The sequence below is a fragment of the Piliocolobus tephrosceles genome, chromosome 13 (assembly GCF_002776525.5).
Source record: "Piliocolobus tephrosceles isolate RC106 chromosome 13, ASM277652v3, whole genome shotgun sequence".
NCBI classification, from domain to species: Eukaryota; Metazoa; Chordata; class Mammalia; order Primates; family Cercopithecidae; genus Piliocolobus; species Piliocolobus tephrosceles.
Window position 1 is genome coordinate 20079260 of NC_045446.1, and position 70775 is coordinate 20150034.

Genomic DNA, 70775 nt, shown 5'->3' on the forward strand with positions numbered 1-70775 from the left:
GATTTCACAAAAGCGAGGGTCAGGGCCTCACAACACCACATGTCCTGAGGCTGTTCTGGGAAATCTGAGAGGGCAGGAGCCAGTGGAGCCAGGAGGATGGTCTTTGAAGTCAGATACATGGGGCTCCGGCCCCTTCCAGCTGTGAGCTCTGGGCAGGATGGACATGCCAGAGGAAGCTTCGCTAACCTCTGACGTTTTCTCAGTCCTCTATTTTGCAAACAGCTTTGAGCCCACCCTCAGCCTGCCAGGCCCTGGGTCGCACAGGAAGATGGAGATGGAGCTGGACTCAAATTCAGGTCCCCTTGCTCCCAGTGAGAAAGCATTTATGAAAAGACACCCAATAGCCCTCTGCTACCCTTCCTGAGGGTGGAAGCTGTGGGGGGCCAGGGAAGTCAGGCCCAGTGAAACCATCAACATTTTCCTCTCCTCCCCCCATCCCAGAGGGAGGCGACCAAGGCCACAGGCGACCCCACTGTTGACACCTCCTCAGCTGCCACATGCCCTGGCAGGTCAGCACATGGCTTGGGACAGACATTACTTCAGGTCTGAGAATCTTCCGGAATCACCGCGAAGGTGCAAATAGGCATACTCCTTGTTCCCATCCCAGATCTGCAGTGCCAGAATCCTTGAGCCTCGGAATCTGCATTTTCACTAGTGCTTTCACTGGAGTGGGAGGCCGGCTGGCCCGGGTTTGGTGAGACTGGGAGTAACCACGGAATCTTTGGGCTCTGCTGGGCTCCTAGGCTGAGGCTGCAGCGCCGCCTGGTGGACCCCGCTGAGGCACCACTCTAGCCGCTGCCCCGCCCCGCCCCACGCCAGGCAGACAGGAGTTCTGCTGCCCGCCGGCTCCTCCAGAAATGAGAGGAGAAGGCGGGGCAAGTGCCCTCTGGGCTTGATGACGCTGGGCAAAGGGCGTGCTGGGGCTCAGTCGTCAGAGCCGTGCACAAGTAAGAACTAGCTTTTTTTCTTTTTTCTTTTTTCTCTCTGTCTGTTGTTTCTTTTTCTTCCTTTCTTTTTTTGACAGATTCTTGCTCTGTTGCCCAGGTTGAAATGCAGTGGCACAATCTTGGCTCACTGCAACCTCCATCCCCAGGGTTCAAGCAATTCTCCTTCCTGAGCCTCCTGAGTAGCTGGGATTACAGGCGTGCACCACCATACTCGGCTAATTTCTGTATTTTTTTGGAGAGATGGGGTTTCACCGTGTTGGCCAGGATTGGACTCAAACTCCTGACCTTAAGTGATCCGCCTGCCTCAACCTCCCAAAGTCTTACATTTCATCTTAAAAAGTCCCCTGAATTCTGCACATCTTACTCCAACACATTTCTTTAGTATGAAAATGCTTCCTTCCACAAATCTTTGCAAAAACGATGCTCTAGAAAGCAAGACCAAGTTTATCCTGTGGCCCCTGTCCCCCATCACCAGCCCACTTTTTATGTACCTTCTGGGGGCATCCATACCCTAGTGTCAGAAGCGGGAATCGAGAGATACAATCTATACCTCTCTTAGCACCAAATCAAACTGCAGGCACCCCAGCGTGCAGGCAGGCCCGTCAGAGCCTGGCCCATCACTGTCCTAAGATTCAGGCTGCAGAGGCAGATGCCTGCGGGGAGGGCAGAGCCGTGAGGGACCCAGCAGTCTCCAGCAGACCCAGCCACTCTGCTCACACCCTCTGCCCTGGGTCCTCCCTTGCCCCAGGAAGCAGCATCCCTACCATTCCAGACTAGACTGTTATAAATCTTCTTTAATAGTCTTAGAATCTTGAGTGTGTTTTACAGAACGGTGCACACAGAGCCCCCTCCCCTCTCCCCCCTACAAGGCACAGCCTCACCCACCCCACTCCCCAGGGGCCAGAGGACAGCTTGCCAAGAAAGGCCAGCCCACCTTCTCCCAGGAGAAGCCATCCTCCTCCTCCCTGTCCCTGGACAGCTCAGGACCCTGGAAAACACAGGGCCAGCTCTGTGCCATGCCCCCAAGGACTCACCTGTCCCTAAGCAGCTCAGGGCCAAGCTAGATCTCGTTACCCAGGCAGACCCCCTCCGACCCAGCTCCCCTAAGCCCTGTCCCCAGGGCATGGCCCAGGCTAATCTGAGCTGTCTAGATGGACCTGCATCAGGCCTGGGGAAGGGGTGCTACCCCTTAATATCAGGTAAAACCCACCCTCTCCCACTGCCTTCAATATAATTGTGAAAAAACAAAGATATAAATGTCATAGTGGAAATAAGTTGACCCGCCCAGTAGGCAGTCTCCTGACAGCCCAGGGTGCCTTTTCTAACACCCCCCTCCCAATCTTTAATACAGTTGCCCCCTATACAATATACACACACCCTTGAGGGCAGGTAGAAGTCCAGCCCACCTGCGCCAGGGACGCTGCGGGGAGCGTTTTTCTCTGAGTTGCTAAGAGAACCCTGATGGGCGGTGAGCAGAGGAACCACAGAACACGAGGGCCCAAGGCTGACAGCGGATAGGCCAGGAGAGATCGCCCGGCCCCAGAAAGCCCCCTACTTTCAGTCAGGGCGGGCAAGGGGATCTTTGCAGTGAGGTGGGAGGTGGGCCTGGAGGAGGGAGCCAGGGAGACCCCTGGGAGCCCTGAGGTTGGGGGCCGGGCCGGGAGATGTGGACAGCAGCTGCCTCAGTACTTGGGGACCTTGCTGTAGTCTTCGGAATGGACGTGCCGGCACAAACAGATGGACAGGACCATCCCCAGGAGCTGTGGGGAGAGGCGGAGAGTCAGAGGGAGGCTGGGCTGTCCTAGCCTCAGATGCCCCAGCCCCGCCATCCAGGTTTAGATGGGGATTAAGTGGATCCTCAACTTGAGCCTCAAAACCACCCTGTGATGCAGGCAGTAGAGGGAGGCCCAGAGGGGTGTAGTGCCTTGTCTGAGGTCACACAGCCAGACAGTGCACAGGCCAGAGGGCCTCTGGAAGCTGATGGGGTGCTGGCCCCCTTGGCCACCACCTCCCCAAGGAGAAAAGCAGAGCAGAGACAACCCAGGAGGACCAGGGATGGAGAAGGGCTGGGGGAGGGGCTCAGACCTCAATGACGGCCACGCCCACGCCCACGCCGAGGATGATGCCCAGGTTCTCCTGCAGCCACGCCTGTACCTTCTCCATGCAGCCCTGCAAGGGGAGAACACGGTCACATCACCCCACCCTGCACCATCCCGCCCCACCATGCAGAACCACCGAGAGCCCCCCAGTCCCAGCCTGGAAGGGTTCTGCCTGTGCCGTGAATGAATACATTAACAAAGAAGTAGATGAAGGTACAAATGACAGGTGAATCAAGGGAAGGAACTAATGGAGGAAGGAAGGGCTGAGCAGTAGCCCAGACGGCCCCCAACACCCTCAGATCCCAGCCCCCGATCCGCAGCCCCCCCGCCGCACACCTCCTTATACACAGGCCAGTCCTCAGGGTTGTTGCCACTCTGGGTCCTGTTGCCGGGAGTCTCGCAGAAGCCCTTCCTCATGGAAAGGCTGTTGTCCTCTTCCCCCTTGTCTTCGCAGGAACAGGGGTAGGTGACCTCGGGGCGAGTCATGAGCTCAGCGTTGTCCGTCCAGTTGTAGAAGCTGGTCCAGCCGCAGCACTTCACCTGGGCGAGGCAGGGGACAGACCGCTTATGCTCACTGCCCACCGCAGGCAGGCTGCCCTCTTGGCAGAGGCGGGGCCTCCCCAGGACAGAGACTCAGATATGCCACTTCCAGGCCCCTGGTCCCAGCCGAACCATCATAAACTACAAGTACAGCAGAAAAATCAAAACCAGGATCAGCAGAAATACAAAGCAGAGTAGGAAGGAAGTTCAAGTTGAAGGAGCGCAGCTGTGCAGGGCACAAGGAGAAAGGACGGCAGACCGCTCACAGTGCAGGGTTCAAAGTCAGGCTACTGGGTTATAATCCCCGCCCTGCCACCTACCAGCTGAGCAACCTCTGTCAAGGAAATAGCCTCAGTTTCCTCATCTGTAAATGGGGATAATTAAAATTCCCAACTCGCAGGGCTATCACAAGGACTAAATGGGATGAGTCAGGCAAAGTGCTCAGCAGAGGTGTGGGGAGCACAATACGCTTAGGAAAGGCTGTTTGACTTTAGAGCAGGAGTTGAGATTTGCCTCTGAGCTTCCTGGCGAAAAGGAGAAAAAGTGAAAAGTGAAAAAGGATACAGGGTTAATTCTGCTTTTTTTTTTTTTTTCTTTTTTCTGAGGCAGAGTCTTGCTCTGTCACCCAGGCTGGAGTGCAGTGGCGTGATCTTGGCTCACTGCAACCTCCACCTCCCGGGTTCAAATGATTCTCCTGCTTCAGCCTCCTGAGTAGCTGGGATTACAGGCACTCGCCATCACGCCCGGCTAATGTTTGTATTTTTAGTAGAGATCGGGTTTCACCATGTTGGCCAGGCTGGTCTTGAACTCCTGACCCCAAGTGATCCGCCCGCCTTGGCCTCCCAAAGTGCTGGGATTACAGGTGTGAGCCACCTCGCCCAGCCAGTCAATTCTGCCACTTTAGAGGAGAAAATGCTCTAGTTCTAGAGAGAAGAAAGCCTTTCTGGGCTCTGTGTGCTAAAGGAGGTCTCTGTGTGCAAATCCCCGCAATGCTGGGGGTTCCCGGGAGGATTCAGTGGGACAGCCATGGTCACAGCAGGCGTCAGTTCCTGGACCGCTTCCTTCCTATCTCCGGATGTCGCCCGACCAGTAGCCAGTGGACAGCAGGGGGCGTGCCAGGCACACTCAGAAATGCTCAGCTCCAGGCAGTTTCTAATCCAGCTTTTACAAGCCCTTGTTCCAGCAGGCTGGCTGCCTCCTCTCTCGAACAAAAGGCTGGCACCTCTGAGGGGTGCACAGGTCTGCAAGCTGGGGCCACCCACAGGTCATCCTGCACCAAAGCAAAATAAGGCACGTCTCCTTGGCCCGTCTATGGCAGAGCCTCCTTCCAAGCAACCCTTTGCCCTGACCCCGGCTGTACCTGTTCCCCAGCAGCACATGCCATCTCCGCCTGTGTCTCCATGGATGTGGAGCACATGCCATCTCCTGTGTCTCCACTAAAACATCACCACCAGCTTAGCACATAATAAATGCTGCCTAAGTGCTGGAGACTTTAACAATGTATCTCACACGGCATGGGTCAGTAGCCCCATTGTATAAACGGGGAGGCAGGCTCAGCAAAAGTCTAGCGGCTGTGGCAGTGTTAGCACTCCAGGCCTTGGGAGTCTCACTTACCACCAGCCCAAGCAGCATCTGACAGCATCGGAATCATCTAGAACCAGCCAATGACTTTCCAGGGTAGGATGCTCACCACCTCCCAAGGGACCCACTTCTCCTCCCAGGTCCCTTGTCAGGTGGCACTGGTTTATGTCATTGGTGACATCAAGACTTTGCTAAAATTAGCAAAGTCTCAGCAATTGTGGGTCAAACTACATATGCGACCAAAACATTTCCCTATGTGAACCAAGCCTTCCAGCTGCCACGACCCCCACACCTGATCTCCTATGTCAGGGCCAGAAAACATCGCTCTCCCCGTCCTCCGCTCAGAAAATGGCCATGTCCACGTCGCCTAGATGGAGTGTCCTATCTGCAAACTCTCCTGGTGCCCCAGAGCCAGGCTTTCTCCTGCTGCCCATGCCCCTTATACCCCACAGCCCTCCCCTGAGGTGTCAACAGGCCCTACGTGATCACTGTGTCCTGTGCCCTCACAGGATTGCAGATCAGAGACGGCAGGTCCTAGCCAAGGGCACACACAGCATCCAGGACCACAAGAAAGGAGAGCCAGGTGGTCGCTGGATCACTATTGAGACAGGCTGGGAACCTGGTCAGTCTATCTGTTGGTCAGTCGGGCAGTCCATCCATCCGTCCACCCACCCATCCACCCATCCATCCATCTCTCTCACTTTAACGGAGGCATAATATACATGAACTAATGAGCACACATTCAGCTTGGTGCATTTTTATGTATGTGCACATACTGGTGAAACCAGTATCAAGATTTGGCTAGAATACTCCTTTCGCCCTAGAAAGTTCCCTCAACACTTCCCCAGCTAGTGCCCTTCCCGGAGGCAGCCTCCATTGGGACTTCTCACTGCTACTTGGCACCCAGTTTCCTAAAACCCAGGGTGGAGCTCCCAACGCTCCCCAGTGTGGCTTGAGATAAGAGGGCTGACAACTGCCCCCGTGCTCTCTGGCCACAAACGGGGGCACAGAGTTATGAAGCTGCCTCTGAGTCTCTGGGCCCCCGAGCAGGGAGCTGTGGTGCTAAGTGGGGTGCCCTGCCCCCATAGAAGCACACTCTCCTACAAACTGTCAGGCACACACGAGCACTGCAGATGCCAGTCCCAGAGACACGGGTGCACAGAGCCCCAAATTCAGGGACACCCAGGCCAGAGAGCTTCCCACAGCCGCGCCCCACCTCACCTGAGCCTGCACGTAGTCCCAGGCGTCCTGCAGGCTGTCCTCGCGACTGCTGTTGTAGTCTCGAATGAGTTCGGTCACGATGCCGCCCATTTCCTGCTTCAGCTGCAGCGGGCAGGATACAGGTCAGGGTCAGATTTCCTGAAACCCGTGCCCATCTGTGGTCACCGCTACTTAAACTGCCTCCCCCCTGTTCCCTTCAGCAACCCTGTGACATGCTCATGGCTCCAACCACTTTCCTGGTGCTCCCAGGGTGCCCGATGCAGGCAGTGCCAACCACTCCCGCCCCACTGTCTCTTCTGTGCTCCGCAGCAGCCTGGCCCTGTAAACATCCATATTCTCATGTCACTGCTGAAAACCCTGCAGGGGCCTCCCACCACCAAGGCAGTTCCCATCGTCAGTGTCCTCGTGACAGCCTAGGAGGCCCTACGCCACTTGTCTGCCCTCCCTGGACCTTGTGTCCTCTGTTCTTGTTCCCTCTGCTTCAACTGTGTGGATTTCCACGCTGTCTGTGCCAGGCACACTCCTGCCTCGTGGCCTTTGCAGCTGCTGTTCCCACCGCCTGGAATGCTCTTTGCCCGGACACTAACATGGCTCACCCTCTGCTTCCTTCAGGGCTCTGCTCCAATGTCACCTCCTCAGAAAGGCCTTACTAGACCACTCTACAAAATATCAGCCCTTCCCCTCCCCTCCCCCCACCAATCAACCACCCCTCCCCTGGCCTCCCTTATCCCACAAGGGAAAGCATGCTGTATTTTTCTTTAGAGCACTGATGTTACATGCTTATTAGTTTTCAGGGCTTATCATCTCTCTCCACTAGTACATCAGCGCCACGGGGGCAGGGACCACATCTGGCACGCTCACTACAGGGTCCCCCATGGCCAGCGCCAAGCCTGGCACAGAATAGGTGTGCGGGGTACGTGAATGCTGAATGCACACCTAACCAGAGCCAGACCCATGCCAGGCACCACAGCCAGACCCATGCAACTTCTTGGTGAATCCTTACGCCTCCCACAGGACAGCTGCAGGGAGAAGGAGGGACAGGGAGGAGAGCCCAGCTCAGCTTCCTTCTTCCAAGGACCAGAGTGCAGCCTCTCCAAACAGGGCCCCCAAGGGTAGGTGCCTGGAGGGGGCCCCAAGACTGGGGGACCTGGAACTTCGGCATCAACTATGTGATCAAAAGATCCTCCCTCTATGCAGGCATGGTGGTGGGTGCCTGTGATCCCAGCTACTCAGGAGGCTGAGGCAGGAGAATTGCTTGAACCCAGGAGGTGGAGGTTGCAGTGAGTCTAGATCGCACCACTGCACTCCAGCCTGGGTGACAGAGTAAGAGTCCATCTCAAAACAAAACAAAACAGAAAAGATCCTCCCTCACGCCTTCCCAAGCCCTAAGCCAGCAGCGCCAGCCAGCCGGAGTGTGAGGTCAGTTGCTTTTCTGGGACCTGGCTGCTTGCCCCAGAGCTCCAAAAAAATCTTTTTTTTTTTTTTTTTTAAAAGACAGGGTCTCCCTGTCACCCAGGCTGGAGGGCAGTGGCAGGATCTCGGCTCACTGCAACTTCTACCTCCTGGAGTTAAGCAATCCTCCCACTTCAGCCTCCCAGGTAGCTGGAGCTACAGGCGCGTGTCACCACGCCTGGCTAATTTTTGTATTTTTAGTGGAGACAGGGTCTTCCCACGTTGCCCCGGCTGGCCTCGAACTCCTGACCTCAAGTGATCCACCCACCTCGGCCCCGCAATGTGCTGGGATTACAGGCCTGAGACCCCGCGCCTGGTCCAAATCTACATCTTGCCTATGCTGATCCTCACCCTGCTCTGGAATTGAGGGTCACTCTCCTTGTGGTGGAGAGCAGCACCTGCTCTCGGCTAACCTCACAGAGAAAACGCTGATTTACAAAGCAGGCAGAAGGGGGGTTTTGAAATAAGTCAGTTGTGCAAAGGGAGGCAAACCGAGAGCCAGCTGAGGGCAGGGCCTCCCTCGGCAATAAGCAGACCTGGGTGGGAGGGTGGGAGGGGCCTCCGAGAGCCAGCCCCTGCCTGGCTCCACCTCGCCTCTCAAACGGACCTGGCCCACAGGCCTTCCAGGGCACATGCATGGATGGGCTGGTCACGGCCGTGGGAAGCCCCAGGGCGAGGGACCCTAGAAGGCAGGGATGCCAAGGAGAAGGCCACACACCTTCCCACCTTGGTTCCGGAGAAGGAGGAATTGGGAGAAACGGGATAGGTACTTCTAGATGGGGTTTCAGAGCCTGACTCCCAGGGGACCCTGTGGGTGGGGCCTCCTGCAGCTCCCCACGGGCAGCCCTCCAATGAGCATTGTGCTCAGAAAACTCATATCCTGCAGATGGACCTGCAGCCCTGGCTTCTCACCCTTGGTTAAATGAATGCTGGGGCCGGGCATAGTGGCTCATGTCTGTAATCCCAGCACTTTGGGAGGCCGAGGTGGGTGGATCACGAGGTCAGAAGTTCGAGACCATCCTGGCTAACATAGTGAAACCCCATCTCTACTTAAAAAATACAAAAACTTAGCTGAGCTTGATGGCAAGTGCCTGTAGTCCCAGCTACTTGGGAGGCTGAGACAGAAGAATGGCTTGAACCCAGGAGGCGGAGCTTGCAGTGAGCTGAGATTACACCACTGCACTCCAGCCTGGGTGATATAGTGAAACTCCATCTCAAACAAACAAACAGAAAAAGAATGCTGGGAAACCAGCCTCTGATGATGCTCCCTGCCCTTCTCTCAATAAAGCTCTCAGCATGATACTTTAAAAAAAAAAAAAAAAAAAAAAACCCTTATACAGAGTTCTGCAATTTGCAAAGCTTTCCTGTCAGTAATTAATCACAACACTAATAGTGGTTAAATTTTATCAAACGTTTGTTATGTACCTGGTGCTGTGGTAGGCACTTTAAATGTATTATCTCAACTGAATCTTCACAGCAGACCTATGGCCTAGGTATTCACCCCATTCCCTCATTATAGAGATAGAGAAAACAAACCCAGAGAGGTTAATTAACTTGCCCAAGGTCACACAGCCAACATGTGGAAGAAGTGAGGTTTGTACCCAGGATTGGCTGATTTCAGAACCCAGGTTTTTACCTATTAAGCTTTATTGGCGTTTAAACCACATGGCCATACCCAGTTTTAACCAGGGCCCAGAAAAGCTAAGGGGTTTGCCTGAGTCACACAGCTTGGGCTGTCTGCCAGCCGATCTGACATCTCAGGTCCACCTCTCAACCCCAATGGGTGGGTGATCCCCATGGTGTGGAAAGGAGGGGTTCTTCAGAAGCATCTGTGCAGAAAGCTGCCTCTCCCACATCCTTCCCCACCCACCCAGCTTCCTCACGACATGTTGCTCTGAGGCTCTGTTTGAACCCCAGCGTGGCTGTCACAGCAGCCTGGACTTCCCTGTTTCTCTCCCAGGCCCCCTGAAATGAGAAGGTGATGGAAGCTGGGTGGTTTCCACCTAGACAGGTGGTTTCCATGGAAACACCACAACATCTTTCAGTCCAGAATGTGGTTGGGGGACACACCTGGGCCACGGGGACCATGGCCACAGGGGCTGGTTCAGCTTGGAGCTGATGCCCTGGGACCCCAATGCTTAGGAGGCCTGTGCTGGGAGTACAGTGAGGTCAACCTGGCAACCAGGTAGCTACTGAGACCAAAAGGACAGGGAGGTAGCCGGAACAGACATTCAGGATCTCCCTCCATCCCCCCAGGGACCGTTCCACTGTTTCTGCCTGCCCTGCAGAAACCCACTCCTTGGGTGTAACCACCCTTCTATTTCTCCATGGAGCTGGGGAGGCCCCACTCCCTCAATGCCAGAGGCAGGCAAAAGACCTGGGCTGCCACTCAGTGCCATCCACATCGCAGGCACGGTGAGTGGTTCAGAGATGGGCTTGAGATCCACACTCACATACCCAGCCCTCTTTCCATCAATGTGGTAGGATGAGGACCTGGGCTACCCTCAGGCTCCACCGGGGACAGCCTGCCCAAGAAGGGAGCCAACAGAGGAGGGCAGGGCTGAAGGGTGGAGAGGGACAGCAGCAGCCTTTGGGAACCTGGATACAGCTGAGCCTTCTGCTGGCTCTAGCCACTTTCAGTTGAGTCACTGTTACATGCCATAAAGAGTCCTGCCCAGGGTCAGCTGCATAATTTACACCTAGTGCAAAGCAAAAATGGAGAGCCCCTTGTTTAAAAATTATTAAGAATTTCAGCTGGGCGTGGTGGCTCACACCTGTAATCCCAGCACTTTGGGAGGTTGAGACGAGCAGATCACTTGAGGTCATGAGTTTGAGACCTGGCCAACATGGTGAAACTGCATCTCTACTAAAAACACAAAAATTAGCTGGGCGTGGTGGTACATGCCTGTAGTCCCAGCTACTCGGGAGGCTGAAGCAGGAGGATCACCTGAGCCCAGAAAGTGAAAGTTGCAGTGGGCTGAGAACTCCAGCCTGGGCAACAGAGCGAGACTCTATCTCAAAAAGGAAAAAAAAAAAAAAAAAAAAAGAAGAATTTCAATGCAGCAACAGCAGAGCATCCTGTGCGACTGCATAGGTTGAATGCCGAGGAAGCCAGCCCTCTCTTCCCTGTCTCCCTCCTCCCCGTTTCTCAGAAGAGAAAAGTGAGGCTCAGAGTTGGAGCAACTTCCCAAGATCACACAGATAGAAAGCAGCAGAGACATGACCAGACCTTGATCTGTGCAGCTCCAGGGCCCCAGGATCTTAGCCTCGGCAAGCTGCCCGCCGCCTCCCCGTGACTCTGCTGTCCTCTGCATGGCTCTACTCATGTCCCACCCATATGCTACGCTTTGACTTCCCCTTTTAGTGTGAATTTTCAGAGTCAGAATTAGGAGAGACCTTTGAGTCCAGAAAATCATCCAAGTGTAAGAGTCATGCTTTTCTAGGCTCTGCTTAAAAGCTCCCTGTGATGGGGAACTCAGTAATTCACAGGAGAGCATGTTGCGGAGTTGGGAGGCTCTTGATACAATTTAAGTTCTGCTCAAATGACTTCTACCCACCTGTATTAGTTCACATCCTCCTCCTCTCCCAGCTACCTAAGTCCCAGCTGGGACCACAGGAATAAATCAAATCCCTGTCTTGAAGGACACACGTCATCCAGATACTTGAGACCAGACTACGTCTCCGGGTAACTTTTCAGGCTTCTGTGCCTGCCCCTGGGGGTGCTGTGCAGACCTCTCGCCATGCTCTTTAAGGTGTGAAATCACCCCTTATAATGAGGTACCAATGCATGAATTGGACCCACATCTTCCTGTCCTCTCCAGATTTCCCACAGAAGATGCTGGCAAATGCTTTGCTAGAATACAGATACACCAGCTCAGAGGCTGCATCCCAGTACCCTGATAGGAAATGAGGGCCCTCGGCCGTAAAGGGGGTGGTGGGAGCATTTAGTCTTTGTGACCACCTGTATCTTTCCTGCAAGTCCAGCTGCAAGCCACATAACTAGCTACCCCAGAATTCGGAGCCAGTGACCAGCGTGTGCTTCAGAGATTCTAGCCCAAGTGTCTTTCCATAATCCTTTTCCAGAGGAGCAGCCTGGACTCCTCCATTCCCTTCTCAACAGGGAAGAGAAAGGTCACCTCTCCCAGTCCTCAGCTCCAGCTGCCCTTCCTCCCTCTGCCCCATCACAAGAGAACCCCAAGCCAGAGAATCAGGAAGTTCTAATTCAGCAAGCAGACAGCTCACAGAGAACCACACTGTCCCCTAGGAACCTGTCTCACCACCTGTCTCACATATGAGAGTATATGCGCACCAGCAATTTGGGGCTTTCAGGGTGAGAGCGAGGAGGACCAGAAGGAAATCACAGTTCCCCTGATCAACATCTCTGGGGAGCTGTCTGACCAGCCACTGCCACTGTCACAGCCCCCACCTCTGGCTCCCAGCCAGGCCAAGTGAGCCCCTTCCCCTCCAATGCCTTCTGCTTAAGCCTGATGGCTCTCAGAGCCTCAGGTATGGCCAGCCAAGTGCATCCAGCTCAGCGCCCGCACACCACAGGAAAGGGCAAACTGTATCTGCTTCCTTCTCACCCCTCCCACCCCCACTGTCTAGAGAGAACAAGTCAGAATCCCTGACTGCCTGCACTGGGCGTGGCCTAAGAACTTGTCTGTGGATCAGAGGGGCTGGGTAACTTTTCCGAAGCCACACAGCAAACAGCGGCGAGCCCACACTAAAACACAGCGCCCCTGAATCCCAGAGCTGGGCTCTGCTCACCAGAGGCTGGATAAACAAGCAGATGAGGATCTTAGTGCCACGCCCAAATCCTGGTTCCCACAGCCCTTGCTCTGCTGACAACGAAGGCAGCAGGAACAGCTGCCACCTACTGAGTCCTTACCAGGCCCTCATGAAGTGAATAATGGCAGCAATAATAATAAACACTGGCAATGATGCCAGCAACATCGGCCTCCGGCTGGGCGCCGCACGACACCCTTCCCGTATGTTAGGGCTCTATCTCTCAAGTGCTGCGAGGCAGCCCCTGGGGGCTCCGGCTCCAGACAGGATCAGGTTTTAGAAAGGGCCTGGGGGGACAGATCATACCCGCTAGTGGGGGCTGGGGTAGCAGCCTGCAATGACTCCATTTCCCCAGGGATGCCCTACACAGCCGGTACACAGCCTTGCTTCTGTTCAGGTTCAATTTTGCCATCAAATGAGTTGCAAATGCTACTTTTGTTTTCAAAGTGCTTTTCTGGATTTCAGAATTGTAGAGAAGGGACAGTGAGCGGGCCTATATTGTTACTAGTTTGACAAATGAGGAAACTGAGGCACGGGGAGGCTGAGTAGCATGCCCAGAATGTCAGAGCAGTGGTTCCATAGTCGAGACCCTTGGACACCACTCTGCATTTTCATAGAAGTATCACAGTCTGTGTTCACTTCAGCCTGGGTGCTAGGGCAGGGAGAGGCAGGTTTATTCTCAATTTATAGAAGCAGAACCCAAGGCTCCAGAGGTGACATGCCATGCCAAGGTCCCCAACCTCCCCATCGCTGCCCTGAGAACAGTGGCTGCGGGTGGCAGGGGCAGGAAGGACAGAGAGCAGCCCTGGAGACCACAGCAGGGTCACTCCCACCCACCTGCACGGGAGCCCTATCTCCTTTCAAAAGGCCTTTCTTCCTTAGGTTCAGACAAGTCCCACCCCCATGCCGAGCCTTGTCTGCCAGAATAAACACCATCAAGAGTATGTTTAGTCTTCCACTGAGATTTACGACGCGTTGGGAAAGAAAAAAGAAATCGTTCATTCCAACTTGGGCAATACAGTGGCATCAGAACTTCTTCAGCAAAGCCAGAAAATTTCCCCCTGCCTTCCAGAAAAGGTGGTGGTGGACAAAGGTGAGGCAGGCTGGGACTAGGGGGTGTGGACTCTGGAGGGAAGATAGGGGCAGTCGTGCAATGCACAGAGCCTGGCTGGGGTTGGGAAACCCAAATCTCCAAACAAGTCCTGTTCTGGGACTGACAGGACAGCTGTGAGTCTAAGCTCATCATCATCAGCCAAGCAGAGTTAACGGCCCATGGCAGGGCAGCACGTGTGTACAGGGTCTGTGTACAGGGAGGTGTACAGACACAGGTGTACAGGGAGGCATGGGCCTCGGACTCCGAGGGATCAGGCTGGAAATCCCCACTCTGATGCACCAAAGCTGCGTGTGTCAGTGGCCGAAAGTCACTTTGCTTTCCTGGGTCTCAGTTTCTTCAAATGGAAAATGTTTGTAAATTTGAAACGTGTATGTCAGCTCACTTTTCTAGCTCAGCTCCTGGCATGTGGTTGGTGCCAACCCGGTGGGTGCCATCTTTATTACTGAGGGATGGTGAATCACACAGACTGCCCGAGATCCCTGTAGAGGCGACCAGCTTCTGAGTCATAGAAGCTGGCTCACTGGGGCCTGATTCTAATCCACCCTGATTATATCACTAACTGGGTACTAAAGAAGCTCCAGTGCCATAGGGCAAAAATGAAGACCTGACCCCACAACCATTTTTCTGGGAAAGGAATTTCCCTCCCTTAACTGCTGGCTTCCTGTCTCCTGGCCAAACAAGCTGCTTTTCATCTACGAAATCCACTATTTTCCACTTTTGCCTTGACTGCCAGGAAGCTCAGTGCCCAAGTTAGCCCTTAGTTACCAAGAGTATCTTGTCTTGTTGAAGCTCTATTAAGTTCTAGGTTCTATTAAGTGTTCGTTGCTGATGTTGATGTTGGTATAGTGTTTTCTCAGTTACCTTCCAAGAGGGATCTCAGGCAACTTGACCTTCAAGTGCTTCAAGTGGTGACGTGCAGGAGCCCAACTGGCTGCTGGCTCTGCCATCCTCACTGGTGGACAAGAATTGGTGGCACTGGAAGCAGGGACCCCAAGGGTCTGCTAGGCCACAGACCACGTGCAGCAGGGTCTGGGGACAAGTGAACTCAGGAATCGGAGTCAGGGAGCCTAGGCTGACCTTACTCCTTCATCTGCAGGGCGGAGATTCTCCCACAACCCTGAGAGGGTCTAGTGGGGATCAGCGAAAGGAGTGTCACGTGGTCAACAATGTACTTGGTATATGCTGTGCATGAACTCAGCTGGAGGGATGGTGGGGGTTAGAGCCACTGTTATCAATGTTGTTATTGCTCTTCATCTCAGAGCATCTGCTTCTCCATCTGTCAACATAAAACCCTGCAGAGCCATTGTGAGGCAAGATGATGTATGGAAAGCTTCTAGAAGACACCACGTGCACACAGTAGGTGCTTCTTACACAATAACTGTGACTCACAATTAACTGGCTCACCCAACAGCCATTCTTGGCTCCTTTCTCTCTTGTGCCTCTGTCTTTAGAGTCTGAAAGTTTGATACTCACATTCTCAGCCTCCTTTGCAACCAGGGCTGGCTTTGTAACCCAGTCTGGGGAAGTCTGTTGGAGGGTTTTGTTTTGTTTTTGAGACAGGGTCTCACTCTGTTGCCCCAGGCTCTGTTTCATGGCTCACTGTAACCTCAACCTCCTGGCCTCAAGGATCCTCCTGCCTCAGCCTCCTGAGTAGCAGGGACCACATGTGCACACCACGATGCCTAGCATTTTAAAACATTTGTTTGTAGAGATGGGGTCTCACCATGTTGCCCAGGCTGGTCTCAAAGCAATCCTCCCACCTCTGCCTCCCTAAGTGTTGGGATTACAGTCATGAGCCATTGCGCCCAACCAGGGCTTGCTTTTCTGATAAAAGGGATGGCAATGTCTGGCACTGCCTACTTCCCCATCTTCTGGCCACAGCAGCACAGACGTCGTGCCTGGTGCTGTGGCAGCCATCTTGCAACGACGAGGTAAGTGTCATAAGGCAGGAAAGCCATCCCAGCGACGAGGCCGAACAGCCAGAACCGCGGCCTCTGAGCTTCCAAACCAGACTTCCGGGCAAGTCAACCACAGATGTCCTTCAAGTTTAAGCCGCCGTAAGTCTGATATTCTGTTTCTGAAAGCTGAACCTCTCCCCTCGGACACAAGACTGATGTTTTTATTAACAGTCTCCTTCTAAACCTTATTTGTGGGTGAGTGGCATGGATTTAATAGTTGTTAAAGTATCTTCATAATAACAAGAATGACATTTATTGAGTACTTATGGTGCCATGTGCTATGTGTTTCACTCAGATAATCTCGAATAATCTTTGCAACTACTCAGAGAGTTCAGTTTTCTTATTGTTTCCATTTTACAGATGGTGGAACAGGCACATAGAGGCAAGCAGCTTGCCCAAGGCCACACAGCTAGAAAGCAGTGTGGTCAGGCTGAGATCCAGGCCCAGCAGGGACTGCCCACACCTGCTGCCTTCTCCTCTAACACTCCCCCATTTGATCACAAGGAATAGTGTCCAGAAGGCCGTCCCTGACGCCTACTGGGTCTGTCTGTGACAACTGGGGGTCTCCATGTCCATCCCCCACACTCAAGGTCAACCCCCACATGGCTGGTCCAGCCCAGTGAGGGGCAAGGGAGAGAGGGGCTTACCTTGCCCATGTTGAAGTAGAAGAGGACCCCGGCTGTCACCTGGGCAATGAGGATCAGGAGCAGGAAGGCAAAGTACTAGGGACACAGAGCAGGCATAAAGTCAGCTGTGGGTCCCCGACCAGGTGCACCCAGCCCGCGTGCCTCGGAAGACGCTCTCCACCCGGCGTTATGGCCAGCGACGTGCTCAGGCTGCACTTGGCTGGATGAGAGGAAATGGGCATCAGCTGCGGAGGAATCCGTACTCACCAGCCCCAGCAGACAGCGGACCTCGTTGACGGCACCAATGCAGCCCAGGAAGCCCATGAGCATGGTGACTGCCCCCACGCCGATGAAGACGTAGGCCCCCATCCTGAGCGAGCTGGAGGAGGTTTCTAGGGGGAAGAAGAAGCACACTCACTAAGTACAAAATCAGTGGGCCCCGCAGGTATAAACACCTGGCCTAACCGCCCAGGTCTGCTTCCCGATCCCCTCTTTGGAGCCAGGGTGTTGGGGTCAGCTGCATTCCCCTGCTGGCTTCTCACTGCCCAACAGGGAACCAGCTCACCCCCATTCCCACCTGTGTCCCTCCCTCCAGTAAACTTGCAATCCACACCCTCATCCAGCCTAAGCCCCTTCCTGGCTTTATTTTTTTCTTCGTAATGGTTCTCAGGATTGAACAGACTACATTTCACTGATTCTTCTTGCTCATTGTCTGCTCTCCCCCTCCACCAAGGCCCTGAGGTGCATGAGGGCAGAAGCTTCGCTGTATTCCCAGGAAACCCTCAGCTCGAACAGCGCCTCTCGCAGTGAGGTGCTGGGCACAGTGAGGATCTGCGGAATTGATAGACAAGGGGCTGGCTGCTTCTCCAGGGGCCACGGACGTTAAGATTGCAAGCTGATTTTTAACCCGCCTTCCTTCTTGTCCATATAACAACAAACACCAGCCTTTCTTGCCCACTCACGGTGTCTTAGAGGCTTTCTACACGCCGTCTCCAATTCTAACATCACCCTGCCTGGCAGGCACTAGCATGGCCCTTTCACAGATGAGAAAACGGAGGCTCAGAAAGGCTCACAGGCAAGAACCTGAGCTGGAATTTGAAAATATGCAAACCTCCAATGCCACACCCTTTCCGCCGATGCACAGGGCACATGTATTGCTACAGGTGTGATGCATGTTCATTCAGCCAACAAATGTTTACTGGGTGCCCACTTCATGCCAGGCACCGTGCCAGTTGCTGGGGATACAGAAGTGTGACTAACAAGGTCTGACATTTGTGGGTGGGGAGTGGAGACAAAAAGTACACAATACAGGTTTTCTGGTTGTGTTGGTCGCCATGAAGATACCAAAGCTGACTAACTGCAGAGAACTGCCCGTCGGGGAGAGGGTCGGAATGGGTCGAGGAAGGCCAGCCTGAGCCAGTGACATTTGAGCCAAGACTTGAATGAAGAAGTCAGCCAAGCAAAGATCTGTGGGAAAAGCACTCCAGGAAGAGGGCACAGCAGGTGCAAAGGCCTGAGGAAGGAGGAGCTTGGTGTATTTGAAGATTGGAAAGAAGGAGAGAGAATGGACCAGTGAGAGCAAGAAAGGAGCCCGGGAGGAAATGATGCTTAGGAGGTGCAGGGATGGGCCTGATGGCTAAGACCTTCTTTAGAGTCACCTGTGGACAGGCCCATTCCGGGAGGTGGAGGTCAGGAATCCAGCAGGGGCACTTGGCCAACATTTCCTAAGACACCCAACCCATCACACAGGGTAAAGCTCATGTCATCTCTAGCTCACCAGCATGGGTACGCTGTACCCCCAGCATAGGACACACCTGGAGGGTGAAGATGCTGGCATCTCCAGAACGCTGGAGAGCAGTGTGGATCAGAGGAGCCTCTTAGGGATGCAGATGCTTACGTCCGTTACAACCCGACCAAGGTGCTCCCAGCAGAAGGCCAAGGACCTGCATTTTTAACCTGCGCCCCTAAGCACTGAGGCACAGCCAGGACCAACCCCTTGACCATCAGCAGGGAGAATACAGGCCTGGGGCTGGCCATGACTCCCTGGGGATCCTGGAGAGGCCGAGGTCCCCACCTTGGTCCCCACAGGGTGTTATTGCCCTTAAGGAATAACGATCAAGCTGGAGGGTGGGAGGGAGTCTGTGGGATTCAGCTCCACTTCCTGATTACAGACAGAATGTTCTGGAGCTCAGGAAGAGCTCTGGCCAACCCACCCTACTCTCAGGCTTCCTCCACCCAGTTCCTCACAGGAGCCCCCCACCTTCCTCGGGGTGAGTGTGCGGACCTCCTGGCGCTGAGCCTCAGCCATCAGCGTGGGCAGGGAGAGGCTGTCAATTCCACTTTTCCTAAACTTCCTGGGTTTGGCTTCCAACAATTTCTCCCAGTGACTACTCCCAGAAAAAAGAAACTGGCATTGCCCAGACAGCCGCTGTGTGCCAGCCCCAAACAAGGCCCTTTATCCAAAGCATCCTGCCTAATTTCAGCAACCGCCCTCTGCGGCTGTACTCACATCCTATTTGTCTGCAAGGACCCCGAGGCTCAGAGAGGCTAGCAGGCTGTAAGCTGCCTGGCAGGCAAGGCCCAGGGCTGAGACCCCAACTCAGATCCTTCCCCCGGGAGACCAGACGAACTGCGAGGTCTCCGTATCTCAGAACATTTCATCGATGCCTTTCCCTGTCCCCCCAGGATCTCAGGCCTACCCCAAATCTGAGCAAGCTGACTTAGGAAGTAGGTGAGGGTATGTTCCAGGGTAGGCCATCCACAGGGCATGGCAAAAACAAAACAAAACAAAACACCTTTTAGTCTTCCTGGGCCTAGAAGGGACCAGGAAGGTAGAAAGGAGGTGGCCCAAACAGAAAGGGACGAGGGATCAAGAAAAGTAGATTCTAATCCCAGCTCTGCTGCCAACACGCTCTGACCCTGGGCAAGCCATTTTCTATTTCTTTCTCTGTAAAATGGGTCTAAAGCCTCCTACTTGAAGATGGCAAAAGGATTAAATTATATTATAAAATTTAGCTAACCGTCACGTATGTAGGGTTTTTCACTGGGGACTGTCCTAAACTCTTTTCAGATAAAAATGACAGGCTCATTTAATTTCTCACAATAACCACAGAAAGCGCACTCTGCTACGATCCTCATTTTATAGGTGAGGAGGCACAGAGAGGTGAAGCAATGTGCTGAGGGTCACACAGCTAGTGGACGGCACAGCCGTGAATCGAACCCCTCAGTCAGGCTCGAGTCTGCTCTTCACTGCAGAGTGCTTCCTCTTACTAAGGTACTAACCAGTGGCATGTGGCTGCAGAACCATGTGGTCCAGGGGTTCAAGGCACGGGCCCGGAAGCTAGGCTACCTCATCTGCAGCCAGCTCCCCTACCTGCTTGCTGTGTGCAAGTTACTACGCCTCTCTGTGCTTCAGTTTCCTCCTCTGTAAAATGAGGATAGCAACGCCCAGCCCCATGAACTCAGAGCAGGGATTCAACTCGGCAGGGAAAGAGCTATCCCCAGTTCTGCCCCTCAGCTGCTCCGTGACTCTTAGCAAATCATTTTCCCCACCTCTGGCCTCAGTTTACACAAGTGCCTAGTGACTGGGCTAGAGGATCAGTGTTTCTGAACCCTGGCTGCCTGGGGAATCCACCTGGGGAAGTTTTTAGAGAACACCAGCGCTCAGGCTCCCACGCACACCGACCGTCAGGTCCCTCGGGGCGGGTGGGGCTCGGGCTGAAGCATTTGTAAAATGCACCCTCTACTGCAGACAGTAGACCTTTAAGGTCTGGCCAGCTTGAGATTGTCAGACCCGAACAGGGAGGAGGCCAGAGCCGCAGCAGGAAGCTCTCCCCACCCAGCAGGCTCACCCCCACTGCACCAGCTGTGGGGCAGGGCGCAGAGGGCAGAAATGTGGGTGGGCAGGCTGGGCCTCTAGACTTTGCCCTGGGGTGCAGTGCCTGCCGGGTTGGGCCATGACTCAGGAAGTAGAGAGCTGGCCTCATGGGGCCAAGGAGGGTGTGTCACAGGCCGGGAGAGTGTGGGCGGCATGGGTCGCCCACCCACCCTAACCCCAGAATGGAGGGTGAAAGCGGGTGAGACTGATAGCCCCGGGGTGCATCAGATGTGGCTAGAGTGTGGATCATCCTTGCTTTCCATCTCCCGGAGGGGAGGCCTAGCCCCTGGGGCCAGGGGGACAGATGTGGCCTCTCCATCATCACATCCTAGCCAGGTTCCGCTTTATGTAAATCAAGCAGCTGTCATGGGCCACATTCCAAACCAGCTGCCTTGGGCAGCTGCTGGGAGAAGTGAGCCAAGGCCGCACTCGGCGAGGGGAGTGGCACGGCTGTCCCCTGGGGGCTTCTGCTGTGCCTCCCTCCCACCACAGGGAGCCCCTGAGAGGTCAGCGCAGCAGGCCCTGACGGCTTCCTGGAGGAGGCTGAGCAGGCACGGAAGGGCTCTTATCCCTGCAGAAATGCCTTGGGCCCCTTTTCTTCTGCCTCTAAAGCGTGAGAGAAGGGGTTTCCACACTGTGGCTCACGCTGCCGTGTGCTGCATTTAGGACCAAAGCGCTTGGAGTTCGAGTCCCACACCCACCATTTAGAAGCTATGTGAACTTCAGCAAGGGACTTAACCTCTCTGAGCCTCTGTTTCTTCATTGGTAAGGCGGGAATAGAAAAGTATCTACCTCACAGGGCTGTGGTGGGATTAAGACAGTTTATCGGTACAAACTGCTTGGCACATGAGGAGCATGATAATTGGTGACTGTGCCTGGAACCTTCCTCATCCGTGCACACACCTGACCCACCGAGCTGCAGCCGGGCTCATAGCGAAGCACCACCCACAGCAGGTGCTTCATCAGCCCCTGACTACCTTTCTTACATCTCTGTGAAATGGGAGGGACTGTTGTCTACATTCTGCTGGATGGGCAAGTGAAAGGACAGAGAATGTAAGAGGCTTTCCTAAGGTCAGGGCCAAGGAAAGGGGCCAGGAAGAGAAAACAAGCCTCCCTCATCTCCAGTGTTCCCCCAGACAACAGCAGCTTTGTTTGGGGAAGAAGAGAAAATTCTTTTTGGAAACCCTTGCAGAGAGAGCCATGGGCAGTGGTCGGCAGCAGGACCTGGCTACATCCCTGAGGTCAGCGGGAAAAGTGACAGGCGTTGAAGCCGAAGCACTGATAGGAACAGCTGTGCCTGCGCCCTGGCCCTCCCCTCTCCAGTGGGCCTGGGTCTGGGGAAGCTGAGGGGTTCTTACGCAGGACAGAGATGAAACTGCTCTTGTCGGCCAGGATCCACACCCCGAAGCCCAGAATCACTGCGCCCAGGAGCTGGAAGGAGAATGGAGCAGTTAATGGGGAGCCAAGCCAAGATGGGGTGAGAGCCCTCCCCCTGCCAGCTGTCCCTGCAACCCAAGTCAGAGTGGGCAGGGCAGGGGGCCACAGAGGGTACCACCTCCACCCTTCTCCAGCCCAGGGCTGTCCAGATGGCCTCAGGTCCCACATCGCAGCAAGCCAGACACCAGGACCCTGGGCAGCGAATCCCTCCTACCTCCCATCTTGGCCCCTCCACCATGTGTGATTCAGCCGAGCCTCCTGGTGCAGCCTCCTGCCAGGGGCACCCTTCCTGCTGCATCTCCTGGCCCTTTTCTCAGCTCATCCCCCCCACTCCACCCAGTTCAGGGCCTAGGAGCTCCCCAAAAAAGAAAAGCTCTGAGGAAGACCCTCCGTGGACTTGAACATCAAAGCCCAACTCATCCCCAGGTCTGAACAACGGGGCCACCTGCCACAGGAGCCTTCTCTGACCCCTTCAGGCAAACTCAGGTGCCCCCATTCTGTAGCAACCACTGTCTGGCCCTTCTTAGTCATTCCCACTGGGTCTAACTGCTATGTTAGTTTATCTGGCTAGACTGTGAGCTCCCTGAGGGCAGGGCTGGTTGGAGACAGCTCTGTATCCCCAGCAGCTCTATAGCACTGGGTGCTAAGCAGCTGGGGGAATGAATGAGCTCATGAACCAAACTGTAAATGCAGGACTAGAAAGGAAAATGAAGGTCAGGCGTGGTGGCTCACGCCTGTAATCCCAACACTTTGTGAGGCCCAGGCAGGAGGATCACTTGAGCCCAGGAGTTTGAGACCAGCCTGGGTAACACAATGAGACCTGGACTCTACAAAAAATTTCAAAAATTAGCCAATGTGGTGGTGCACGCCTGTAGTCCCAGCTACTGGGGAAGCTGAGGAGAGAGGATCACTTGACCCTAGGGAAGTCAAGGCTACAGTGAACTGTGTTCATGACACGGCACTCCAGCCTGGGTGACAGGGCAAGACCCCCTCCTTCTGCCCCCCCATAAAAGAAAAAATGAATGAGTGGTTACAAAAAAGGATCCCAAGCCCAGGGATTCCCTGCCTCTCTCCCATCTACCAGGGCTGAGCTCATGTCCCCAGGTGGAGTCCCAGCCAAGATCCACCATCCTACAAAGCTGGCGAAGGCTGGGCAAGTGCCTGCCATCTGGGCAAAGGTGCAGGTTCCCTTTGGAGGTGGGGGTGGCTCTGTGTCAGTCCATAAGGCTGGCCATTAGTGGGGGCCTGGACGGGGCCCACCTGGTGGATGACCCATCTTGAAACTCCCACCTGTATCACCAGCCCTGGGTTCCCACCTCAGCCATCATCCCATACTCTCAGGTCTGAGGCCAGCAGCTGCCTTAGAGCCCTGAGCCTGGGGCTGGCCTGGGTGCAGGGTCTCTATCAGTCTCATTCTATCATTATGAAAGACCAGAGCCAGGACCAGCCCAAGGCACAAGGTACCTGCCTCAGGTATAACACATGAGGGAGCATCAAAAACTCAGGAGTCAAGAGAAATAATATTTTGCAGCAATACTTTATTGATTGATTGATTGACTGATTGATTGAGATGGAGTTTCGCTTTTTTTGCCCAGGCTGGAGTGCAATGGCGCGATCTCAGCTCACTGCAACCTCTGCCTCCCGGGTTCAAGCGATTCTTCTGCCTCAGCCCCTCTCATGCATTACAGGCATGCACCACCATGCCTGGTTAATTTTTGTATTTTTAGTAGAGACGGGGTTTCTCCATGTTGGTCAGGCTAGTCTTGAACTCCTGACCTCAGGTGATCCACCTGCCTCGGCCTCCCAAAGTGCTGGGATTACAGGTGTGAGCCACGGCGCCCGGCCATGCAGCAATACTTTAAAAAGAAAATTAAGGGCCAGGTCCGGTGGCTCAACCGTAATCCTAGCACGTTGGGAGGCCAAGGCAGGTGGATCACCTGAGGTCAGGAGTTCAAGACCAGCCTGGCCAACATGGTGAAACCCTGTCTCTACTAAAAATAAAACAAATTAGCTGGGTGTGGTGGTGGGCACCTGTAATCCCAGCTACTCAGGAGGCTGAGGCAGGAGAATCACTTGAACTTAGGAAGCAGAGGTTGCAGTGAGCCGAGGTCACCCCATTGCACTCCAGCCTGGGCAACAAGAGTGAGATTCCATCACACACACACACACACACACACACACACACACACACACACACAGGCCAAAAATCCATGATTAATGAACTATTAAACTTTGAAATAAAATGTTGACAGTACCAGTATTATTGATGTTTCCTTTTGCCCCAGGGCCCAGGTGGCTCGGTAGGGGGTTGCCTCTCTCCTGTTAACCTTGTACTTGCTGCCTTAAAGACCACTGTGGCTGATGACTACAACCACAAAGGGACAGTGATCACCCCATGTCTGCCCCCCAGTGTCTCCCACCAGAATCATCACTGAGGTATTATATGTCCTCTCCTCTCTCCCAGTGAGACGGGCCTTGTCATTGTCCTCATTTTATACACAGGGAATTTTATATGAGGCCTTGATTTTATCCATCAGGTACTGGAAACCAGATGGTGACAGGTGAGCTGTAGGGATATTTTGGATCCATCCTCGGCCTTCACCCAGAAAGCCAGTCTCGGGACCGAAAAGCCCCTGAGACACTGGGGAGGAGAAGGGTCTGCTGGAAGGTGGGTCCACCTTAATTTGCATAGCTGGGGGAAATGGGGGCTTTCCAGGACCTGGGAGTTTGGTTCCCCAAGACTCCTGCAACCCTACTCAGCCCACCACCACCCCACAGCACAGCGAGGCAGGGGCCAGTGCTCAGGCCCACGTCGCTCCCTCTGCACCTCAGACCCATGTGGGCAGAGCCCCTGCCCTGTTCCCTCCCGCATTCACAGGGTGGGACAGGAGGGAGGGCAGCCCCCACGGAAAGGGAATGGGAGGCAGGACAGAAAATCCCCTCTGGGCACACATAATCCCAGCTAGATCAAAACCCCACACGACTCAGCTGGCTCCTCAGCTTGCCAAGAGGAACCCGGAGAGCAAAGTCCTCAGGGCTACCTGTTCAGTCCCTCTGCAGGTCTGATGACCCCAGCCTGATGGGCAGGTGTGGCTGGATCAGCCACAGGGCTGTGGCAGAGCCAGAAAGGAGGCTGGACAGCCTACCAGAATGGGCAAGGCACCATGGCACCCGCTTTTCCTCTGTGAACCAAGACTGGGGCTGTGGGGCAGGCCCCATGTTAATCACTCCCCAGACATTCTCCAATCCCCAGATGGGACCCAGCCAGGAGGCGGGACCCAGCCAGGAGGCGGGACCCTCAGAGCAGAGAGCTTCCTTCCCCAGCATGGCTGCAGCACCAGTGCCTCTGCATTCCTTTGGACCTGGGAAAAGTGGCAATGTGCTGGGGAGTCTGGAGTCCAGAGGGAGCATAAGCAAAGACATACAGGTGCACATGCGCGCAGGCGCGAGCACACATAGCAGCCACGGGGATTTTTCCAAACCACAAATCCAACCACATAACCCCTCCCAATGTGCATAAAACAAAGAGGCAGGCTGACCCAGTCTGTGCCTGGGGAGGCTCACTCTGCCTTCACTGGCTGCCCCCGTTGCCAGGATCCGCCTCTCCAAAGCCACACCCAGAACCCCAGAAAGCCTTTGCTGACCTCCCTGACCAGGCCAAGAGCCTCATCTGCTTTCCAAAGAGCCTATCTGTTCCCAGTACCCCCAACAACTGCAGTTTTTCATGCATTTGAGTGGTTATTTGATGGAAGCCCACTGCTCCCTAGGACATAGGCTCCGGAAGAATAGCAATCAGGGCTCTTCCGCCCTGAACATCTGAAGATACTGAGGTGTCAGATTCACAGCCTTCCTTTTCCACTCTCACCCTCCTGTTATACAAGCTCCCCCTCTCCCTCTCCAGCTTCCTGATGGATCACCCTGGGCCCCAGTACACAGACAGTTAACACCTGACTCCTGCCAGCCCCCTGGAAGAGGCAAAAGGAGGCCACGCCCTGGCCAGAGAGCAGCTTTTCCAGTCCCTGGTTCCATAGGGCAGCCTGAGAGCAGGACAGAAAGGGACACCGTGGCCAAAACCACCAACCTCACTCCCTTTCTCTACTAGGGTCTTCCCAACCCCCACTGCATGAAGGAAAGTTTCTTTATCCCTGAAACCCAAGCTCCGTGACCTAGTACTAGGCCAGAGCCCAGACCCATCTCTCTAGTCCCTAAAGCCCCCAGGAATACAGCGACAGCGCTCCCCCTCTCCCCGACCCTCCAGTCCTGGCCTGTTGGCCTTTCTGCTGGGTCTCAGCCCAGACACCAAGTGCTTGCCAGGAAAAGCTTGGCTTTGCCTGCATGGGCAGCTGCTTCCCAAAGTCCTAGGGCAGCCAGGAGGGACCTGACCGCCAAGCTGGGGAAGCCCAAGCCCGGCCTGGGGTGGATTCCAGGCCCGGCTGCCATGAGCAGAGGGCCAGAGCCACAGTGGGGCCTCATACAGTCCTCCAGGAGGGAGCTGGGGCCAGGGCCAGGGTGGACAAACAGCAAGGCAGGCAGTACCAGGGCTTCCTGTGTGCGTGCACGCATGTGTGCACACTTGTGTGCAGGTGCCAGGAACACATGTGTACATGTCTGTGCATTGGGTTAAAGTCATGAAGGGGAATTTTTAATTTTTGTATGTGTGTATGTGTGTAGAAAAACAGGGTCTTGCTACGTTGCCCAAGCTGGTCTAGAACTCCTGGCTTCAAACAATCCTCCTGCCTCGGTCTCCCAAAGCACTGAGATTACAGGCAAGACCCACCATGTCTGGCCTGACGGGGAATTTAGAATGATTCTTGTTTATTTCCCAAACTTCCCATAAACCATGTGACTTGTAATGTACCCCTCCCCCTAACAAATAATTCATATCTACCGTAGAAAACTGGGAAAATACAGAGATGCATAAAGAATAAAATAAAAATTCCCAAGAATTCCAACATTAACATTCAGAGGTGTTTTCTTCTCCTCTCAAAAATACTTTTTTATGAATATGTACATTTAAAACTTTGGATCATAAGAAACATCCTACTGTACAACCTGATTTTTTTTTTTAACATTATCGGGTAGACCATCAACACGGAGAAGCCGGTGCCCCCAACACTACTCCGAGGCTATGAAGTCCCCTCCAGGGCACTGCCCCTCACGACACACTCTCACACTCACACACACCCCACCATCCCGGCAACTCCAAGGCGAGAAGCAGTCCGTGCCAGGCCAGAGAGGAAAACCGAGGCCCTGGGAAAATCAGCGGTCAGTGTCCACAGAGCTGACCTCTGGACGGCCCATCTGTTGGGGGTGGGTCTGGGGAAGGAGGTATGTGCCCTTCGCTAGCCCAAAGCCTGGCACCCTGCTGCTCACTCTATGAGAGCTCAGGAAAATACCTTCCCACGACAGGGATGGGGGTGTGATGGGGCAACTGGGGCCTCGAACTGTAACAGGTCAGTTCTTCACATGGGCAGGGTGGGGTCCAGGGCAGGACTAGAGAGATGCTAAGAGGCTTCTTCCAGCAGCTCCTGCTGTTGAGTTAGGGGGATGCCCAGGGGCTCTCCTCTCCCTCCCCATATCCACCTCCAGCCCTGGCCAGCCCAGGCTTTGGGTGCTCTAGGAGAGGGGAAGGCCGGGTCAGGAATCTAGTGCTTTGTCAAAGGACCAGCTGGGAATGCCGGGGAATCTCCTTGCTACCCCCAGCAGGTTCCATGGGAGATAGGTCGTCCTCAGTCCCCACCCACCAAATCCCCCCAATCCCCGGCCCAGTCGGCTCTGGAAGGAGTCAGGCTGGGACGCCCCTGGGAGGAGAATCTTTTCGGAGGTGGTCAGGGTGGCACGGGACATACTTACAAAGAAGATCAAGTTGAAGAGGAAGAGAAAGTATTTGGTGACTTTGATACAGGCTGAGCCCATCCTGCCAGTCCTGGAGCTTCCTGGGGGAAGAGAGAAGGCAGGCAGGCCAGTGAGGGGATCAGCTCAGTCTGCCCTTGCAGCAAGCCCAGGAGGTGGCTACTAACCCTGTCCCTGTCTTACAGGATGCAGAGGCCCAGAGAGGTTAGACAACTAGCCCAAAGCCACACACCTAGGAAATGGGGTCCCACAAGTAGTCTCGTGTGCCAGGCACCTGATGCTTGGCAGTTAGGCTCTGGGTCAGCCACTGCACTGGGGTTGGGGCTGGTGGGAGCAAAATGACAGAGGGAGACCCTCACCCCTCACCTCCATGACCCAGGCTCTGAAACTTGCACAGATGGACTCTGTTGGAAGTCAGGGGGCCAGGAAGTTAGTGATCCATTGACAGATACCCAGAGGTGAGACCCGTGCTTGTTCCACAGACTCCTTCTGGGACTAGGGGCTGGGAGTTGTGGGGTCTGCCAAGGTGAGAAGGGGAATTCTGGCTTCTCAGAAAATGGGGGAGTGTCCCAGCTTCTTATTACAAAGGGAATAAACATGCATTGTAGAACACCCAACAAATACAGAAAAAACAGAAATCAGGCAAAACATATCTCACCCCAGAGATTAAAAACTGGCATCATTTTAGTAGCTATAATTCGTGTGTGTGTATGTGTGTGTGAGTGTGCGCGCGTGTGTGTGTATAACGAATGGTTCTAAACAAAACTGGGCTCATTCTGTTTTGTAGCCTGTTTTTTTCATTCTACAATCTTCACTCTCTGTATGTTGATAAAATGCTCTTCATAGTTTCATATGTTGCATAGGCTTCCATCCTATTAGTACTTATTAACATTTGGGGGCTCACAGAGTCCCCCCAAAAATTCATGTGTAGTTAGCATTTTGTGATGCTAATAATTTCTAGGAGTTCGTGGACCTCAGGAAACCCATTCAGGAACCCCAGTGGCCCCAGGTTAAAGTCCCAGATGCGGCCATCCCATAAAGCATTTAACTGATACTCTAAGATCGGACACACAGGTTGTTTCCAAGTTTTCACAGTCTCCCCGATGACACAAGCTGTGCTTCTGAAATGACACAAACCATGCGTTGGCATGCTGTGCCCCCTCCACTCCAAAAGACCCCAGGCGAGGGGAGGGCCCCAGGAGGAAGAGGGAAGCTGGAAGCTGACTGTCCTCACCCTAACTCAGAGGCCAGAAAATCCAGGAGTGCCAACCGTCAGCCTTCAGACCCTGTGGGGCAAAGGGAGCCAGCATTGCCGGGCAGCTGGGGCCTGGACAGCTGGCCTGGGACAGCTGCATGGGCAAAGCTGGGCTGGGGGGTGGAGGGGAGGGCACCAGGCCCACTTGTGTTTCCCTGCCTTATGGAGGGGGAAGGGCAGGCCACAGAGCAAAGGGAAAGGAAAGCCAGAGCCTGGGCTTCACTCCTTCTTCCTCTGGCACCGCTTGAAAGTCTTCAATTTCCCCAGCTACACACAGGTTCCCTACTCTTTTCTGGACATGCTAACAATCAACAATCCTCCATCCTCCTTGTCAAGTGGGAGCTTAGCTCCCACTTCACACATCTCTGGTGATGGGGAAGGTGGCTAATGAGGAGGGCTCATGACCTCCCAAGGGGTCCAGTCTAGTTTTCTTTCCTCTAACAGCTTTGGTAGAGGAAGGTTTCTTTAAGTGCCTTTCTAAAGGGCAGATCTGGGAGGTATCACATGAAGCAAAGCTGCCCAAGTTAGGAAAAAGCTGCCTAGGTGGCAGTGAGCTTCCCCTCACACGTGGCATGGAAGCCAAGTCTAAAAAAATACTCATGGGGGATTTAAGTGCTACATAGGGAGATTAGACGAAATGGCTCTTCCAGTCTAGGGGGCTCCAAGGCCTGGATCTGAGAATTGCAGAGATGGCAGTGACTCAGGAGCCAGGGCAGCGCAGCCTGGACAACTCCGCAGACCTAGAGAGGAGAAAACATGACTCCCCTGTGCCCAGAAAGCCAGAGATCTTCCATGCCCAAACCCCGTCCTGGTCTAGGAAGGCCTCCTGGGGCTCTGCACTACATCAAGGATAGCTATTGTTTTTTCTGTCTCTCACCTCCCAGCACAGAGCCTGACATACCGCAGGCACTTCACAAACTTCAGGAACAAAACAGCAAGAGAAGAGAGATTCTTTCCCAAAGCCAGGCGCCATCTGTTTTTCTTTCCTACCACAGATCTGCTGTGTTTCAGCCTGACGAGGTCTCCTTCTAGTAAACAACATGGGGCATGCCCCGAGAGACCAACCCAGGTTCAGTGCCCAAGCAGCAGTAGCTCAGCCACCCCTTCACCACAAGAACATCCACTAACTGCAGTCCAGCAACTAACTATGCGTCTCGGCAACGGGGCCATTGGCATCCTTGTGAAATTGGAGAAGTGTGGAAACAGTTCTTTGGCAACCCTGAGTCAGATCCATGGTGTTGCAGTTTCAGAAAGTCCGGGAAAGGGGTTTCTACACTTTCCAGCTCACACGTCCTCCGCTCAGCCCCGCGGGGGGGCATTCAGCAAAGGGCAGCTTTTAGAAAAACAGCGAGTATAGGCTGGGCGTGGTGGCTCACACCTGTAATCCCAGCACTTTGGGAGGCCAAGGCTGGCAGAACACCTGAGGTCAGGAGTTCAAGACCAGCTTGAGCAACATGGTGAAACCCCATCTCTACTAAAAACACAAAATTAGTCGGGTGTGGTGGTGAGTGCCTGTAACCCCAGCTACTTAGGAGGCTGAGGCACAAGAATTGCTTGAACCCAGGAGGCGGAGGTTGCAGTGAGCCGAGATTGCGCCACTGTACTCCAGCCTGGGCAACAGAGCGAGACTGTCTCAAAAAAAACAAAAACAAAAACAAAAACAAAAAAACAAAAATAAGAGTAAGTATGACGTCTATAAGGAGAAGGAGTGGCTGCCAGGGATTAGCAGCCACTACAAGAGGCCATTTTCAGACATCATCCCCCATCATCCTCACAACCAGCCCAGGAAGTGAGTATTTCTATCCCTGGCAGACCAGAGGCTCAGACAGGTTCAGTAACTTGTCCAAATCACACAGCTCATAAGTGGCCGTGGTATTCAGAGCCCAAGATCTTTCTTCTGTGAAGTGGTCCCTTCTGGGCAGTAGCTGGGATTATAAAGGGATCTCTGGGGATGGCTGGGTTTCCTTTGTCCAGTTAGGTGTAAGGATGTAAGGGCTGCTCAGAGGAGGAAGCTGGGAAACCTCGTCATCAAGGCTGACGTGGCTGGGCTGGTATTCCCATGATATTCCAGACCCTGGGCAAGTTTGGCTGGTCCCTTGGTCACGCACACAAATTGTATCAGGCACTGGGCTAAGCTCTTCAGAACCTCTACGTGCAAATGGAGGCACAGAGGAGAGAAGGAGCCACCCAAGGTCACAAGTAGGAGGACCGGCAAGGACAGGGCCCAGGCTGCCTGGCCCCTTGCACCACCCATGGGCTCCATCCCACACAGGAGGCAGCTGGGTGGGTCTGAACACTGAAATGAGAGCCAGGCGGCCCAGTCAAGTGGGACAGACCCAGAGGTACCTGGACATCACCCAAGGGAGGAGAAGGTGCTGATAACTGGAACCTGGGATGGGCGGCTCCCAGGCACACTGGCCAAGATCCAGAAGACAAAGTCTTCCTGCCCTGCAAGTGCAGATGCTTCTGCCTTCAAAGTGACAGGGAGCAGAGGGTGAAGAACAGTCTCCACACTCAGCAGGAGATGCAATCCCACACAGACAAGGGAGTCAGCTCAGCCCGAGGCGGGGACACACCCAGGTCACCCATGATGGGCTGTGGCATCAACTTCAAGGAATCCGCAACCACCCCCAAGGTTCAAAGAGCTCCTAAGGTTGAATTCAGAAGGCCAGGGGTTATGCCTGGATCTGCCCTCCCATACTGAGAGCGGAGTCTCAGTCTGTCATCCATGAGACAGAAATAAGGATTGGTGTGGAGCCAGGGTTGGTAAACTGCAGCCTGCAGACCAAATCCAGCCCCCCTGCCTGTTTTTTATACAGCTTCTGAGCTAAGAACAGATTTCTCTTTTTTTTTTTTTTGAGACAGAGTCTCGCTCTGTTGACCAGCCTGGAGTGCAGTGGCACGATCTTGGTTCACTGCAAGCTCCGCCTCCTGGGTTTGCGCCATTCTCCTGCCTCAGTCTCCAGAGTAGCTGGGACTACAGGCACCCGCCACCACACTCGGCTAATTTTTGTTTTTGTATTTTTAGTAGAGACGGGGTTTCACTGTGTTAGCCAGGATGGTCTTGATCTCCTGACCTTGTGATCCACCTGCCTTGGCCTCCCAAAGTGCTGGCATTACAGGCGTGAGCCACTGTGCCTGGCCCATATTTCATATTTTTAAACAGTTAAAAGAAAAATAAAAAGATTCTTTAATGCATGAAAATTACATGGAATCTAAATTTCTGCACACAGCCATGCTTACTGGTCTGTCTGGCCCTTTACAGAAAAAGCCTGCTGGCCCCTGGTGTAGGGGATCAAATGGTGCACCCGCAAGTCTCTGTAAGAGGCAGCAAGGGTTGCTGGGCACGGTGGCTCACTCCTGTAATCCCAGCACTTTGGGAGGCTGAGGTGGGCGGATCACAAGGTCAGGAGATCGAGACCATCTTGGCTAACACGGTGAAACCCCGTCTCTACAAAAATACAAAAACTTAGCCGGGCATGGTGACGGGCGCCTGTAGTCCCAGCTACTCAGGTGGCTGAGGCAGGAGAATGGTGTAAACCCAGGAGGTGGAGCTTGCAGTGAGCCGAGATTGCACCACTGCACTCCAGCCTGGGCGACAGAGTGAAACTCCGTCTCAGAAAAAAAAAAAAAAAAAAGAGGCAGCAAGGGTCAGGACGACCCTTGGCATGGGAACTTTGGAGAAAGAAAACATCTGGCGGGGTGGCAGGAATTGACTGTGACTTAGAGAGAGAAGACACAGGATCCTTGAACAAGGGTTCAAATCCTGACTTTGCCAATGTGTGGCCACAGAGGAGGGACTTCTTGGGTCTCATTCATCTACTAGGGGAGTGGAACTCCCAACTGGACTCCCGTCCTGAAGAGGGAGTGAGGTCAGCGCCTGGTACAGTCAGGACTCGGTGACCCGGAGCTGGGGCCGACGTCTGTATCATCATCAGTTGACTCAGTACTTGCAGGAGAAGCGAGGGATGAGGATTTAATTTACAGATGATCTTAAACCAAAAGAATGTCCTCCAATGTTATGCTTTCTTGTGTATACTTCTGGTAAACACTAGAGAGTCTGCTCAAGCTTTCCTGTGTTAAACACACCGACAATTCAAGGGAATGAGATGCAAGCACATCTTATGGGAAACTTCCAGAACGGTGACAGAGAACCGTGAGCAGCAGGATGGAGGTACTGATCTTTGTTATGGTGGTGGTGGTTGTTTTGAGGCACTCTCGCTCTTGCTTTGTCACCCAGGCTGGAGTGCAGTGGCACGATCTTGGCTCATGGCAACCTCCGTCTCCTAGGGTCAAGTGAGTCTCCTGCTTCAGCCTCCAGAGTAGCTGGGATTACAGGTGTGTGCCATCATACCTGGCTAACTTTTGTGTATTTAGCAGAGACAGGGTTTTGCCGTGTTGGCCAGGCTGGTCTTGAACTCTTGACCTCAGGTGATACACCTGCCTATGCCTCCCAAAGTGCTGGGATTATAGGCGTGAGCCACTGTGCCCGGTGAGGTGCTGATCTTATGTTATACTTGACACCAGGTAAATTGACCATTTCTGAGCAACTACAAGTTTAATTGACCAAATATATCATTTTATGCCAAATCAGTTTGTATAATAAAATTATTATATTAATATTTTGCCAACTTCTACTCATCATTTAACACTCATCTCTGAAATCAACACTTCCAGGAAACTTCCTACTCCAGCCAGCTTTGTCATCACTACCACTGCCAACCCCTGACCCCCAAGACACATGCTGGTTAGGGGCACTCCCTCTCTCCTTCCTTCCAGTGGCACCGGAGACCAGAGCAGCTCCATGAACAGGCTCTGGCATCAGGCTGCCTTGGATTTGAATGCAGTTCTAATGCCTCCTAGCTGTGTGACCATGGACAAGTGACTTAACCTCTCTGAGCCTCACTTTACTCGTCTGTGAAGTGACAAAGATAAAACCTATTTTGCAGCCTGGGTGCGGTGGCTGAAGTCTGTCACCCCAGCACTTTGGGAGGTCGAGGCAGGCGGATCACGAGGTCAGGATTTCGAGACCAGCCTGGCCAACATGGTGAAATCCCTGTTTACTAAAAATACAAAAATTAGCTGGGCATGGTGGCGGGTGCCTGCAGTCCCAGCTACTTGGGAGGCTGAGGCAGAGGAATCGCTTGAACCCAGGAGGCGGAGGTTGCAGTGAGCCGAGATCGCACCACTGCACTCCAGCCTGGGTGACAGAGCAAGACTCCATCTCAAAAAACAACCACAACAACAACAAAAACCCAAACCCTACTTTGAAGATTTGTCCAGACGTTAGATTAGATCGTATGGGCAAACTGCCTGCCACACAGTCGGCTGTGGATAAACGGCAGTTCCTGTAACGAAGTGCTGCACAGTCACTTTCTACTTGCCTGTCCATTTCCCCTGAGGATTGTGATACCTTGAAGGGGAGACTATGTTATTTATGAGAACAAGGCAGACTCCCAACAAACGCTGCCGAATGAAAGACTGGGTGGATGCAGGGATGGATGGGTAGGTAGGTGGATGGATGGATGGACAGACAGATGGAGGGACTGCCACAAAGAACACCAGGGCCTTCAAGTTCTTGGCCACCTGAAGGTAGTCTCAGATCCACTGCCCCTGAGTCTGCAGGGACTGTTCTCAGGCCTCTTCTGCCCTTGCCCACAGGGCAGGTCGGGGGTGTGTGAGGTGCTCAACCCTGGGCCAGCTCTGAATGCCAGGACCTGCTGCCGAGCCTCCCCAGGGACCAGCACTCCAGGACTCTATATGCTGTAGGAGCCAGAGAGGGGGAATAAATGGTCCCTCCACCCACCAGGTGGCTCAGACTGAACACCTGAGGGCCATGCTTGGTCTCCGCCTTCCTCGCCCCACAGCCCAAGCGTGTCCCCTCCAACCCACCACTCCTCTCGGCCCAGGACTTACCTTCCACGAAACTAGTGCAGCTGGTCACAGGGCCCACGTCTGCCCGTGCCCACGTGTCGTCCACACAGCAGCAGGGAGGACTCTGAAAAACACGACCCAGATCTCGTCACTCCTGTCTGTGACTCTCCAAAGGTAATGTGGCTGAAGACATATTCACTATAAATCCAGGCTCCCTGTGTGGCCAACGGGGCCCTGCTGGGGTTGCCACTCCTCTGTCCTCTTCCCCCTACAGGCTCACGTGGCCTCTTTCCTGTTGTCCTGGTATATCGGGCCCTTATGCCCACCTGAGGGCCTTTACAAAAGGGTTTCTCTGCCAGAATTACTCTTTTCCCGTATTTCCCCGCAGGCCTGGGCTCAGAAGGCTGACATCCCTCCTCCCAAAGGCCCCCCCTAAACACCCAATCTATTCAGAAGGCCTCAACTCCAGCTGCTCATTACAATCAACATAGGCCATGCCCAGGCCCCCTGCCCCAACCAAGTCATCAGGATCTCTAGGGGAGGCTGGGCCCCCCAGGAGACTCAAAGGAGCAGCCCGGGTTGACATCTGGGTTGTTACACGGCACCCTCACTGCAGTAGCCTATTTGTTCACTAGCGTGTCTGTATCCGCCACTAGAATATGGGCTCCTCAAGGGGAGGGGCTGCACCTGTCCCACTCACCCTGTGTCCCAGAGCCCAGAATAGTGCCTTGTGTATAAGAAGCTCTCAGTGTGTGTTTTTAGGAAGCAGGAGAAAAAAGGGAGGTCTAGAGAGATCAGGAATGATATCGCTGGATTGAGGTAGAGATGGGTTGCTTCCCCCTAAGATAGGAATTTTTTCTTTTTTTTTTAGACGGAGTCTTGCTCTGTCGCCCAGGCTGGAGTGCAGTGGCGCAATCTCAGCTCACTGCAAGCTCCGCCTCCCGGGTTCACACCATTCTCCAGCCTCAGCCTCCCGAGTAGCTGGGACTACAGGCACCCGCCACCATGCCTGGCTAATTTTTTGTATTTTTCGTAGACAGGGTTTCACTGTGTTAGTCAGGATGGTCTCAATCTCCTGACCTCGTGATCCACCCGCCTCGGCCTCCCAAAGTGCTGGGATTACAGGCATGAGCCACTGCACCCAGCCAGGATTTTTAAATATATATGTATTTGTTGAGACAGGACCTCACTCTGCTGTGTTGCCAAGGCTGGAGTGCAATGGTGTAAACACAGCTCACTGCAGCCTAAACCTCCTGGGCTTAAGTGATCCTCCTGCCTCAGCCTCCCATAGAGTTGGGACCACAGGTACACTCCACCATGCCTGGCTGATTATTTTGTAGAAATGGGGTCTCACTTTATTGCCCAGACTTGTCTCAAATGCCTGGGGTCAAGCAAGTATTTTAATCTCCTTTGGGTCAGAAAAGCTGACGGAAGCTGTGAACTCTCCCTAGAAAGATGCACACAGACAGGCAGGCACACGCTTCCTTCCAATTTCAGGAGGTCACAGACCCTGGAAAGCCCACCTGGGGCCAAGGTTTCTCTGCCCCCATCTCCTAAATGCCCTAGAGTGGTGGTGCCCAGCCTTGGCTGCACACAGGAATTACCCCGGGAGTTCTGAAAGTTATTGATGCCTGGCCCCCACTGCCAGAGACCCTGATGAGTTGTTCTGGGCTGCAGCCTGGGGATCAGGGTTTCTTCAGCTCTCCAGGGGGTTCCAGTATATTGAGACCCACTGCTGTGGCTCCATTCCTTACACAGGCCAGCCCCTCTGCTCCTCAGTGGGGTGCAGGCAGGCCTGGGGTTTCTGGTGCAGCTGTGTCTGGCCAGAGAGAATCTGCCTGGCACTCTGGCATCTGAAAAACAGTGTCACGTGAAGCTCCCTGCACTATCTTCCAACCTGGACTGCCTCAAGGCTCCTTCCACTCCAGTCTGTCACCCCAGAGCAATATTACTGTGCATGAGAAGACCTTTGAGATCACTGCACTTTTCAGAGGAGCCAGAGAGAGCAAGAGATGGCAGGTGGCACAGCAAGCTTGAGCTAAGCATGAAGTAGAGAACTTAAGATTCCCAGTCCAGAGCTCCTTTCCCTACACACTGGGGCTTCCACATGGGAGGGATAAGAAATACTGGACTCAGAATCACAGAGACGGCCCTTGGCTCCACTCCTGGCTCTACCGGGTATCTGCCACATGACCTTGGGAAACACTGCAGAGCTGCTCCCTTATCCACAGATGGGGATGCCAACCCAGCCCACCCACTGCAGGCATAAAGGTGAATCACCATCAGGCCAGTGCATAGTAGGGTGCAATCTGTGCTGGTGCCTGGCCCTCTCCTCCCACTCTCCCTGCCTGAAGATGCCACATCTGCCACACCTTGCCAGCTGTGTAGCCTTGGGTGATCACCTTACCACTGTGCCTCAGCTTTCCCACCTGTAAAATGAACTTAATAATGGGTTGTGGTCAGGCTTAAAGAGTTTGTATCTATAAAGTGCCTGGCACCCAGTAAGCGTCAGATAAATGTTACCAACTATGGTGATGATAATGATCTGGAAAAGTTGTTACTTTCCTGACCAACAGTCTGAAGCCCTCTGAGGCCTGATCTAGCCTTCAGCCATGTGCCCACCCTGGAGAGGCTCCGTGCCAGAAGATGACCACTGCTGCTTCTGGGTGAGGGGCTGGCGGACATGCAGGACCAGGCTGGGCCACCTAAGGAAGCAGGAGCCTCCGCCCCTAGCCTCCAGGCTGTGCCACTGGGAACTCCCTGAGACCCAGAGATCCAGCCAGTTTGGCGAGTTGGGCATCCGATCCCGTGGGAGCTCGGTCTGCCCAGTCGGGCAGAAAGGGGAGTGAGAAAGCCTGGCTGGGCTATTGTGCCCTGGACGCCAGCCCATCCACAGGCACTCCACCTGCAAGCTGGTTCTTGGCCACCAGCTCTCTGGTCCTCTGGACTTTGTTCTGATCACTCATGGGAAGAGACTGGGCACAGACGGCTGTGTTTGTTTTCATATTGGACAGGTGATGTATTTCCTGAAACCCCCGCTGACAACAGGGCCTGGCTTTTTGACCTCTCACTATCTTATTTTTCAATCTCTGGTCTTACTCTTATTGTTGATATTAACCCCCACCCACCAGAAAAAAAAAAAAAAAATAGCTGCTACTCTGGGCAACAGGAGAAGAGTGAGCATAAGCAGGATGAGGGCCTCAGGTTTCCTTTAAGACCTAGGGTTCAGCCCAGCCACCATGGCTCATACCTGTAATCCCAGCATTTTGGGAGGCCGAGGCGGGCAGATCACCTAAGGTCAGGAGTTCGAGACCAGCCTGGCCAACATGGTGAAACTCCATCTCTACTAAAAATACAAAAAATGAGCTGGGCATGGTGGCGGGTGCCTGTAATCTCAGCTACTCAGGAGGCTGAGGCAGGAGAACTGCTTGAACCCAGGAGGCAGACGTTGCAGTGAGCTGAGATCGTGCCACTGCACTCCAGCGTAGGCAACGAGAGCAAAACTCTGTCTCAAAACAAAAAACAAAAAAAACAAAAACAAACAAACAAAAATCCTAGGCTTCAATCCCAGTTCTGCTTCCTCCTAGGTGTGTGAGCTTGAGCAAGCGAGTTATTAAACCCCTCTGAGTCCCAACATTCCCACCTCTAACACCAAGATGCTGGTGGGATCCCCATCTCATGGGATTGTTGGAGGAGTAGGAAACGACACGGAAGGAGCTTTGGGTTCACTGTCAGCTTCTCACCACACAGTGAGGAGATCCCACCACTACTACCGCCACCAAGGTTGGAAGAAACACATCCAAATCAGACCTTCCCAGGAATCATAGGATTTCAGAGCCCAAAGAGCCTCCCTGTTTGTCTTAGAGATTAAGAAAGGGACCCTGTCACAGGATCCCATGAACCAGTGAGACAGGCTCCCTCTCTCCTGAGAGAGCTGGGATTGACAGTTGACATTTGGAGAAAGGAGGCCGGGGTGCAAGAGCAACACAGGCCAGCAGGCATCCCTGTATATTATGCCATTACCCACTGCATCCATGCAATCTCCATAACAACCTCACCTGCTGCCCAAATGAACAAGGTAAATGGCGCAGCCCACCACCCCACCCTTCCATACCTCTGCTGACTGCTGCCTGCTGCCTCATCCCCCAACCCTACCTCAGATCCCTGAGGCCTGACTCTCAGCTTCCTTTCAGGAAGGAAAAGAGCAGCTCCACCAATCCTGACCGGGACATTCCTTCAGTTTGACTGATGAGGCTGACAGATGTGGCCCTTCTCAGGAGGTTTTGCTTTGAAACCCTAGCAATGAGACTGTAGGGCCTTTAGGTAAACAAGGGGGCCACTCTGACAGGAGAGTGCAGAGTGGGAACCAGCAGATACCTTGAGCCCTCCAGCATTTCTGCCTGGACCCCATGCAGCCAAAGAATCAAGCTGAGGCTGAGCCGTAGCCTCTGACCTCTTGCTTTCCACAGCCCCCTTGCTTGACTGTTTTTGGCTTCTTAGCCAGCTGCTTGGGCCCCACACAGCCCCCACTCTCTCCCAGTGCTAGATGCCAAGACTCATGCACTCAGATTCACAGTGCCAGAATAGCCTTTTCATCACTAGCTCAGCCCACACTCCTCAGATGAAGAGACTGATGCCCAGAGAAGAAAACGAACCCCTAACCCTCAGCCCTTCTGGGGAGTGTGCATGTTCAGTGTGTATGTTGGGGGATAGGGAGGGGACTGTGTAGGGCGGTCAGTGTGTCCCAGCCTGTTTGGCATCATGATACACGTTGAGAAGTATACCTATTTGTTCAGCTCACTGGGACGGACAGATAGAACTACATCTGGCTTGAGGTTACTAGCCTAGGGCTCTGTTCTCAAGGGCTCCAGAGATAACCATCTCGACAGCTCATTGATCGGAAAGCTCTAACCTAAAGGGATATTTAGGAGCTAAAGAGAGCCTGCAAGAAGCCTCAGATTCCAGAGGACCTGACAACAGGATTCCCAGGTGGGCTCTCAGGGGCCAGCCACCTTTTGAGGCCCTCTCCCCAGTACCACAACTGGAGGCAGTTAAATAATGAAGCAGATGATACTATGGGCCCTGAGAGAGACCTAAATTCCAAATCTCATTTCTCAGTATCCACGCGACCTCTGGCAAGCTGCCTGCCTGCATTGAGCCTCAGCATTCTCATCTGTAAAATAGACTATCTAGAACCCTCCAAGAGGAAACCAGAGTCAGCGTGCCAAACCCAAGGTTGTCAGCATGACAGAGACAGAGGATTCTGTTAGGTCCCACAGCAAGGAAGTTGCATAAAGATTGTCCCTTGAGGCATGGGATGGACACAGGGTTCCTGCAGACTGCCCCAGGGAGGTCACCACCACCCAAGAACTTGAAATGAGACTGGGCAGAGGGAAGACCTAGGGGCAAAAGGAACATTCATGAAATGGGAGTGTTGCTTCACTGATCTTATCTCATTCAGCCCCCAAACCCCAGGCAGGATCACTGGGATTCAGGAGGGTGGCAGCACTGGCCCCGGTCACACAGGTGACAGTGGTGCAGCTGAGCTCTGTCCTCCAGACTCTCTGACTCTGGAGTTCAATACCCTACTGACTTTGTGACATTGCTTCCCACCACCAAGGCAATCACAAGGCAGGGAGCGGGGGTCACTGCAGCCAGGTGTTAAAGGGGCAAAGCCCTGGTCCCAGGACTGTAAAATCAGAGCATCCGGAGGTGAGGCCAGGCACCTGCAGGTTTAGCAAACACACAGCATTTCAGAATTCTCTCCCTCTACCAGCCAGCCATGAAGGAGGTGGACACAGAGGGCTGAGCTGAAACAGCAGGACATGAAACCAGGCCTAGCCCTCAGAGGAGACCTCATAGGGCACACTGTCCTCTCAGAATACACAGCTCATGATCCAGAGGGCCTGAGGTGCTGCCCTCCCAGGGGCCTCCCAAGTGGCCCTTCTGTGCTCAGTTTCTCTCCTGAGCCACCATCCACTGCAGTTCACCGAATCCCCACTCCAGGTCGGCCCAGAGCTGGAGTGAAACAGGAAACAGATGACTCCAACTCATCCCTGCCCTCAGGGAGCACCCAGTCCAGACAAGCACAGACATGAACGTGAGCAATTATACAAAGCAGCCTGCTGACTCCATCTCCCTCTGCAGGACAAAGGGGGCTCTCTAGAACACAGACTCAAGTGTTTAACAATGACAAATGCGAACATGTTTGCATGATTACTAGCTAGACATTGTGCCAAGCCCTTCACATGGCTCAGTTTATCCCTGCAATGATCCTATGAGATAAGTACTGTTCGTCACCCCGTTATACAGCTGCAGAAACTGAGACTCACGGTGGTCAAGGGCCTTGCCCAAGGTCACCTTGCTGGTAGGGCAGAGAGTTGAACACCAACAGTCTGACCCTCCCAGAGCCCCTGAGCTTTGTTGTCACACCATGCTGCCTGCAGAAACAAAGTTGTAAATGACAGGTAATAAAAATTACCCCACCAAGGCCCAGCCTAGATTACTTGAGCTTTATGGCCTAGCTTCCAAACCCAACCAACTGAAGACACTCTGGGGCGACACTAAGCACCAGTGACCAGCTTGCACACTGATCCCAGAGCCTAGCCAGCTAGAGTAGGTGGCTAACAAAAGGGTGTGGGCCCTGAGTAGGGTGATTAGAGAGAGGGATGGGGACTCTAATCAGGGACCCCACATGGCAGCACACAAGCCTTTTGTCATATCGTACCCTCCCCAGGCACTGAGCTCAGGAAGGTAGAAACAGGGCTGCTGAACTGCTACCTCCTCGAGGCAGCCTTTCCAAAACATTCTCCAGCACAGACTTTCAGGCATCACCACGTGGCAGCCCTAATTATCTCATCACAAGAATTTAGGATAGACATCAGACAGGCATAGGTTCAAGCCCTGGTTCTGTTTATTTACCCTTTTTATTGAGACAGAGTCTCACTCTATCGCCGAGGCTGGAGTGCAGTGGCATGATCTCGGCTCAATGCAACCTCTGCCTCCCGGGTTCAAGAGATTCTCCTGCCTCAGCCTCCCATGTAGGCAGGATTACAGGCACACACCACCACATCTGGTCAATTTTTGTATTTTTAGTAGAGACAGGTTTCACCACGTAGACCAGGCTGGTCTTGAACTCCTGATCTCAAGTGATCCACCCATCTCAGTCTCCCAAAGTGCTGGGTGGGATTACGGCATGAGCCACTGCGCATGGCCTGTCTACCCTTTCCCAACTGTCATTTGACTTTTCCGAGCCTCAGTTCCTTCATCTGTCCAATGGGCTGATCCTTCCTGCCTCCCAAGGCTTAGTTCTCAGTACTCTGCAGGCCTTTAGGAGTATTTGATGGGCAGAGAGAAGAATAAGTGAGACACAGTGAAGACAAAGTGATGCACATAGGTACAGGGACTCTGGCTCCACAGATGCTTGGGTGAAAGCACAGAGAGATGGGCCGGGGTGGAGGGTAGGGGTAGGGGTAACTCCAAGAACTTGGGGGTAGGGGGTCTTCTTGTCTGAGAGCTAGCTGAAGGCAGCTCAGCCCAGGTGAGGAGACGGCAGGGCAGGACTCTGTGGGGCCTCAGCCCTCTCTGAAGTTCTTCTCCCTCACCTGTCTCTTCCCTTCTGTGGGGGTCCCTATCTCTGTCTGTGGCTCCCTGGAGCCATCCCCTCTTCCTTGTCACTCCCTGTTTCTGCCATCGTCTAGGTCTCCCCTTTAACATCCCGAGAGCCTTGGAATACCCAGAATGTCCAGGGCAACCTCACCCAGCCCACAGGCCCCAATCTCTAGCCTACCAAGCCCTCCCCATGATAGGAGTCCAGCTCCTGCAAGGGGTGGCCCTGAGAGACCCACTTCCATGGTCTACTGCAGAGATCTGGGCCTGCCGAGGCGGGAATAAAGGGGCTGTGCTTCCCACAGAGGGCCCCTCGTTCCCAGGCAGGGAAGCAGCCATTTAAGCAGCCCGGACACTTGGCAGCTCCAGCAGGAATGCTGGTAACAAAAGGAAACCGGCATGGGCCTGTCAGGGCTCCCTCCCCAGGGCTCCCTGGGCCTCTCCTCTGGGTTTGCTGAGGGGCTTGGGCAGAGCAAGGTACAGAGGGGAGAGAGAGAGAGGCAGGGACAGAGAGACTAAAAAGAAAGACACGAGGGTGTCAGACTCGAGGGTGAAGGGAGCCTCTGGCCCCCCAGAGCACCAACCTGCAGACCCTGAGGCCCTGTCAGGTCTCACCAGGAAGTCTAGGGGAGCCTGCAGTGAGGCCGGCCTGGGAGTGCAGGCCCTGCTGACCCAGGAGGACCCCACTCCCACCCCTGGAGCCAGGCCAACTCCCCAGCTTCTACTCTGGGGCCACCCCAAAGACTGCCCTGCATGTTCTGTCTCCCCCTGTTTTGTAGCCAAGAGTCCTGTTTCCTCTGTGGCCTCCCAAGGAATGGGCCCTCCCTCTAGCCTCCCCCACCCTGCCCTCTCCCTACCTCCCATTAACAAAGACCACTCCCCAGCACATCTTTCTCAGCCTTGGCCTCCCCGAGATTCGAGGAGCGGCAGCACTGTGCCCTGGGAAAAAACCCTATCCCCCACCAAATGTGATTCCTGAGCAGGCTGCTGGCCAGGCCTTTATGACAAGAAAGGGCACTGCAATGCTCTGAGCCAGCCACTCTGAGCCCCCTAAGGAAGCTCAGGCAGACAGAAGGGACCTGACCTCAGCCCACAGCGGCTAACACAAAATGAACATCCGGGTCCCAAACAGCCCCATCCAATCCCTTCCACTAGAGCAACTCAGGGCCATAGGGAAGAAGAGAGAAGGGGAACGAGCCCAGCCAGCTTTAGGCTGTAATCAATCACTCCCCTTCCCCAAACCTCAGCTTACCTATCTGTGCAGTGGGGACAGTCCCTATGCCAGCTCCTAATGCAGGGTGGAAATCTGGGACCCCACCCCCCCGGCCCAGTCCTCAACCTAGCCCTCTGCCAGCCTCTCCTCTTCCCAGGGCCAACCACCTTTCCATTGCTGATGGACTTAGCCAAGAATTTGGCATCCACTGAGAGCTGGGGCAGGCAGAGAGGGTAGTGAGTCCGGCTGTGGGCCTTGGGCGAGTTCCCCTCTCTGGGTAGTAATGGTTCATTCCTGTCCTAGAGGGAGGTGTGTGGTTTGAGGAGTAAAACGCTCTAGCACAATAAAGGGAAGTGTGGTGATCATTATCACCATGAGAAGGTCCTGGGCCACACGGAGCTAGAAAGGGGGTGTATAGATGTACAGACAGGTGAGAAGGAAAGGTGCTAGGTGCTATAGGAAGTGGTCTGTCCCCAAGGCCAGGCATGGGACATGGAGCAACACCATCGTGGTCTCGGATAGAACCAGGCAGGGCCTCACACCTGGGCTGGCTCCCTGGCTCTCTTCCCACAGGAAGACAGGGGCTCAGAGAGAGGCTGTCTCCTTCCCTGGCTGACCCAGCAAACCAGGCACTACACCAGGAGCATATGGGCCTGGAGAGCCTCCAGGTGTCCAGAGGAAAAGGGGACTATTTGTTCCCCAGTAGGAAAATTGATATGTAAATAAGCAGCCACTGGCCTGACCCAAGCCTCCTGGGAGGCCGCCCTCAGGTCGCCTGGGCCCCATCTCCTGGTCTCCTGTTTGCCGATCATGTGTGATCCTGAGAACACAGGAGACAGAGTATCTCTTTCTACAGATCTGGAAATTGAGGCTCGAGGGGTTAGTAACGTGCCCAGGGAGGGTCACAACTTGGAACTGGCAGAGTCTGATTAAATCAGCCTGATTCTGTCCCTGTGCCCAATCCTTGGCCCATTATCCACCGAGGACACCCCCTACCTAGAGCAGATATAGTTCAGGCCTTAGGCCAAGCCCAACCAGGCCCCAAGGGGGTCGGGGTGGGTGGAGGCAGAACATAGCCTGAGCCCACTGCAGGGAAGATGAGGGACTGGCATTTCCTGAGAGCCATGAACCCCCAGGCGCCAGTGCTAGATGTTTTGCACTTTGTCTCCCGCAAGTATCAGAAGTTATCAACAAGGAAAGTAGCTTTCTTACTTTCCGACGAAGGAAACCAGGGTTCAGAGAAGGCAAGTGACTTGCTGAAAGTCACAAGCCTGAGAGTTCCAGGTCTGAAGCTAACCTTTCCCTAGCATGTACAGACTCGGCTGCACACCCTGCCAGACCCTGCAGGGGCTTGGACCCACACCAGCCACAGGCCCTGCTCTCATGCCTCACTGGGGAGTTAACCAACCTGGTCAGCCAGTTCGCCTACCGCACAGAACCCGAGAGAGTTGAGTTGGCTTGGCCAGAGGAGCAAGGCTTCCCCGAGGGAAGAAAGTGGCTGGAGCCAGTGTGGAAGAATGAGGAAGACTTAGGAGGAAGTGATGGCATTCAGGTGAAACTGCAGGGCCCAGGCACCCATGTGTGGAAAATTCTGCATGACACATTTTAGAAGAAAAGCACAGTTCCCAGGAGAAGCAAGCAGCTGAGCTGGGAGGAAAACCTGGGCTGAACCCCTCCTTCCCCTCAGCACCAAGGACCTCATGTGCAAGGCCCGGACAGGAGTCAGAAACAGAGACAGCCTGGACCACCCTGTCTTGCCTCCCCATGGGTTCTTGGCCAACAGCAAAGATCCCAGGCCAGCCTTTTCTGGGATCCTGGGCCCCTTGCACCCAGGACCTACCAGCCCAACTGAGAGCCCTGGGATCCTTCATCCTAAGGCTGAGAAGAGAGAGAAAGAGTTCTCCCGTCTTTGGGGCTGGGCTCAAGATGGGCCGCAAAGACAACCCAGGTTCCAGTCCTAGCTCTTGTACCATCCCTCGACCGCCCGCAGGATTCTGGGCAACTCACTGCTCTGTCATCCTCATCCTCTGTGAACATGGGCTTAGTAATAATGCCCGCCCTATTTCACAGGGTGCTGGAAGGCTTGAGGGACCGGGAATAAGTACATGAGAAAATGTCCACTGCCAAGAGCTACAAAGCATAAGGGATCATTATGAGAAAGCAGGACTCCGATGTCCCAAGCCGGGAAGTGACTTGCCCCCAGGCCACACAGGCAGGCAGTAGCAGAGCAGGATTTGAAAGGCTGGTCCTTCTGACCAGCCAGTGCCCTCCCACTGCAAGACCCTGAATCCCAAGGGAGCTTTGACCCTCGGGCTGACCCTCTCTGTGTGGATGGCGGGTGGGGCAGAGGCTGCTTACTCCACATTCTGGCTCCCTCCAGAACAGGACCTGTTGCCGTCCCAGACCAGACCCCACCCTTGAGTTCGAAATCAAAAGCCCAGCTCTGCCCCTTTCGGTTCTGTGACCTTGTTTCACCTCCTGGACCCTCGGTTTCCTCATCTATACAATGGGACCTGGTGATAAGCCCTACCTGGGGTGGATGACCTGACATCATGGCTGCAAAGTGTCCAGGTTAGGGCCTGGCACACATTAGATGCTCAACAACTGAGGCTTCTCTCTTCTCCCTCTGTTGTGCCTGCCGGGTGAAGCCCATGTTTGACAGGAGAAAGTTCCTGGCTTCCTGGAAAACCTGCCCAGAACCATAACTGGGAACATAAACTGCTGGAGAATACTAGACCTTAGAAGAAGATCACGTTACTGAAGAGTCAGTCGGGGGATAAGAAGTGGAGCAAGATCCCAGCGCAGAGATGGTGTGGAGGAACCTGCCTCCCCAGGCCCCTCACTTGGGGCAGCACAGTGGTCAGGGAAGGCATCTCTGCTTCCACACCAGACCTGCACTGGAGAAGTTGAGGTGGGGAGCGTGACAGGGCCAGGGTTCCAGGACTAGCCCTCCTACTTTCAACATCCTCAGACACAGCAGGTCACCTGTCAGAGACTCGGTTTTCCTTTCTGTAAAATGGAGATGTGGATAATCCTCTTGTCCCCCTGCACAGAAAGTTCCCAAAGGACACATGGGAGAAGGGGTGGTGAGGTGGGGGCAGGAGGGGAAGGTGAGTTCAGGCCTCACAAGATGAGCCTTTATTAAACAGGACAAGGTTCCTACTGTCAGCAGCACCAGGAGCTGAAACTCACCACAGAACCCCACCCTGCCCCATCCCGCTACTTTACTGGTACCCAAAGTATGGTCCAGGGCCAGAACTGCAGTGTTCCCTGGGAACGTGTTAGCAATGCACATTCTCAAGTGGTACCCCAGACCCACAGAATCAGAAACCTGGGGGTGGGGCCAAGCAATCTGTGCTTTCACAAGCTGTCCAAGGGACTGATACATGTCAGAGTTTGAGAACTACCGTAACACCCACCACCCACTCTGGAGAAACTTTCCCCCACTGACTCATCTTCCCACCTCCTCCTTTCCAGGAGACTGTTGGGGAGGAAGGAGTCACTGCGGGGAGAGGTCATTAAATAGTAAAGAGAGTCCATGATTAGTTAATGACACCACAGGCTCCCAGAGAGGAGAGGGTCAAAAGTCAGACTGTAATTGAAGAGAAAACACTCCCCTATATCTATCTGCCTTTCTCTATCTCCTTCTCTTTCACAGATACACATACCCTAAAAGCCTGCTCCTCCTCCTCCTGTGAGTGGGCCAACTAGAACCTGGGACAGAGAGAACTCTCCCCCACCAGTAGGGCTGAAGCGAAATTGGGAGACTGGTTAGGGTGGGAGATTCTGGTCCTCTGGCCTTGAGTTTAAAAACCATCTGACTTGGAAAGCCACTTCTAGGAATTCATTCCATGGAGCTCATTAGAGTTGAGTACAAAATATACATAGGGACAAGGCGATCATTATAGCAAGGGGAATACTAATGAAAAATTCAAAGGGCCTAAATGTGCAATGGCTGGGCAATGCTTAACCAGGTCACAGCAGATTCCTATGGTGCAATACTACAGAGCTGGGAAACTTGCTGGAGAATGCTCAATCACATGGGAAAACCCTCCCTATACAGCGTTCACTCAAAAGTGGCAGTGCAGGAAGTGGTTTGTGTGGTACAATCCCAATCTTGTATGTGTGTGCTTTTTTTTAAGGCCAAAACACCAAACTGTTCACAGCAGTTATCTCTGAGCAATTATTTCCTCCTGCAGGTCTGTTCTTTACCGCCTGAATTTTTCCACAAAAAAAAAACCCCTCTTTCTTGAATAATCAGAAAGTTTGGGGGGTTTCTTGGGGTAGCCATTTGGTTTAGATAAAGTTTTTAAAAGAAAATATTTCCTTCCTATGTCAGAATTGCTGGCCTGGGGTCTTCTGCTACAAGATTTGGTTCCACCAGGGAGTTTCCACATTGTGTGTAATTCCAACAAGCAAGATCAGGATCAACATGGGGAAGCCAAGGGTGGGTGGGTTTGCTCAGATTCTATCCCCTATTTTCTAAGAGTCAGCTCTTTCCAGAAAGAAAAAATCATGAGCTCTCCAAGACTTGAGGTGCGTGAGCAAACGCTGGATGTGGTCCATGGGATCAGACTGGGCAGGTAGGTTGACTGGATGCAGCACAGAGCTGCTCACACCACCAAGATCCTGTGACTCTAGACGTAAGCCCTCAATTTTGCCCTCAACTCTATGCCAAGAGCACCCAGGTCAAGGCTGGGCTCAGATAGTCTGCGTACCAAGACTACAGAGACCTAAGGCCTCTGCTGACCCCCTACCAGAGCTCCACGCAACCCTGGAAAGCTCCTTCACTCCAGATTGGGGACCTCAGCCTTCAGAGAGGAAGACTCCCTGTCATTTCCCCCGAAGTAATGACAGGAACAGCCTTTGTTCATCATCACCACCCTTATCCTCTGGTTTCATTGAGGGTGCACTCTTCCCTGGGTCTGCCACGAAGCATTTTACCAGCATTATCTCATTTAATCCTCATAAAAACCAAGGCTCTGAGAGGCCAACAAACTTGCCCAGAGGTGAGCAGATACTGTACCCATAGCTAGGTCTGGCTGACACCAATGCCTGAGAAGCTAGAAGAACCCCAAGCTGTAGGCACAGCCCCAGCGGTTCCCTGACTGCAACTTGCAGGGATCGTTAGGGATTCCTATATGCACAAATTTTGAGAACATAATGCCATGCTATACCATCTCCTGGCAAACAAGGAGACCTGCTCAACCCTGCCAGGAGAGGGTGTGGGGCAGAGAAAGCGGGTAAGAGGGGCTTTCAGATGGAAAACAAGTGACTAGTTCAGAGTAGAGGACACATCCTCCCTGCCTCAGTTACCCCACTGCTGTGTGTTCAGAAAGGCCAGGGGTCAGGGAGGTGGGCTACCTACATGTCCAAAGGTGACTCAAGGCCTAGACACTCACTTGCTCCATGACCTCAGATAAATCAAACCTCCCCTGCCGAGTTTCTATTTCCTCTATATATGATGATATCTCATAGGTCCCATTGCAAAAGCATTCTAATATTCCACTTTTTAAGACAGTGAGTGGGAGATGGTTTTCCACCTGTACTAGTATAATTTACCAATTGTTATTATTACCAGCAACAACAAACATTTATTGAGTGCTTACTTCATACCAGGTATCATTCAAAATGGTTTATGTGTACACGTGGGAACACAGACTCCCCTCTCCATTTGTTTCCCAATGGAGGGACCTCTGTCAGGGAAACACCTCAGGCCTTGCTCCGCTGCCAGCCCCCCCCCAGCGCCCCCCCCCCCCCCCCCCCCACCCCACCCACCACCCCACCGCCCCCCCACCGCCCTCTGGTTTCACGCCACGCCCCGGGCGGCTTATGATTGGTTTGTCTTAGAGACACATAGGGCAGGCTCAGTGGGGCCCTGCCCCTCCCAGAGCCAAGTTGCCCGCAGGGAGAGTTCTGTCTGGGCTGTTGTCTGCTCCTGCTGCCTAGTCCTGCAGGAGGCTGGTTCCCGTCCAGCACTTCCTGTGGTGGGATGGGTAACTCTGCTAGGTCCAGGACAGGCCAGTCAGCAAGCCCTTTGGGCCCCAGATCTAAAGCCACGTTCTTCCGTCTGTTTCCATTTGGAGCTCTGTCTTCAATGTGTGTTTAGCTCATTTAACCCTCACAGTAGTCCATCCCTATTTCACAGATGAGGAAACTGAAGCTCAGAATGGTCATTAAGGTGCTTGATCTCAACTACTGTTCAAAAGCTTTCTAAACACCACCTAACACTCAGGGTGTGTCCACCGCATGGGAAGGCGGATTACACTTCTATTCTATTATACTCCCTTAACTCTTGTCTCCCAGCCTGGGTGGTGGAGGGCCACAGACGCTACCATAGGCACTCCCTCCAAGTCTTCAGGGGCTTGACAAATTGCTACTCACTTCAAACCAACATCCCATCCCTCCTTCGAAAAAATATGATTTATTCACAAAAAGAACTTCAGTGTAATCCCAAGTTCGTATAATACATTTTTTGTTCAAATATATATGGTATGTTTTTTATAGCTTCATTGTAGGAATGGGTTCTTTTTTTCTCGACCATAAAAAAATACAGGCTCACTGTAGATTTGGAAAATAGGGGAAAGAAAAAAAGATAATAAAGGTCTGTAATCTAATCTATATAATTGTATTTCGTAACGGGTACATTACATGTAGTTGTCTACATTTTGGCCTGATTGAGTAGAGTTGTAGTAGGGGAGCAGCTCTGCCATTCAGTCTCTGCAATGGTTTAGGGCAGCAGCTGGGACCTGCCCACCTACAGCCTTCCTTCCTTCCTTCCTAGGCTGCAGGAGACTAAGCCAGGCCCCCAGGAGTCCTTCCCCTGAATAAAACCCTGCAGGCGTCCACTGTGGCATCGCATGTGCCTCACTTACAAAATCCAAGTGCAGCAAATGCAAGATAATATAGTTTTGTAGCCCAAGAAGGGACTATAACTTACCCAAAGTAACACAGCAAGTAAAAGATGAACTGGGAACAGAGCCCAGGTCCCCTGATCTCCAGACTCAAGCTCTTCAAAGACTTACAACCTGCTTCCTATTAATAGCACTACCAAAAACAGTGAGCACAGTAGCTCATGCCTGTAATTCCTGTGGGAGGCCGAGGCTGGAGGATCACTTGAGGCCGGGAGTTTGAGACCAGCCTGACCAACATGGTGAAATCCTATCTCTACTAAATATACAAAAAGTAGCCTGGCGTGGTGGTGCATGCCTGTAATTCCAGCTACTCAGGAGGCTGAGACACGAGAATCACTTGAACCAGGAGGTGGAGGTTGCAGTGAGCCAAGATCGCACCACTGCACTCCAGCCTCAGCAATACAGTGAGACTCTGTCTCAAAAAAAATAAATAAAAATAAACACTACCAAAAACAGCAGGAATGTACATAGCACTAACTATGTGCCAGGCACTGTTTTAAATGCTTCACATGCATTAGCTCATATATCATTCTCAAACAACCCTATGAGATGAGTACTATTATTGTCTCCATTTTATAGATGCTGAAACTGATGCACAGCGGGGTAAGACACAAAGTCATGTCCAGCTGGTAAGTAGCAGAGGCAGGAATCGTTCTTAGGCAGTTTGATTCCAGAGTCTGTGATCTTGCCTAGGCTTTCTTCCCCAGTCCCCCGGGCCCAAGCCCAGCTGGGGCTCAGGAAGGCTTCTGGAGCACTTGCTGCCTAAAAGGAAGAAAACCAGCCTAGAAGTCACCTCTTTGGCCAAGGTCACGCTGTAGTTCCATGGCAGAGCCAGGATTTGAACCCAGGCTTCCTAATGCCCAGCCCTCAGGGCATTGTTCACTTCTATACATTGACCCTGAGAGCCAAGGCCCAGAACTCTGAACAGCTCCCACACCCAGATCACCCGTCCACAAGGCAGGGAAAGTCAACCGGAAGGTGGAGAAGGGGCAAAAGCCTCCCCTGCGGGGTAGGAGGCCAGAGGGGAGAGTAGGGCTTCCCAGAGCTGCCCATCTGGGGGTCTGGATGGATGATGTCCAGGATGGGCTTCCTGGAGGCCTCTGTCCCATTTCTCCAGGCCCCAGCTTGAGTCCCCATAGGATAGCAGCACCTTCCACAAACAACTGTTGACTCCAAGATGCTCTTTCTGGCTGAGTCAGAGTTCACTAAAGGCCAGAGTGGCCCCTCACTGGGTTGGGGCTGAAGGAAGTCATGCTGTTCCCCTCTCAGAAGGGTAAAGGCCAGGCATCAGAAGAGAAGCAGAAGCTCTGCTGAAAGCAATCCCAGGACAGACAGCGCATTCCCATCTCCCTGGATCCAGGTTGCAGAAGTGGGGCCCACAGACCTGAAGCGCCGGGCAGCGGCATCCAGGTCCTGCTTCCTGGCTCTGCCTTTGCCAAGGAGTCACCTGGTATCTGGCACCAAGCTGGGTCCGGCTGACACCCCCAGCCCCACCCAAGAGAACCACTTACCTATTCATTCGGTCATTGATCCCCAAGTGCCTGCTGTGTGCCAGGAATCAGAGATACAGACAGGACAGAGCAGTGCCTGTCCAGGAGAGCTCGTGGAAACACGTCATACACCACAAAGCGACAGTGTAGACAAGCACAGAGGAGAAGGTGAAGGGCGAGGAGAAAGTGAAGGGCAAGGAGGGGCTTGGGAAAAGCAGGCAGCGATGTTCAGACCTACTGCCCCTCAGGAAGCTGAGCATCACAGTGAGGAGACCCAGCTGCCCCCAGGAAGAGTCAGAGAGCCCCACATAGCCAGACATGACTGGCGTCTTGGGGCACACACGTATTGGAGAGGCACAGAGGCCCTGTGCAGAAGGAAGGTGTTCTGGGAATGTCCCTGGGGGCCTGAGAAGGAGCCTGGCACCAGCCTTGAAAGACCAACTAGATGCAGCAAACAACAATGGCTCTCCTTTATTGAGCATTTACTATGTGCTAGGTATAACAATTCTAAGTGTTTCATGCGTACTTTTTTGTCCTCCGCTCATGACCTATGAAGCCATGACCATCATTATTCCCATTTGCAGGTTCAAAAACTGAGGCTCAGAAAGGGTCGCATAGCTAGAAATTGGCAGGGCCAAGATCTCAACTCTAAAGTCCAGTGCTTTATTGCCATGCTGTACCATCATCTCTCTAATCTGTGAACAGGCAGAAGGTAGATAAAGGTGCTTCAGGTGGGGGAAACAAGGTAAGAACAGGGAGGCAGGATCAAGTGCTCTGTCTGAGGGGAGCTGCCCAGTTCCACCGTGTTGGGGTTGTTTGTGTGTGTGTGTGTGCACGCCTGAGTATGGGTGGGTGTTCACAGACATGCCCTACTTTGCAAAGGATAGATCCCAGGTCCCAGAACTCCCTGGGAGCCAAGGAAAGAATGGGGCATCAGCAAGTCAGGGAAGGAATCCCAGAGAGGAGAAGGAACTTATCTAAAGTCACACAACACACAAACAGCCGAGCAGGAGCCAACTCCAAGGACCAGAACATAGGTCTCTTTCCTCTATCAGCTGCCTCTCCTTGTCAGCACAGTGAATCAGCTGCTGACAGGAAAACCACAGTGGAGGGGGAAGCCCAGGGGTGAGTCAGGAACCAGCCAGCCTCCGAGAGACAGCAGCTGGGCCTGTTCCTGAGGCCCCAGGTCTGTGGTTGTCTGCCTCTTCTCAGGGCAGCGTCAGGGGTGAGGGGAGCAACACGTCCCACACCACTCGCTCCATGTTTACCTCTGGGCTTCCCCTCGAGCTCCTCAGACCCCGGCTTAGTGGAGGGGAAGCGGGTGGGTAGGACAGTTCCTGCTAAGATTAAACGGGTCCTGTCCCACGGAGAGGCCCAGGCCAAACAGTCCAGGCTCTTCCCTCCCTTCCCACTTCTCACAGAGCCAGCTTCTGGCCGTTTGATCTCCTTGATTAAGTCATAACCGCCCCCTGTGAGCTTCCCGTGGGGCGGAGGAAGTGGGTATAACGGTTTGGAGCAGAAGGCCAAGGCCAAACGAGAAGCAGGGGTGCCAGCTGGCCCCAGATGCTCCAAATCCAAAGGAACACTCAGGACTTGGGGCTGCTCAGCTACGGGTTGAGTGGGAACTCTCTGGTCCTTGGGGGAACCCCAGGGTAGAAGGGGATAGGTGATGGGAGCTTCCAGGCTGTGACTCTAAAGCGTGAGGCCTCAAGACAGAGGGGGCCACCCCCACATAGCAGAAACTTCAGAGGAGCCCAGGGAAGCCAAAATCCTGCCCCAGTCCCCCTACTGTGGGAAACGTGTGCCCTGACTTCTTACCCACTGCCAGAGATAGCACATGGTGACCTCTCACCCCTACCCTCCCTGGGCTGGGATGGGAAGGAGGGACCAGCAGGCACTTCTACCAACCACCCCGCCCCCCACTCCCAAACTTACTGCTGGCTGGCACAGGCTCCCACCTTTTGGCCCAGATGCCTCTTCATGGGCAAACCCCCCTTGTAGCATTCATCACCCTCCCAGCGCCCCCGCCACTCACCCAATCCAACCACCTTCCTGAGCCCCTGGTATGTAGCAGACAGGATGGGGAGGAGAAAGAAGTGCAAAGGTGCTGGAACAGTCCCCTTCCACCCCTCCAGTGGTGCCTTCGCTACCCCCATGGCTGGTGTCTCTTCCTTCACTCCCAATTGCAGACATCCCCAAAGCCACCCAGACCCCTTCTTCCCTGTCACTGCAGCTATTGGTTCATTATTCCTTGTCTGCTGGATCCTCCACCCCAGCACATCTGGCACAGACTGACTTTTCTAAAGTGCTGCTCTGTTGTGTCACTCCTCTCCTCAGAAACCTTCAGTGGCTCCCACATTCTGCAAATCAGATCCAAAGTTCTTACCCTGGCATTCAAGGCCCTCTGTAAGTTGGTCCTACTGTGTATCCCCGCACAGTCCCAAACTTCAGCCAGAATGAGCAACCCAGCAGTTTCTTGAGACTTCTCAGGACAGGTTGACCTCCCTGCCTCTGCCTAGGCATTTTCCTCTCCCCAAGACACCATCTTCATTCTGGCTGCCGAAATCTTCCCAGTCTATAAGGCTCTGAAGATCCCTCTAATCCTTTTTTTCATTTATCTTGCATCAGAGTCACTGGTATTCTTATGTAAGCCCCTTTCTGGATGGTAAGCAACCTGAGGGGGCAGGCCTTATTGGTCACTTGTCATTCATCAAGTGGGAAGGGGAGGTGGTGATGGGGAGGGCTTTCCTTTAAGGCTCACTAGGTAGGCTCTGTTGAAATGAACGTCTCCTCCACCCCACCTCAGGTACCACCTACCAGACCCTCTCCCTCCCCACCATACCAAACTCCAGTTTATGCCACTTTAGTGCTTGGAGAGACTGTGGTCCCATGTTGATCCAAGCCAAACCAGGACCAGGAGCCCAGGTAGAAAGTCCTATTCAAGTCTCACCCCCTCCAGGAAGCCTCCTTACCCCCACCCCCTGCCCTGGCTTCTCAAGTGTCTCACTCTTCTGAACACCTCCCCCTGCCCTACATACACACACGGTCTCCTGCACACAGCGCAGCCGCCAATCCTTCTCTGTCCCATGGCACTTTCCAGTTTGTTCCATACTGTACAGCTTATCTCCCAGAAGATGCAGGGAGCCAACATAATGCAGCACCTTCAGTGTCCTTCGGTGCCGAACCCTGCTTACATATCAGGTGCCCACATTGCCCCTCGCCTCCATCCCAAGCCAAGTGTGCAATGGTATAGCTGGATTCCAGCCACTAGGGCAGCACAGACCCATGAAATCTCATCTGGTCATAAGCCCTGGGTGTGACTGATCCTCTCTACAAGGACATGGTAGGGATGGGGGAGCCCTCATTGTCAGCAAGTCAGGTCTGGCTAGTTCACCTCTGTATCCTCTAGCTCTCTCTAGCATATAGTAGGTGCTCAGCAAACATTTTTAGACGTATTTAACTCAACACTCACCAACCTCAAGCAACGTTACAGAAAACTCAGCCACTCTTTGTTCCAGATGACACAGTCCTCATCCCTTAAATAGAGTGATGTTGGTGGCAGGTGGCAATTTCCGGCTCTCACAAGGTCAGGAGGGGCTGTAGCCAACCCCATCTCTCCAAATAAAAAAAAAAAAAAAAAAAAAAAAAAGGCTCATTCCCCATAGGAAGCAAGCCCATCACCTGCCCATCCGCATCAAAGCAGCTGTCACAGAGGGAGGTCTCACTGGTTCCCTGGCGCCTTGCTAAGTAGTGTGTACACAGTATTCTATTTAGTGCTGGCTCCTGCCATTGGATATTGTCATTATCCCTATTTTACAGGTGAGGAAACTGAAGTTTGGAGGGGGAATGGAATCCAAATCAGTTTGATACCAAAGCCCAGGCCCTTGACCACAGAAGTAGGCTGCCCCGCTACTGGGGCCCAGCACAGAGCACCCACCGCCACCAGGAACAGAACCTGTCAGCCACGAAATTAACCCTGGGTATGCTGCAAGAGCCACTGGGGCCCTGGGCTTGACCCTGGGCCCAAGGATTGGTGACGTTTTCTCTTCCCCAGTCACCAGTGTAAGAACTGTTCCCATTTCCAACTCCCTGCTCAGGCCAACTCACCTGGAAAAGCCCCACTGCGTTTCCAACTTACGAAGTCTTAGGGGGTCCGACTCAGCTGAACTGTCAGAATTTGTGGGAAGCAGGTGAGGCGGGAAATGGAACCTCCTTGCTTTGGCCTCCTGTTCCCCAGGGTTCGTGGGTTACGAGCCCCAACCGAGGAACCAGTGCACTCTTTAAAGCAATTCGCTTCTCTTACTCCCAAGTTCTTTCTTGCAGGGAGAGAAACTGCAGAGGCCAATGCGATGGGAACACCTGTGGCGACCTGCAGCCTGCGCTCACCTGCCAGCTCTCACCTTCCGGCGTTTTAAGTGAGAAAGGGCAACGGCAGCGTGGAATTAATCTGGTTCACTTCCTCCTGCTGGAACCTGGGAGGTCCAGAGCCGGGTGGAGGGACGGACCCAGGATCACGCAGCTGGTGCACGCCCGAGTGTGAGAACTGGGGGTTCAGGACTGGGGGCTAAAGCTCCTTTTCACCCACCAGCTGCCCCGACCTGTCACTAGTTCCGAGGAAAGCTATCCGAGACGCACCGCAGAAGCTGGGGTCAAAACTAACTTTGCCTCTGGTTGTCCGGCAGGCTCCCCCGGCCTGCTGCCCCCTTGCTCACCTGCTAGTTCTTCTTTCTGCTCCGCGCTGCAGGCCCAGCGTCGCCCGCTTGTGCCCCAGTCGGCGTCGGACTGCGCAGCCCTGGGCTCAGTCACTCCTCGGCCCCCTCCTGGCTGCAGCCGGGGAACGCCGCGGACTCGGCAGGCCCCGCCCCCCCAGGGGACACGCCCCCTCGGCGCCCCTCGGCGCCCCTCCGTCGACCCCGCCCCCGAGCCCTTTGGGAAGGCGGTGCGCTCCCGCCGGTCAGGCCCCGCCCCCTATGGCCCTACCCCGACCAGCCCCGCCGCCGGGCCCTGCTGGAGTTGAGGCCCCGCCCCTCTCCCCGCCCCGCTACGGCCTCTCTCCTCTATCCCGGCAGCCCCGCCCCCAGGTTACACAGGGGATGTAGCCCGCCCCGCTCCAGCCCTGCCCACTCACGGCGCTGCCCAACGGTCCCGCCCAGCTCCCGCCTACCTCGTCCTTCCAGGTCTCCCCGGCCTTCCCAGCGCCGCCACCTTCTTCACTTTCTCCTTCGGGCCCACCACATCCCTCGGCCCTAGTAGGGTGAGGCCACGCCCCTCCCCGCCCCAGCCCCGTCTCAGCGCCTTCCTAATCCTGCCCTGTCCTGCCCCTCTCAGCTCCGGGCGGGTAGCCCTGGGGCCCCCACGCTGGCATTCCAGGGCGGGTGTATCCGGGTGCAGCCGGGGAACGGCGTGGGAGCGGTTTGTGTTCCAAGTCGGGGCCTCTATCAGGAGGCGGCCTGGGCCCAGGAACTTTTTGAAAATACTGACTACCATTGATTGAATCCTTGCCAGGGGCCAGGCTCTATGCCAAGCGCTGTATAAAGTTCTAGTCCTTGAATTCCCACAACTCATGGGTACTCTCGTTGCGCCTATTTTACTAATGTGCAGTTTAAGGCTCACAGAAGGGAAGTCACGGCCTCTGAATCTCATGGAGGCAGGCGTGAGCGGGATTCAGCCTCAGGTCCTGAGTCACAGGCTTGAGCTGCCCCAGCTTGCCTGGACTGGCCCCTGGGGAAGTAGCCCAGGCCAGCCAGTGCTGGGGCAGCTGAGGGAGGAGGTGTGGGTTGAGAAGAGTGGCAGGAGGGACTGCGGGCCTAAGCCCTCAAAGCTGGCTTTCTCCCTGAAGGAAAAGTGACCCAGAATTGGGGTGGGCTGCAAGGGCTCTCTAGATGGCTGCGGTGCCCACCCTGCGTCCCAGCCCTCTGCGTCCCCCCAGCCTCCGGGGCACTAGCCTCAGGCAGATTACCTGGTTAATGACCAGGGGCATTCATCTGGGCAGCTGACGAAGCTCTTTCACTTCCATTATCACATCGGCATCTCACAACACACCATTGTGGGAGGGTATGATTATGAGCGCTTTGTCTGGGTGGAGTAGGGGCGGGAGCTGGATCCCAGCCCAGCACTGTAGTTCTCACAGCGTGGTCCTTGAACCAGGAGCAACATCATCTGGGAACTTGTTAGGAATGTGGATTTTGAAGCCCCATCCCAACCTACTGAATGGAAAACTGTGGGACAATTGGTTTGAATACGGCCTCCAGGTGATTCTGAATCACATTCAAGCATGAACCACTGTTGAGCAAATTGTAAAGACGTTAGAGTGGTCTGAGAATCATACAGACCTAGGTAGCTTCCTGGTTGCTTTTTAACCCCAGGACAAGGCAAGATACTTAACCTCTCTGGGATGAGCCCTGAAACAGGGAATAATAATAAAAGGAGCCATAACGATCATGCCAGTCTTGACCGTGGCTGTTGAAGATTACATGTGACAGCATTCATGAAGTATTTGGCCCACCGTCTGAATGCTGTACATGCTCAGAAAATGTTCTCTTTTTCAGCAAAAAGTCTCCTTCATAGAATTCCCACACCAAGTCAGAGAAATGAGGCTGGGGAATCCTTTAAACCCAGCAGCGTGTCCTACCCGCAGAGAGACACCCTCTATCCTGCAAGTGGTTCAGATCCTAAAAAGCTCCTAGGTGATGTGGATGCTGGTCCACACTTTGAGAACCACTGTGCCATTCTGTCTTGGGCTGGGTTTCAGATTCCCTACCCTACCCAGCCCATGCAAAATGGGCATAAAATATCCTCCTATTCCACCCTACTCCACACCCCGTCCCTCCGAGGTGGGGTGTTTGTGATGGTGTACGACAGATGCTCCTGACAGCAATAACTTGACTTAAGCATACCCTGAGAATGGTCCTGTATGGCGGATGCACCCAAATGTGTGCTTGGAGTTTTGAGCTAAGGAATCCGGGAGTGACCAACCTGGAGATTTATTCCTTATCTGTGAGGAACATTTGAACCCTGGCCCATCCTGTGGAATGCAGGCTGTACAGGGGTTCAAGGTTCTTTGGGACCAAATGAAGATTATCAGGTGGAGGTTGTTAGGGGGAGGGTGCTAAGTGAGAATGATGTATAAACTGCATCCTTTTTGTAAGCGGTTGTGGCTCTCCTGCCCAGCCTGCCATGGGACTGTACAGTTCTCCTTTCCAGCCCACTGCCACCTACCATTCCTGTGTGTAAGTTTCCCAATAAACCCCCATGTCCCAGTTGCTGGTTCTGGTCTCTCCTTCAGCCTCTTGAACCTAGTGCCATCCCTGCTGAAGTTAATAGGGCGCCAGCACGACAGATGGGGACTGGCCATTGGCAAAACAGCTGGATCCCCTCACTGTCCCCTTCCCCCATGAAGACATTCCCTCATATTAGTCCCATCTGCTATCCCTTGCTGACCTGCCACTCCTGGTTAGAGATGGAGGCAGCTGTGGTGACATTGAGAGCAGTCTTCAGGCAGCTTCTAGAATCTCTGCCATACTCCCTGTCATTGTCTGAGCCCCACAGAAGAGTATCTCCCTGTAGGAGTGCAGGGCCTGGGGCACTGGTCCTGTTATGCTGACCTACCCAAACACAGAGAACCCAAGAGTGCAAATCAAGGACCAGATACCTTGTATCCAAACATTTAACAGACTATGAAATAAAGTCTGTATTTTCCTGCCTTGATAAATGTTCTTTCTAATGACCAGGAAGACTATGTTCAAATTTAGAATTATTGGACTCTTTAGAATTGTATGCAAGAACATGACAGTGTGGGAGGATAGCCTGGCCCTAGCCCTCAGCCCACCCACTCCACTTCTTTTCCCACCCCATCTCTGTCCTGTGTCACAAGTGGCCTAGGACTCAGGCATGTGGACACTCCAGCCCACATACCCAAACTCTGCCCACACGCCTTGCCTACAGCCACCTCTTGGTTACCTCTCTATGGGTGCACACTCCAGGGACAGGATGTATTCTCAGGAGGATGGACCCGGGCAGGCAGCTTTGTAAACCTTAAACTGACTGGGGGGCTGGGCACAGTGGCTCACACCTGAAATCCCAGCCCTTTGGGAGGCTGAGGCAGGAGAATTGAAGAGCTCAGGGGCCAAGACCAGCTTGGGCAACAGGATGAAACCTTGTCTCTACAAAAACTACAAAAATTAGCTGGGCGTGGTGGCGGACGCCTGTGGTCCCAGTTACTCAGGAGGCTGGGGTGGGAGGATTGCCTGAGCAGGGAGGTGGAGGTTACAGTAAGCTGAGATTGCACCACTGCACTCCAGCTGGGCAACAGAGCAAGACCTTGTCTCAAAAAAACGGAACAACAAAACAAAACAAAACAAAACAAAAAAACCAGCTTGGGCCGATTAGGTGGTCTAGGTTTTTAAACACCCAAAGCAAGATCAAGGTCAGGTGGGGGCTCTGGGTGGCCACAGGTGCCCTCTTGTCCAGGTCTATGGTGACACTGCCATTTGGCCTTGTCTCCCCAGCTTCTAGCACATGTCTAGAAGCTTAAGGGACAGTTGTTGAGTAGATGTGCATCTGAGTCTAACTTAGTCCATTTTCTGTTGCTATAACACAATACCATAGGCTGGGTAATTGATAAAAGAATTTTATTTTGTGTAGTTCTGGAGCCCGGGAAGTCCAAGGTCGAGAGGCTACATCTGGTGAAAGCCTTCTTACTGCCTCATCACATGGTGAGAGGGCAAGGGCATGCCACCGCAGGTATCTCTTCCTCCTATTATAAAGCCACCAGTCCTCATCATGAGGGCCCCATCCTGATGACCTTATCTAATCCTCCCAAAGGCCCTACCCCCAAATACCATCAACATATGAATATGGGGATTCAGTTTCCAGTACATTCAAACCATAGCAGAATCATTCACTGAAATATCACATGGGGTTGGCTCCCTCAGCATTGTCCCTATCTCCTCTCTTCCAGCAGAAGGCAGGCTTTGTCATAACTCACCTTGGGCATTTTGCCAGGCAGAGAGCGCAGACACTTCTAGTGAGAGACTCCACCTCTGGAAATTCTTTAGTCCATTCTAGAAGTGGAGCCAGGAGTTCTGGAGGTGGGAAAAGGGGTGAGAAGAACCACCGTAGAGAGCCTTGAGAGAAGACATCTGTGGCCAACTTGGAGGTGGGGAAGATGGTGGCGTGGCAAGACCTCAGAGAGGTATGGCTATAAGATTCCCAGGCTCTCAGAAGATTCCCCCACCCCAAAGGTGGAAGAGGAACAGCTGAGCAGGAGACTTCAAAGAAGTTGTAGGCAAGAACGTGGGGGCCAGTTCCCTGTTGGTGTCTGGGCCTAGGTTAAGGCCCCAAGACTTTTGCACAACTCTGGTGGAGGAAGGTAAAGAGAATAAGTGGGAGTATCTGTTTCCTACTGTTATGTAACAAACCATCCCACTCATTTATTTTGCCCCTAAATCTGCAGTTTGGGGTGGGTTCAGCAGCAAAGGCTTATCTCTGCTCTATGCAATGTCAGCTGGTTCAATTGGAGGTTAGAGATCCATTTTCAAGATGGTACACTCACACACCTAGCAAGTTGGCACTAGCTGCCAGCTGGGAGGTCAGCCAGAGCTGTGGACTTGAGCTTCCTCATAATTAGGCTGCTGGTTTTCTAGGACAAACAAAGACCCACTTAGAAGTGCATGGCATTTTGTGACCTAGCCTTAGAAGTCACCTAGGATCACTTCCTTTGCATCCTATGAGTAGAAGCAGTCACCAAGGCTTACCTGATTCAAGAGCAGGGTACACAGTCTCTTTCTTAACCAGGGGGTAATGAAATTATAGAAGAATTTTCAAGAAAGGAGATATTGTTGCAGCCGTCTGTGAAAAATACTATCTGCCCCAAGCGAGTCCTCAGAATGACTGCAGGAGAGTTTCCCTGATGGGAGCTTGGGAGCTGAGAGTTCAATTGATTGTTTTAAAAAATGGTATGCAATATGTATCACACAAGCATTTGTGCACAAAGGAATAAGAAGTTCAGCAGTGGACAATTAGTCTTGAGTACTTGGTTTTTTTTTTTTTTGAGATGGAGTCTCACTCTGTTGCTCAGGCTGGAGTGCAGTGGCGTGGTCTCGGCTCACTGTAACCTCCACCTCCCAGGTTCAAGTGTTTCTCCTGCCTCAGCCTCCTGAGCAGCTGGGACTACAGGTGCATGCCACCACACCTGGCTAATTTTTTTGTGAGACGGGGTTTCACCAGGTTAGCCAGGATGATCTCGATCTCCTGACCTCATGATCCGCTCGCCTCGGCCTCCCAAAGTGCTGGGATTACAGGCATGAGCCACCACGCCTGGCCTAGTAATTGGATGTCTTAAGATCTTTCTTCAAGAGTCCTCAGAATAGAGTTAGCGCCTCCCTCCCTCAACCTGCACAGTTTCCTTAAAGTTATAGACTTAAAAATTGCACTCATTTAATCCTGATAGCAACAACCCAACGAGGCACATACTATTATGAGGCCCATTCCCAAGATGTGGAAATGGAGCACTCAGATGCTAAAGTCATACAACTAACCAGTGATGGCGGAAAGTGAAGTTGCAGCTTATATATAGCTAACCCAATTTTCAGTTCCTGAAATTGAGCCCTAGGGGAAAGGCCCAAGTTGGGACCCAGTGAGCGCCCAACACTGAATCGCAAACCTCGCACTGGGTCAAGGAGGTTCCCCAGGGCCTTGAAGGGACCTTGCTTCCTGCTTACAGAAAGAAGGCTGGCCCCAGAAAGCTAGGCTCCAGTGCTTGCCTGGCATAACTCCGTCCCATCCTCTGTCCTCTTGCTGAGTCTCAGGTCAGGAAGTGGTTAATAGCACTTTCTAAACTCAGTCTTTCCTGCATTTGAATGGGCTCAGCAGGACCACCGACTTTTATTTTTTCTCCAAACCACTTGAAGGGGATGGGAACTCTAAGTCCATTATAGCTGGGTTGTAGCTGAGGACAGGGGCTGAGTTCCCACAGAAGAGACTGAGCCATTGATTTGTTCCTGTCTCTATCATTTCAAAAAGATCAGTGAGGCCCCTACTCAAACCTGCCCTGCCACTTATTACATCTGAAAGTCCAGGGGTTACTCCCAGCCAGCCCTGGCCTCAGGGGGCTTTTGGCCCCTGTACATTGCCATGTTGCCATAGCAACTACGACACTAATAATGGCAGCCATCTTTTTAACAGTAAGCTGTAAAATGACTAATTTAAATATATTTAACTAATTTGATAACTAGGATTTGTGTAGCACTTTACATATTCTAAAGCTTATTTATATTTATCTTACAACTGTGGCATTTGGGTAAGTCTTTGAAACTATGAAATCATGTCCCTTCCTCCCCATCCACAATTCCCTGTTGCACCTGTTTATTTTTCTTTTTAGGCATCAGCTTAATCCTATGGTAGGGGTTGGGTACCCCAAATATATGTTGGGCCTACATCCCTGTATATGTCATTTATTTATAGTAGATACATATGTACTATTTTATTAGCCATTTTGCATATTATGAACAATGCACAAAGACAAATATTTTATTTTATTTACTATTATTATTATTATTTGAGACAGAGTCTCACTCTGTCGCCCAGGCTGGAGTGCAGTGGTGCAGTCTTGGCTCACTGTAACCTCTGCTTCCTGGATTGGAGCAATTCTCCTGCCTCAGCCTCCCAAGTAACTGGAATTACAGGTGTGTGCCACCACACCCAGTTAATTTTTTTGTATTTTTAGTAGAGACAGGGTTTCACCATGTTGGCCAGGCTGGTCTTGAATTTCTGACCTCAGGTAATCCACCCACCTCGGCCTCCCATAATGCTGGGATTACAGGCGTGAGCCACTGCGCCCAGCCAAAAAACAAAAATTTTAAAAGATAATTATTTAAAATATTATATATATCTAAAAAATAAACAGAAAGCAGTCCTATTATTTTCTCCTTGAACCCCAGCAGATCACATTGGAGACCATCAGCCATGCCCTTAGGGAGGGATTGTTGGAACAGCAAAGCAGAAGAAAGGGGACTTCTCTGGGCAGTGCTTTTTCGGAGTGTCCAGATAGAAGCACATCTTGGAGCTGTTGCAGGGTCCTTTCCAGACCACCACGCTAAAGTGAATTATTGCAATAAAGTGAGACACAATTTTTTCTGGTTTCCCAATGCATGTAAAAGTTATGTTTACACTCCACCATAGTCTAGTAAGTATTCATTAGCATGTCTAAAAAATGTGCATACCTTATTTTTAAAATGTTGATCCTGGCCAGGCACGGTGGCTTATGCCTGTGATCCTAGCACTTTGGGAGGCTGAGGTGGATGGATCACCTGAGGTGTGGAGTATGAGACTACTCTGGCCAACATGATGAAACCCTGTCTCTACTAAAAATATAAAAATTAGCTGGGCGTGGTGGCGGACGCCTGTAATCCCAGTTACTCAGGAGGCTGAAGCACGAGAATTGGTTGAACCCAGGAGGTAGAGGTTGCAGTGAACCAAGAGTATGCCACTGCACTCTGGGAAACAGGGCGAGAGACTCAGTCTCAAAAAAAAAAAAAAAGGTTGATCCAAAATTCTGACACAAAGTGAGTGCATACTGTTGGAAAAATGGCACCGATAAACTTGCTCAGTTCAGTTGCCACAAACCTTCAATTTGTAAAAAACACAGTATCTGCAAAGTATAATAAAAAGCAATGTACGCCTGCATTCATAAGCCCCTGAGATGGATGAGGAGGTGCTGCGCAAAGGCGAACTCTCATACCTGTTCTTCGGTGGAGTTGCACAAAATCAGTCGAGAGATCTTTCCCTGAATCAGGCCTGAGAGCTAAAAGAACACACTTGTGGCCTGAGAAGCTGATGGTGTAGACATTCTCTCCCTTATACAGTTGAGAAGGCCAAGGCTTAGTGAGTTGAGTTGAAAAAGTTTTGAATTTGTGGCCAGCATTTAAAAATTGGGGAATTTTATGTTGATTTTTAGATGTATAGGGATAGGGACATCTGAGCCTCCTGCTGTGCCTTCTGATGGGGCCACAGCAGATGGACCTGAGTTGTGGCTGACCTCTTCAGTTGTGACATACACCCTCCAGCTGGCTACAGTCCCCACTGTGCCTGTGGCTCATCTAGCCTGCTTCCCTCATTTCTGTGACCTGCCTGGTTTCCAGGGGGAACTGAGTTTGCAATCTGGGGAGCAATACTGGCTGAATGCACGTTCATATTGAGAGCATTCTGAGTAGCTGGCAGGGCCACACAGACCTTAGCAGGAAGACAGGGACACCACACCGTTTTCTTCCTTTCTTTCCAGGATGATCCCTGGGAAAGCTGCCATGTTTGCACTGCCCTCCTCTGTGAGACATGGTTTAGCTCAAGTCCTTGCTCTGATAACTTTCAAGCATGTGACTTTGGGCACATGTGACTTTCACCTCTCTGGGTTTGTTTCCTCACTGCTTAGGCCGCAGGCAATGCACATACAATATTTGCTACTTTAGGGCTATAAGATGAACTAGTTAGTTGTATCCGAGTCATTCCTTTTACCAACAGAAATGAAGAGAAAGGGGAGAAAAAAATAAAATAAAACCAAAAACCTCATCTTCTCTCCAAAATGAGCGTTTATCGCCCTCTGGTGTCCACCACAGCGCTCAGTGCGACCAATTAAGAGTGGCTTGAAGGCCAGGAGCGATGACTCACGCCTGTAATCCCAGCACTTTGGGAGGCTGAGGCAGGCGGATCACCTGAGGTCCGGAGTTCAAGAACAGTCTGGCCAACATGGTGAAACCCTGTCTCTACTAAAAATACAAAAATTAGCCGGGTGTGGTGGCATGAGCCTGTAATCCCAGCTACTCGGGAGACTGAGGCAGGAAAATCGCTTGAACCCGGGAGGCGGAGGCTGCAGTGAGCCGAGATCACCCGCACTGTGCTCCAGCCCAAGAGACAGAGTGAAACTCCGTCTCAAAAAAAAAAAAAAAAAAATCAGCTGGCATGGTACCTCACGCCTGTAATCATAATCCCAGCACTTCAGGAGGCCAAGGAGGGCAGATCACCTGAGGTCAGGAGTCCGAGACCAATCTGGCTAATATGGCAAAATCTCATCTCTACTAAAAATGCAAAAATTAAGCCAAGTGTGGTGGCTCATGCCTGTAATCCTAGCACTTTGGGAGGCCGAGGTGGGCAGATCACCTGAGGTCAGGAGTTTCAGACCAGCCTGGCCAACATGGTGAAACCCCATCCTCAGTGAAAATACAAAAATCAGCTTGGCGTGGTGGTAGGTGCCTGTAATCCCAGCTACTTGGGAGGCTGAGTCAGGAGAATCGCTTGAATCTTGGAGACAGAGGTTGCAGTGAGCCGAGATCACACCACTGCACTCCAGCCTGGGCAACAGAGTGAGACTCTGTCTCAAAAAAAAAAAAAAAAAAAACATAGGGGGCTTGGAGATGAATGAAAGACTTGGGGGCAGGGGAATAGAGCCTGCCCCGTTCCTCATGGTCTCAGTTTAATCCCCCTGGCTGCAGGGTCAGGCGAGGGCAGACATGGAATTAGGTCTCTACACCAAGTTTTAACTGCAGACACCCACCCAGCTCAGATAAGGACACTTGAGGCATGGGATTTACAAGCCAATGATAACTGGCCTAAAGTCACAGCATTTAATAATCATGATGAAATAACATTAACCACAGTAGGTATTAGTTATAAGCATGGCAAGTGAAATCTAGTTGTTTGTGCAGAAGAATTTTATTTAAAGGCTCTTGCAAAGCCCCCCTAATTGTTGAGCATGGGGTTGGAGTTGCCTGGAGAGTCACAGCTTCTGTGAGGTTACACTGCAGTAACAAAGAACTCCCCAAATCGCATTGATTTATATCAACAAAGGCCCTATTCCCCATTTATGTTACATGACTGCTAAAGCTTGCTGGGGGTCACGCAAGACTCTGTTTCATGTGTCTTTGTTATTCCCAGATCCAAGATGGAAAATCCATCCCTACTGAGGGTCTTCTCATGGGAGAGGAAAGAAAAAGCAGTGGTCAAGCCACACGGTGGCTCTCAAAGCTCCTGCTTGGATGTGGTATCTGTCATTCTGCCCACATGCCATTGGTTAAGGCAAGTCACGAGGCTGAGCTCCATATCATCAACAGAGAAGTGTCCTCTCAGAGGGAGTTGTCACCAGTCATATGACAATGGACGGGGCTGTCTAATCTTACAGGAATGGGAAGGGACTCATTGGAGAAAAGGAAAACCCATACCAGTCCCTCTAGCACTGATAGCTGGATTCTGGGGAGCACAGCTACCATGTACATCAGTTACAAAGCCACTTAATGCCACAAATCATGCTTCATAGTAGCTCTCATCTGACTATATTTCATTTCTGCATTTCACAAATTATTTATTGAGTGCCTCCTATGTCCTGGGTGAGATTCTAGCACTGAGGATATGGCAGTCAATGCCTTTGCCCTCTTGAATATATATCTAGATACATATTATATATAATTTATACGTAAATAAAAATATGTACATATTTGCCATCATGATTTGAAAAAATGTTTACCCCAAATTTACTCTTAGTCTGTTCAAGTAGCTACAACAAAATACTTTAGACTGGGTAATTTATTCACAGTAGGAATTTATTTCTCGTGGTTCTGGAGGGTGGGAAGTCCAAGACTGAAGTACCAGCAGATTGGCATCTGGTGAGGGCCCACTCTTTGTTTCCAAGATGGCACCTTCTAGCTACATCCTCACATGACTGAAAGGGCTAACAAGCTCCCTTGGGCCTCTTTTAAAAGGGTGCTGCTCACATGCACAAAGGTAAAACTTTCATGACGAAATTACCTCCCAGAGGCCCTATCTCTTAATACCATTGCATCGGGGAGTAGGTTTCAACATATGAATTTCAGGGGACACAAACATTCAGACCATAGCACTGACTCATGAACAAAAAGCCTGCTCTAACGATTTCACACAAAAACGGAGGCTAGACCATTTGGGCTATGGGTGGATACTGCAAGAAGACACGTGAGTGTGAGTTGTATCTCAGTAGTTCTTCCAGGTCTACATCCAATGTTCACAGTGTAATGTGTAACCACCACTATAGGCTCATTCTCTTTTCTCTCTCTCTCTCTTTTGTTTTAGAGAGAGTCTCACTTTGTCACCCAGACTAGAGTGCAATGGCACAATCTCGGCCCACTGCAACCTCCACCACCCGGGTTCAAGCTATTCTCCTGCCTCAGCCTCCTGAGTAGCTGGGATTACAGGTGCCGGCCACCATATCCGGCTAATTTTTGTATTTTTAGTAGAGATGGGATTTCACCATGTTGGCCAGGCTGGTCTCGAACTCCTGACTTCAAGTGATTCGCCTGCCTTGGCCTTCCAAAATGCTGGGATTGCAAGCTTGAGTCACTGTGCCTGGCCTATTATAGGATCATTCTCATTATTAGGTGTAACTGTTGCCTAAGAAAGAGGAAGAGCCTGTGGAGGAAGCAGATGAGCCAGGAGACCTGGGAAATTTAAGCACTCATAGAAATATTCAGCAAAGAAAGAAATGCACCGGTGAGCCTCCATTTGGCCGTGTGTGACTCCGCATACTGTGCATATTTTTTTTCATGAATAAGAAAGTAAACAATGATTATAAAAGTGTTGTTGGTTCTGGAATACACCACCACATTTCCTGAGCACAACAGGTGTTTTCTAAAAACCTAGAAAAACAGATTAAGTGGTAGACCAAAAATCATCATCTACCAAAGAGTCCCTAAGCTGGCAGACACACAAACCCACTAATGACTCCATTTAGGGTTGGGTAATTAGGCGATTCGTGTTTCAGATGCTCTCTATTATGCAGAAGTCCTCAGCGGATTGTAATACTGTGCATGTTTGTATGATATTGGATAAATCAATTGGGATTTTTGGATAGGTTAGTATTATGTCCTAAATGATTATGTCCCCTCTGATATTTACATATTAAAGCTCTAACCTTTAGTGTGACTGTTTTTGGAGATGGGGCCTCTAAGGGGTAAAGATGGGGACCTGATCTGATAGGATTAGTGTATTCATAAGAAAGGAACTGGAGCTCTTTGTCTCCACCATGTGAGGAAAAAAGAGAAAAGTCAGAATCAGAGGATTACCTAAGGTTGTAAAACAGTTTATGCTGGAGCCAAAGTTAGAAAATGTCTTTGTGATTCCTTGTTCCATTGTCTTAACGAGGTGACTTAGTCCACTTGTACTGCTATAGCAAAATACCTGGGACTGCATCATTTCTAAATAATATAAATTGATTTCTCACGGTTCTAGAGACTGGGAAGTCCAAAACCAAGCCTTGGTGGATTCAGTGTCTAGCAAGGCCTGCTCCTCATAGATGGCACCATTTAGATGCCCTCACATGGCAGAAGGGATGGAAGGGCAAGAAGGGCTAAGCTGGTTCCCTCCAGTCCTTTTATAAGGTACTAATCCATTCATGAGGGTGGAGCCCTCATGATTTAGTCACTTTTCAAAAAGAAGTGATTACTACCTCTTACTGCCACCAAGGTGGGGATTAAATTTCAGTATGAATCTTACAGGGGCTGCACATCCAAACCATAGCACTAGTATTTCAAACAGTGACATCACATGTTAATATTGGCCCACTAGGAACATGTTTTAAGAAGCAGAAGCAACATATGTTATCTGCCCAGATCTCTCCCTTTCATTCTGCTAGAAGCCTTTCCTATCCCTTATTAGGGCCCCAAGTCTATGGTGTCAGTCCCAGATCCCAGTGTGGCCCTTTTATCACCAGCCCAGCCAGGAAGCCTGCAGGCTGTCTCTGGAGCCCAAGAACTTTGCTGGAAGTGAAGAAAGAAGAAATGAAGAAAGAGCTAGAAAGAAGAAAACCTTCTAGTTCACCAGGAGAGATCACCTTTATCCTGGATCTAAGAGGAATTTGCTTGCTGGGGTCCTTAGGTATCAGGTCACTGGGCCATATGATAAACTTTATCCATGACGGCAGTATTTAAAATAATGTTTTATCTGAGTTCTATTTCAAAAATTTCCAGGTTATGCCCATAAAAGGACGAGAGGTTCAGGTGATGGGTTCATCAAACTCTCACAAGTCACCACTAAATAACTTACTGTAACCAAATACCACCTGCTCCCCCCAAAACCTATGGAAATAAAACATTTTTTAAAAACCCACACAAAACCCATAAAAATATAGCTAGAATGAAAACAAAAGAGGACAAGAGGCTGCCTTTTGTTTCCCCCTCCCTGTCTTCCCTGAATTCCCACTGGCTAGAATGGAGATGCGATGGCTAGAGTTGAAGCAGCCATATTAGACCTCAAGGTAGCGCCAAATACTGAGGAGACTGAGCAACAAAGACAGGAGACAAGATTTCAACTGCATTCTCAGCTGTGCCCACCAAACTAAATATTAACATAAGAGAGAAGTTAACTTTGGCAGCATCATCACTATAACCACCACCACTACCACCATTGTCACCATCAATGTCACCATCAGTGTCATCAGCGTCACCACCAACACCATCAACATTCTCACCATTACCATTACAATCCACTATTAGCACCTTCACAATCACCATGACCATCTCTATCATGTTTGTCAGCATCACTGTCATCATCATCCCCGTCATCACTGCACCAACCAAAGTCATCATGAATGACATCATCAGCATCATCACTGCCATCTTCATCATCGTCATCACAGTCATTATCAGCATCTTCATTACCATCAACAGCAGCTTTGCCATCACTATTCCCACCCATGGAATGACTCTCAGTCCACGGACTGTCAGGTCAGCATCCCAAAAGGAAATGACGCCCACTAAGAAATACTGTTGCTGCTGCTCCTGCTACAATTCTAACCACCACCACTGCTATTATTATTGTTGCTGCTACTACTACTGTTATTGCTGCTGGCAGTCAGCCCTCCATCCATATCTTGGGTTCTACATTCATGGGTTCAACCAACCACACAATAAAAATA

At 52.4% G+C, this 70775-nt stretch overlaps 1 protein-coding gene across 6 annotated transcripts; it reads right to left on the reverse strand.

Annotated features, from left to right (window-relative positions):
- Positions 1-1721: 1721 nt before the first annotated feature.
- CD82 (CD82 molecule) lies at positions 1722-56716 on the reverse strand. 6 transcript variants are annotated; one of them, XM_023215797.2, is made up of 11 exons: positions 56557-56697; positions 55321-55459; positions 34662-34743; positions 27491-27573; positions 21559-21631; positions 16591-16715; positions 16345-16419; positions 6389-6490; positions 3383-3586; positions 3033-3116; positions 1722-2707 (listed from the first exon to the last, which is right to left on the reverse strand). In XM_023215797.2, the coding sequence occupies exons 4-11, from the start codon at positions 27551-27553 to the stop codon at positions 2630-2632; spliced, it is 804 nt and encodes a 267-aa protein (XP_023071565.1). In that variant the 5' UTR covers positions 27554-27573; positions 34662-34743; positions 55321-55459; positions 56557-56697; the 3' UTR covers positions 1722-2629. The 6 variants fall into 6 exon arrangements, with proteins under 6 accessions (XP_023071565.1, XP_031792562.1, XP_023071564.1 ...); XM_031936702.1 differs by having other exon boundaries at positions 55317-55459; XM_023215796.2 differs by lacking the exon at positions 55321-55459 and having other exon boundaries at positions 56557-56716.
- Positions 56717-70775: the final 14059 nt, after the last annotated feature.

Bases quoted from the DNA above. Each gene is read 5' to 3' on its own strand.
- CD82 (XM_023215796.2), bottom strand. From the start codon at position 27,553: ATGGGCTCAGCCTGTATCAAAGTCACCAAATACTTTCTCTTCCTCTTC. The intron at 16,420-16,590 runs GTGAGTACGGAT...CTGTGTCCCTAG, and splicing joins TCCGCTGTCTGCTGGGGCTG to TACTTTGCCTTCCTGCTCCT. The intron at 2,708-3,032 runs GTCTGAGCCCCT...CTCTCCCCACAG, and splicing joins TGGGCGTGGCCGTCATTGAG to CTCCTGGGGATGGTCCTGTC.